Genomic DNA, 72,089 nt, shown 5'->3' with positions numbered 1-72,089 from the left:
ATCATAAAATTAGTTTAATCTAGCGAATCCATAAAATCTGTTGCTTAACAAACTCCATCATAATAAATTACTTCGAATCCAAGTCGCACACATGTCCTCTGCAACAACAAAGGACAAGTGCACCCATTTAGAAGGTTCAACTCTGTGCACGTGCAATTTAATTACCTAAGTGTTTTTGCATGCTCTCATTTCGGTTGGTCCTTTCAGAGAGCTAGCGAGAGAAGAAGAAAAAAATCGTGTAAAATGTATATGCTACCACCTCAACATGCTCCGGCAGCGATACATATATTCACTTCGAATGACGTTTCTTGTTGGTCGTTGTTGCAGTTGGTGTAGCCTCCGGATGAAAACAATAGCAACAAATGGGGATATGGCGTGAGTAGAGAGTGCCGTGGTGGTGTAATATAATGGATTACAATCGGGCCACTTTGGTGATAATAGCGAAAGGTAGGGATTTTCAAATTTGAATTTTATCTTCTATCTTCTATTTTTTTTTATCTTTTATCTGCTATCGTCAGTCCTCTATTGTAATAATTTTAATTAAGTTTAACACCCCTACAACACACTCCAGAAAACCACGTGCGCACATGCAACACCCCCAAGTTTCAGTGTGTGACACCACAGGGTTGATCCCACTGCAAGCTTGAATCAGAATCCACCACAGTTTCCTCCCTCCTCAACATATTCCCTCGCAACACCAACAAACGATCACGAGCGAAGTAATTTGATTAAGTTGCATGCTTTAAATCTCACTTTTTGCCATCGCGATACATGTGTACACATGGGTTACATCGGGAGCAAATCCCAACATCGCCAACCCCATGGACGTGCATAAATTCTGGAAGATTTCTGCTCGAAAGAAAGTCCAAGCCGCAAAAAAAACAACAAGATTGCCCAGAAAACCAGAAATATAAACTAACGACTGCAAATCACGTCCGCCAAATTAGCTCGATAAATTTCCATTAACATGAGCTTGTTGCGGTTTCGATGGTGGTTTTGGAACATACTCCGGAAACATTGCTGCAGCAAACACAACCAACCCACCCCCACTTCACACGTGGCACACAAATCCCGACAGTTCTTTTTTCTGGTACAGGCCAAAAGTGCATCCTTGTTTCGGCACAACTATCACCAGAGAGAGAGAGCGAGGGGCACCGGGCATGACACCGTGGAAAAGTTACGACCATCGTAAAAATCTTGCCACCGCTCATTATGTGCATAATTACTTCCAATTTGCGTGCGCGTGCTTGGCGGAAAGAAAAGAAAAGCATCTTCAGGAAATATTCAAAAACTTTCTTTAAAATGCTTCCTTTTACGAATTGTGGTTCTTGAGCTATTGCCGTTTGAAAATAGAGATTTTTTTTTTCCAAAAAAAAGCGAAAAAACGATTTTTGGGAGTTACAAAAATGGAGGGGGTGGTCTGATTTGGATGAAATTCAAGGTTCTTGCATCTTTTGATAGTATCAACAACCCTGCCAAATTTGAGCAGGACAGAATTTAAAATTTGCACTTTTCTTTGCATGCTTCACATGGAATGATTCTTATTCAAAATTATAATCATCAATATTATGCAACAATTCGAACGTAATAAATTATTGCGCAAAAAAATAGCATTGTAAAATTTTCTGGACAAGTAATCATAAATTTCAAATATGTACATTAAAAAAATTGTAATCCACAATTACAAAAATGCAATAAAAAATGTGAAAGGGGATTTAATGCAGAATTACATAATCCCAGATTACAATAAATTGAAAATGTGATTTCAGAATATGTGAATACTTGATTACAAAAACGATCAAAAAATAGACTGTTAATCATTTATATTTTTAGAGCATGAGAGACCACCCATGGTTGTCCTTCTCCGTTGCTGAACTGGACCGTAATATCCTATCAGCACAACCGGTCAAACGCTTCAACGATCAAATGATGAAAAGATAAAACATCACGGTCATCAAAACTAGAGCCGATGCGAAAAGGAAACAGTCATTGGCCACCAACGGCGCCCGCCATGTCAGTTTGTAGATCTCGAAGGATTGGGAAGGGAATGTTAGTTAGCACAGGCTGCTACCAAGGGTGGGTTCTATACGATATTCGAACCCCCGCTTGTGCCGGAAAACTACTTCTACTTGGGATTTTGTTAGTGGGTAAGGGCAATGGCCAGGATTCATCATAGAGGATGATGATGTGGCCCAATAATCAATGAATTTCGTTGAATGGGGTGATGTATTATGTATTCTCAAGGCACACAATCGGATGATGCGAATGAGACCATTCCCGGTTATTTGGTGTTGAGTTTAGCATAAATGATTCAATCTTAGACAGCCGGCTGTGGAAAGATAGAACCAAATTTATGTGGAATTAAATGGTAAAATATTATACTCATTCCAACATATTTACGTAGAGTTGTCCTGAGACTATTTATACTTTTAAATTAATATAAGATGAGCGACCAATTAATGACTGATGAGTTATGATGCTATCTGAAGGACTTGAACAATCGCGTAGAAACAATATTTGTCGCCGTGATTCGCGGGAAACAAATAGTCGAATTGAATGATAACTTATATTTTGCTTACGCAATTTAGAACAAATCTTCACGTGAAACTATTGCAAATCATAGTACAAAGAAACCCGGCTGTGATGTGTATCAAATACATGACTAACGAGAAAAACGATCGCGATATTCGAATCTATCAATCTATCTGGGTAGATAAAATGCGTCAATAGAATAGAATAGACAAACATATAAGTCACCACAAAACGGACTGGTTCAGCAGTCATCGTGGCAACCAGAGCTAGCCTCACCTTCACACACACGCATGCACTCACCCGAAAAACACACCGACGACGATCGACGAAAACTAAACGCGAAAAAAACATGCGTCCCGACGAACAGGCTTCGCGAAACGGACTGGCCCAACTCCAGTTAATCATTTATATTTTTAGAAAAAAAAATTAAATAATGTAGATCCACTTTTGCAGCTTTGCATACAAACCTGAATTTGAACGATAGAGTTCCGATGACTTGTATTTATACTGTGAGCGTGATAAAATTTTTAAATTTGAAAATAACGCAGAATCATAACTTGCAATCACGCAATCCAACGTTCCGGAACAAAAATCCAATCCAGTCTGGCATATTTCAGTGTCGTTCACTAATTTCTCACCGGGATTGTGAGACCTGGCCAGCGTCCCGAAATGAAGGCAAACAAAAAATTGCACCTTCACTTTGAAATACGACCGCATCATGATTGCACATACGAGACAGAACTCATGTGAGCTCATCTCCAACATGACTCGCCAGCGTAGGTCTCCTCCGGAAACGCACCTGGCAAAGCTGGCTCTGAACGGTGAATCTCGACCCGCAAGAAGCGAGACAGTTTGACTAATTGCTCTGGGCCTGCTACCTCGGTAAAAATTGCGCCAATTTGAGAGATCCGTTCCGGAAAATTCCAATGTGGTCCCCAAAGCCGAGGGCTTCCTCGCTGGGGTTTGCTCCAAAACCCGGAGTAGGCTTAGACAATTTGGAGGAATCTTTTTTTTTAGTCTACTGATGATGATTCTACATTGTATCCTGTGATTTTTTGAAAAGCTCATGGACCCAGTAGGCTTACCCCATCCAACTGGCTCCATGGCCCACTGTGTTGGCGGAACTCGGACGATAACAACAACGAACGCAGAAACCGGTCCACAACCGGTCGCCGCCCGGTGATTGGGATGATTTCGAATCGGTTCTAATTGACGTTAATTGTTGGCCGGATTTGATTAGACGCACCGGCGACCGGTCAGCCGCCAGAGGAGCAGCCCAATTTGGATCTGGATGGAGGGGGTTTGATGGTTATCAAGTCCGGAGCGATACTTTTTTCCAGCTCGACACTTTTGTTATCTGAACCGGGGATCTTGTGCCGTGGTGGGTGGCTGATTGACAGAGCAATGTGACAGTGAGTGAGCTATGGGCGATGAAGAAAGAGAGCGCTCTGGCTGAATGTTTGTGCACGCTAATTGATTGATTAGCCTAGTTTTTGGCAGCATATCACAGTCCGGTGACACAAAAAATTTAAAAAAAAAGTTCAAAAGGAGTTTTTTTTAGATTTTAAACAATAATTTAGAACTCTATCGTTTTTTTAAATAGGTCCTATAATCATATGAAAGACAATAGTTTATAGGACCTATTCAAAAAACACTCTAGAACTGTTAATAGTTTATCGAATGTTTGAAAAATCAATAAATCAATAAATATAATAGTTTTTCAACATTTTGTAGAAAAGCATTAACCCATAAAATCCACAAATTTGAGACCCATTTCTCTCAGTGATGTGAACTAACAAAGAATTTCTACATAACAATGACTACAAATTTTTAAACCAGTTAAGTTCACGTTAAAATAAGGTTTCTTAAGTAGTTCAATAGTTTTTATTGCAGCCATAGGGAAAATTCTCTTTCAGTTGTATATTTTTTAACAAGAGAAAAGCAACGCCTTTTATTGACAAAAAAACGACATTGATTTATCTAGTAATTCGAAAATTAAACTAAACAAACATACCCCTCTACCACTAGTACGATAACCCAAACAAAAATCAACCTTGCACAGCGTGAGTATTTTCCACCAGTCCAGAACCCACGCTGCGTTGGCAAGTGACTAAATTGCATACATATAATGTCTCCCAAAGGAGCAACAATCACAACAAGAGCTAGAACTAGCAAAAAACACACAATTCTTCTGTTGAATCTCAAAAAACAGGTCCTCGCACTTTAATCGTACCCGTTCGATGCTAACGCTCAACAAAACTTAGGGGAAGCTTCTCTGTCGCCTTCTGCCAGTCATAGACAATCCACCCAGCAGTCATCATCAATATTCCGTGCTCGTTACAGCGATCTAATGGGCACGATTGAGTTGCTCAGTTACCCGAAAATACATACCTCGGTCTCGGGGTTGATGTTCCCCCTGCTGCTAGGCTGCGCTGAGTGGGCATATGAATATAAAACATATTTATGACACCGACGAGAGCGTGCGATTTGAACGTTAAACAATGTTCCGCGATGTGATAGAGAGGAATATGGGCAGAAGTGACACTCACTCTTTTATCATTGCTACGATGAGATGTGAGAGGGGTGCAGTGGTGTCAGATTATAAGGAGAACTGGAAAATGAAACAATGTTCTGAATCATCACCTGACTCTGACTCTAACTCTAACTCTGACTCTGACTCTGACTCTGACTCTGACTCTGACTCTGACTCTGACTCTGACTCTGACTCTGACTCTGACTCTGACTCTGACTCTGACTCTGACTCTGACTCTGACTCTGACTCTGACTCTGACTCTGACTCTGACTCTGACTCTGACTCTGACTCTGACTCTGACTCTGACTCTGACTCTGACTCTGACTCTGACTCTGACTCTGACTCTGACTCTGACTCTGACTCTGACTCTGACTCTGACTCTGACTCTGACTCTGACTCTGACTCTGACTCTGACTCTGACTCTGACTCTGACTCTGACTCTGACTCTGACTCTGACTCTGACTCTGACTCTGACTCTGACTCTGACTCTGACTCTGAGACTCTGACTCTGAGACTCTGACTCTGAGACTCTGAATCTGAGGCTCTGAATCTGAGGCTCTGACTCTGACTCTGACTCTGACTCTGACTCTGACTCTGACTCTGACTCTGACTCTGACTCTGACTCTGAGACTCTGACTCTGAGACTCTGACTCTGAGACTCTGACTCTGAGACTCTGACTCTGAGACTCTGACTCTGAGACTCTGACTCTGAGACTCTGACTCTGAGACTCTGACTTTGAGACTCTGACTCTGAGACTCTGACTCTGAGACTCTGACTCTGAGACTCTGACTCTGAGACTCTGACTCTGAAACTCTGACTCTTAGACTCTGACTCTGAGACTCTGACTTTGAGACTCTGAATCTGGGGATCTGAATCTGAGGCTCTGACTCTGAGACTCTGACTCTGAGACTCTGACTCTGAGACTCTGACTCTGAGACTCTGACTCTGAGACTCTGACTCTGAGACTCTGACTCTGAGACTCTGATTCTGACTCTGACTCTGGCTTTGAGTCTGAGACTCTGAGACTCTGAGACTCTGAGACTCTGACTCTGACTCTGAGACTCTGACTCTGAGACTCTGACTCTGAGACTCTGACTCTGACTCTGACTCTGACTCTTTGGCTTTACCTTTGAGATTTTGACTTTAAGATTTTGACTTTGAGATTTTAACTTTGAGATTTGACTTTAAATTTTTTTTGTAAATAACAAAAGAAAATGATAAAATACATAACACTTTACTTCAAATTACATTTAGTGTGCAAAACTGGCATCACTTATCCAATATCAGACCAACACTTGTCTCTAGACATCATTACTCACAACATCACAATAAAGTGCAGCAAAAAACATTTCCCGCTCGTTCCATATCATTTACAATACCAAACTAAACGGGAAAGGAACAAGTGCCAACCACTGCACCAGCTCAACACTTGACAGTCGACCCTACCACGCTGGTCCAAGCCCGTCGAAAATCAAGTGCTAAATAATAGATGAAAGCAATAGTTTCCCTCCGCTTGCCATCTCGCAAGTAAATTTGGCCGAACGACGCGGACGCACCACTTTTGGTATCTGGTGGGAAAATCTTGTTTCCCAACCAGCGGAAAAGGACTCAAACGAGGGGGAGGACAGCACCGAAATCCACTTGTTCTGTCGCGTTTTGGGTTTTCCATGTGATAACGAAATGGAAAATAGTCCCACGATTGAATTAAATGTAGCAAATCCGCGCAGATCTTTCCCTTCGCTGGTTCCCGCTGCTCAGGACCTAGGACATTCAAGGAACATTGGAGGACTTACGAAATTTACGATTTAATTAGGGTATGGACTACTTTCATTTTCTTTTTTCTATGAGCAAAAAAAAAGAGGAAAAATGTGCGTGGGAGTGCTGCTTCTTGCAAATTTGGAATCTGGCTCTGGGCTTGGCTCGAGAGGGGTGCAATTTAATTTCATAAATATACATTTAATAACAAAAGCATTATCCAATTTGGTAAATTGAATGCTTTGTGCTAACTGTGTGCCGTGGTGACTGCCAGAAATCGTTACTCCCAATGTGGTTGGGAGTGGGTTTAGATTGAATTAAGCCTGGAATTGCTAGTGATAATGTACTAAACGTTAATGATGGTTGAGTTTGGCGAAAAGTTGTGCGAGCGATGTAATGAAATGTGCATGATTTCAGTTGTTTTTTTATTTTTATGATGTTTTAAATGAAAGCATAACAGTTAAAAGATAAACCAACACCACTCAAATTTAAATTATAATTTTTAATCAACAAGATTCGAACCACTGACCTGATTGTTAGTTGTTGTTAGTGTTAGTTGTTAGCCGGTCCGATTCTATTACATTGGTATTCCATGAACTAACAAATCCATCTCATGGATGGAATCAACAGTGGTGCACTAAGGTGCAGATATCTCTTTTGGAAATTATGTTCTTTACCTTTCGAGAAGTCCTAGCATTAATGCACCTACCCTACGAGCAACCTGCACCGATACTCGAATTGGTTCGCAAAACAACATTCTCGTTTTTACGATATTTCGGAAGCGGTAGCGGAGATGGGCCATAAATGGCAAATGAAGATTGAATAATAAAATGGTGTTTGCCATGATGAATAATTTGTAGGTCAATGAATTTCTCCATCAATCCGAACGTTCGAGCGGAGGAGATTCCCAAGCACCGGTGGTCTGTACATCGCTCTTTTATCGATAACAAACACGCCATTTCTAATCCGATCTCGTAAAAACGGTAGATACCTGTTAGTGTTCCTCTCGTTCCCCCGTCAAGTCCGCAAGCTGGTAACCATGGAGGTGTCGGCGAGAGTGATTTAGTAGAGGACCAGGGATGTGCCATTTCGTATGGAATTACTTTCAGAAAAGCGGTTAATTGCCGATTGGGAAAGCATACAAATGAAACTGATTGTTGGTCAGATGAGAAAACAAGAATGTTTGAGACTTTTTCTTCTTATTTTAACGAAATCTCTACACTTAACATTAGTAGACATTGCACTATAGTTATTGTTATTACAAACCTTAAAAAAACACATAAACACAAGACCCACTAACTGCCTCAATGTCATCGCAACAAAACAAATACTTTTGTCATTCTGCTTCGTCAGTGAGGCGCGAAACACGCCAGACGGATCGCCACGTGGCAAGCCGAGAGAGTCGCGTGCGGTGGCACTTGCAGTCATCAACGGGCACTTCAGGAAAACCAACGGAAATCCAACGGGGAAAAGTTGATACACTCGCTGCACAGCACAGAGTGACCTCATCCACTTGTTATCCCGCATTACTGCTCGGCGCACCCTGGAAAGAAGGCTGGCAAGGACAACAAATTATCGGATCTCCGGAGCGGATCATCGACGGTTCTGGCGGCCGACCAAATCCCGTTCGATCATCCGATGGATTACATGAATAATTTATCACCACCGGAGGAGGCCATGTGATTGTTGCTCTTTTTTCGTTGTCGCCAGCTGTGTCTTGTTCCAGGGTACGACTGTGGCTAACCCTTGGCTTAGAGGTACCTTATTTTACATCGATGAAAACTAAAGAATAGATTAAAAAACATCCTTATTGCATTTTTTTAAATAATATAGAAAACAATATTCTTTTTAAATATAGTGAATTTTGTAAATTGATTGATAAATATTGTATTGAACTAGCTGGTCTAGCTAAAAACTTTTTATATCTTCAACACTCCAAAACCAGAGCCATCCAAATCAGTTGGAACGCTAACTTCAATTCGCTGGTTCTCGACCGTAACTTAACCTATTCGATACCTTTTTCCATTGATTTGTAAAAATGTCTAGATAAATCTAGAATTATTCAGAACTGGATCAAATATGTTATTCCAGCGACAAAGAACATCGTTCCAACTCTTTTTTTTTTTGCGTGTTTAACCCTCTACAACCCATCCTCTCCTCTAGACGGGCTTCGATTAAAACAATCGCCAAAAATCTGTTTTTCAACCAATTTTGTATCTTTAAAATGCACTGGAAAAAAGAACTCTTAAAATTAAAGAAAATTTTAGGATTGGAAGTTTTACTTGTTTTATGTAACTTAACCAATGTTTTTAAAAATGTTTTTTTTTTAGGGGTCCACTTTGACTGTCGTTTACTAACATTTCCTAAACTTTAAGTAAAAAGTAGTATTTCTTGCTGTGTCCCATACGATGCATCTACGTATTTTTTACAATTTCAATGATAATGGTTCCGTTCTATAATAGAAAATGTGAAAAACAAGCATAAAAATATAAAAAGGACTATAAAGACATGAAAAAATTAGATAGGCTAAATGTAACGATAGGAAATGGTACACCGAAAAAATACTGTAAATTTACTCGACAAGGAAATTACACGTAAAATCGTGTTTTAACGTATGTATTTTTGTTGTAAATTTACATTAAATCGCATTTGTGGGTCTCGTGGCGCAGGGGTAGCGGCTTCGGCTGCCGATCCCGATGATGCTATGAGACGCGGGTTCGATTCCCGCCTTATCCACTGAGCTTCTATCGGATGGTGAAGTAAAACGTCGGTCCCGGTTTCTCCTGTCTCGTCAGAGGCGCTGGAGCAGAAATCCCACGTTAGAGGAAGGCCATGCCCCGGGGGGCGTAGTGCCAATAGTTTCGTTTTTTCGTTTTCGTTTTCGCATTTAAATTTAAATGAATAATGATGTGCAAAAGTGCTATATCATTGATAATGTGACATTCAGAATTATTCTTTTTTAGCAAAATTAAATTATAAATAAAGATAAGTTATTCTTAGAACAAAAGTTGCTCGAAATGATCTCCTGAATAAAAAAAATGTGTGCTGTAGAGTGTTAAAAAAGTCCGCCAGGAGTTTTGAAGCGCGACCACAAATTCAATTTTTTCTCACTAAAATGTTCAAAATTATAAAAGTGTTTAGAATAAACTAAACAGAAACAGCAATTATGGTAATATTCATCAGGGAATGGTAACAGATTTTGTGGCCCTTAGGAATTGATGAATTTTCATCAGTTTCGTTTGAATTTTCATCAGGTTTCCATTTTAAACTTTTTTTGGTAGTATTACTTTCAAAAATTTAATATTAAATCAACTAAATGTTCAAACTACCAAAATTAAACATTTCTCTGTGTAGTATTAAATTGATTTCTCAACATTTTATCAATTAAAGTCGAAATTTAAGGTCATTGCCAACACAGCAACAAAAAGTTGAATTTTGGAAGGTTTGAAATTTGGTTGGTTTAATATTCTCTTTTTTTTTTGAGTAATTTTGCCAAATAAAAGCCTGTAAAAATGTGTTCCTGATGAAATTTCACAAGAAACTGATGAGTTTTCACCAGATCCTACACAGAAAAAATATGTGAATTTACTAGACACGGAAAAAAAATAATAACACACGTAAAATCATGTTTTTACGTATAATTTGTTGCAAATTTACATCAAATTGCATGACAATTTAAATCAGTGTTTCTCAACCTTTTGCGATCCATTCCCCCCTTGACTGATTTGCAAGAACTCACAGAAACCAGCAAATCTGTCACAAAAAAAAATCTGCTTGAGTTCAAAAAAATACAAATACCTCAGATATATTTAAAAAAAAAACATTTTATTGTTTCAAGAAATGTCAAAATTCACAGAAATTGAAACTTAAATAACTATTTTTTGGGAAAAAAAAACAAATGTTGTTATTACTAATCAAAGAAACGGAAGTTGCAAAGAATGATTCAAATAATGATTCAAGACATTGAATTTCTATTGAACCCTCATTCCCCCCCCTAGAATGGCCAAATTCCCCCCCAGGGGGGAATTCCTCACCGGTTGAGAAACACTGATTTAAATGATCAATGACGTGCAAAAGTGTTACATCATAAATGATGTAACATTCGGAAATATTTTTTGTACACAAACTTATAATGTATTTTTTCAAAACATTATTTTTATTAGGTCCTTTTCGATACTGGAACCTGGTTAGGACCGCAGTTCCTGATGTAATATTACACATTTTTTTCGACAAAAAATGTGTCAAAATCTGTGAAGCTGAGGGTTACTTCACATCCACAGCGAAGGGATCCTTTTTTCCTGTTTCAAGCTAATAGCTTCCTCTATCACACCACTTGAAGCATGTGGCTTGTTGTTGTTTTTTCCCCTCAAAAACATCCTCATCTAGGGGATGAGTCGTGAATTGGGAAAGAATTAAAAGGCAGAAGCCAACCGAGCACCAGCAGCAGCAGTAGTAGTCACCGAGGGATGACAATCGTGAAATAATAATAATCAATCAAAGAAGACACCCAGCCAGCCACCGTTGGCAGAGGGACAGGAAAAACTGCGCACTTGTCTTAGTATTTGGAAAAGGGAGGGATGGCTGGTGTGGCCACGTGTGCTTCCGACTCACCAAACCCCAGGCACATGTCACACTTTCCCGAAAAACACACGACGGGGCGGGGATTTTTATGGCCGATCGTAAAACGACGTTTAAGAACTTTTCGAAAAACCCAATCCGATGGGGAAAATGGTGATTAAAAAGTTTTCTTCGGTCCCGCGTCAAGGATCGAACCGGGTTTGATGACCGCTTTTCGGTTTTCACGTCGGTTGCGTTTAATTAAATCTCAACGACTTTTGGGATGGCTCATTTGGGTACCTGCCTGCCTGGTCGGATACCTTTTCGTCGCAAAATGTCCCTTTCTCCATCAACGGTGGGATGGACGTCTAAGAAACGGATCTGTCGCACGGAAAAGGTGCAAAATAGGGTCATTTTATCACTTGCTTGGGCAAAGTTGTGTTGGATGAACTTTGTGGAAGAGTCAATGCCAAAAGGTGAGAACAAAGAAAGTTTCTTTGGAATAATGTCGTCAACGTATCATTAATGAAAAATCTGAGCTTAGAAAATTAAAATGCCGTAACGATAAAATAAAAGTTTATGAGGAATTAATTACTTGAATATTGTTATTCAAATCAATCTTTAAAGTTATTTTTTATTAGAAGATAAAAAAGGTTGCGAAATTCGTAATTATTGAGCAGGAAAATAATAGTTCTTCTAAATATTCATGTTCATAAGTAAATGATTTTGATAAAAGTCTTCCGTTGAAACTGAAATTTACTCCAAAGCTTAAATCTTCAATGTTATTCATACCAAATTTATCGCTAGAAGTTGGCTAACACTCGTATAATATAGACACAAAAATGACTAACTAAGCTCACAATTATAACTAAAAAAGTGACTTTGCTCTTACAAAAGTGTAATGAAAAATTACTTGGCTTTGAATGCTCAAGTTTCTTTGTTTCTTCGAATTCTTCAGGTTGCACTAGCAATTTTTAAGATATTCAGAAAATATTTTTTTAAATAAAAACTTTAACTTGGTTCCACAAACTCTCTACAAACACATACAAACTCACCTGATCCTTTTCAAATCACCTCAAAAAGTGAACCACCGTTACCATCTATCACCTGCTGTCATTCCCTAAGGAGAAAGACCAAATAGACACCATCTCGATTGGACGGTCTATTCGTTAGCTATTGATTCATCAAAACACCCAAACTACACACAGATTCCTCCACTACTGATGGTCCATCCTTTGGTCCTAAATTGACAGCATTCCGACTCATCATCAACGGTCGTCGTCGTCGTCATCTTCAACCAGCCAGCAACGTTTGAACTCCAAACTCCCGGATAAAAGGCCAAATTCTCCCCCCTGAAAAATCCCCAGAAACGATACCGTGACTCAGTTGGCCGGCGATTCACGTGGGTGGGAGAGGACAGCCAACAGCGATTCTACGACGTGTGTTTCGGCAAATAAAACATACAATCCGGAATCTGTCCTCGGGAGTGATTTGACGGCCGCGTTAGAACAAACCGTTGGACATCGAATCTCGAAAGGTGTCGTCCGGAACGGCTTTGCGCTCTGTGTCTGTCTACCTTGGCCAAATATGTGGACTGTGCAAACGACGAGGAGGACACAGTTCCGGGAGGAGATTTTTTGGACGTTTGGAAAAAGCGTCAGGAGAAAGACTCATTAGCTCTCCAAATATGTATTTAGGGACATTTTGGCTTGAAATGTTTGGGGCAAATCAGGTGTACGAATTTGGTCATTTGATTTTAAAAGAATTGCTATAAGATACAGTCAACTTGTAAATCTTCAATGCAACAGTTTTGAAAAATCCCGACATCCAAATTGGTTGAAATATTTAAGCTTGCCTGCAGATGCTTTCACTATCGACCAAAGAGAGAAAAAACTTTTCCTCCAACGGTTCTCTCTTCGAAGGGGAATTGTTTGAACTTGACGCATATTTACATATGCTCGCAAAAAGAAGCAAGAAAGTTTTCTAAGTAGCTGTCGCGCTCAGAGTACTTGCTACTTATAACTTTTGAAACTATGTCTGCTTAGAAGCATTATCTCTGCGTTTTCACCCCCGTTCAACATCGTTCACAAGTCTGATGGCTTGATTTTAACTTACATAATGTCAGTATAATAATTGAAAAAAGCTAAAATTAGTAATTAAAAACACGCATTTAAATGTTCAAAATATCTAACATTCTCTCAACCTAAAAGATTAAAAAAAAGTAAAAAAGGATAACAAATTCATTCTCTACCAACTCACACGAAATCGGGAAAAGTTGCCCCGACCTCTCTTCGATTTTCGTGAAACTTTGTCCTAAGTTGTAACGTTTGTCCCTGATCACGATTCTGAGGTCCGTTTTTTGATATCTAGTGACGAAGGGACGGTACGACCTTTTTCATGTTTGAACAGAGGCGTTTTTCAATAATTTGCAGCCTGAAACGCTTCTTGAGATAGAAATTTGGTGTCAAAGGGATTTTTATGTAAAATAGGACGCCCGATTTGATGGCGTACACAGAATTCCGAAAAAAACGTGTTTTTCATCGAAAAACACTGTAAAAGTTTTAAAAACTCTGCCATTTTCCGCTACTTGACTGTAAAAATTTTGGAACATGTCATTTTAAGGGAAATTTAATATACTAATCTACATTGATCCAGAAGGGTTATTTTTCATTTAGAACATTTTTTTTATTTAAAATATCGTGTTTTTTTCTAACTTTGAAGGGTTATTTTTAAGATTATAACAATGTTCTACAAATTTGTAGAGCAGACAATTACAAAAAAAATATATATATAAACATAAAGTTAGAAAAAAACACGAAATTTTTAAATAAAAAAATTGTTCTGAATGAAAAATAACCCTTCTGGGTCAATGAAGATAAGTATATTAAATTTCTCTTAAAATGACATGTTCCAAAAAAATTTACAGTCGAGTAACGGAAAATGACAGAGTTTTTTAATCTTTTTTAGTGTTTTTTTTTCGATGAAAAACACGTTTTTTTGCAATCAAATCGAGCGGCCAATTTTACATAAAAGTGTCTTTGACACCAAATTTCTAGCTCATCACCGATTCAGGCTGCAAATTATTGAAAAACAGGTCTTTTTCACATGTTCGTACCGTCCCTCCGTCAGGAGTTATCAAAAAACGAAACTCAGATTCGTGATCAGGGACAAAGTTTCACGCAATTCGAAGAGGGGTCGGGGCAACTGCTGTGTTAACCGTATGTATCAAATAAAAAAATCAAATCCTGGTTCAAACCTTTTTTTTTATTTTTCTTCAGTTAACTTCTACCCATCTAGCATCACTGTACTAATTTACCTATATCAAAGCAATAGTCAATAATTATCAAACAATACCGAATTTTTAAGAAAAGAAGGTACATCAAAATTTCACCAATATTTAAAATATATTAATACTAAAAAATGTATTTATTTTGAAATGTTAACATTTGATTATTTTCCAAATTTGGTTTTGAAATAAATGTTTTGCTCTAAATGTTTAAAATTGCATGATTTTTATTAAATTTTATTCTAAAAATACTTTATTTAAAAAGCATATAGGGGAAGTCCTTAAGAATAAATTATAAAATCTTTGAAAACAATTTAAAACAATAATTCAATGTTTGAATGTAGAATCATGTTTTTATTTTTTTTATCATTCATTTAACCCTAGATTTAAACCCTTCCCGCCCAAAGCTGACTTGACAAAATTGAATGAAATTTGAATTTAAGGGCTGTAAATATTCTAGGTTATAACATGCAAAACGAATCAGTTCAATTCATTCAATAGTTTTAGAGAAGATGGGGATAGACTGCTTGTTTACAAATGCAGATTTTCCCTATTGAAATGTTACTACGGAAAAGATGACGGCATCATAGACAATATTAAACAAAAACAGCAAAGCATTTTAAATAACTTGCATGAAACGAACAAAAAAAATAAAAGAGATGAATAATCAAAGAAAAAGGAAATGCAATAATAAAAGCGTTTCCATAAAATATGGTATAGCATACTTTCAAAGTAAAAAAGCTCGATTGTGTTCGCTTGAGCCAAAAAGCTCGATTATGCTTTTAAAGCACGGTGTTGCTACCTTGAAGCAACGAGATGGCAGTATGCTCGTAAAAGAGAAAAGTTCAAAAGGGGAAGCAAAGCCGTGAATGCTACATTTCTTGTTGGAATAAATTTAGTAATTTTCTTCTCCTTATCATTCATTCGATGCATAAATCCTATTTGAAATGGAATCTTGCTTTCAAATTCAAAATATCAGCACATTTCTATTTTTAATGTTTTGTTTAAACCGATTTTAAATTTGATTTAATTTTTTTGTTATTTTTAAAGTTATTTTATGTTATTATGTAAATACAATTATGTAAAGTATGGCTTTGTACAGTATTAAATCTTTATTTGCAATATTTTACAGATTTTTAAGAGCAAACGTTGTATTAAAAAATAATTTAAATAAAAGTTTAAACTTGTATGATCTTTATTAAATAAAAAAAAATTAATTAAATAAATCTATTTAAAAACCATAAGTTGAATCAGAGTTTTAATTGATTAATTTATGTTTTCCAACTAAATATATTTTTATTTTTACAAAAATACAATCAAGACTCGATTATCCGAATCACGAACAAAAAATCATGTTTTTTTTTTCTTTAAACAATAAATTCTACTTTTGCGATCCCATTTTAGTGAAATTTGAGTGATAAATAATTGATTTCAACATCTACAGAATTTAAAAAAAATCAAAAGGACGCTGTAATTCAGAAGAATCAACAAAAAGAGGTACAAAAACACTGACACTGTAGTTTTTTATTCTGTGAAAACCATTTGAATGTTTTAAAACGTGCACGAATTCATGCAAATTGAAAGATTTTGCATGATTTTGTTTAATCAATATTTTTCCTCAACCTACTCCAAAAACTTCAAGTTTGTCTTGATTTTCTGGATATTTGAGTTCGAAAATTAATAAAAGAATGAATTAGTTAATCCTTTTAAATTAAAATATTTAGAATAAAGCCTCATATAAAATCCAATTTGTATAAATCAAATAGGAAAAAAAAATAATGAAGTTAAATTCAATCTTAATTGTTCATTGTAATTTGATTAATGGAAATCCTGAATATAAAAAACCTAACGCAATTATAAAACTTTGATATAAAATATATATCAGCTTAAAAAATAAAGACAGAACTGAAAAGATTGATATTATTTTTTATTAGAACCTTGCAAGTTAGAGCTTATCGTTTGAAGATAATTTGTCATGTTGCAGTTTTACTTTCCAAGAAACGCCACTTGGCCACCAAACCCAAAACGAACTCATTTCACGGCCATAAATAACCAATTTGCTACCTGAGAGGAAGCCGTCACCTTGTTTTATTTGAAATGGCAATGGCCAAATAAATCCTTTCCTAGGGGCGACGAAAAGAAGGACCACCATGAAAAATGCACTTACACACAATACTGTAGCAATCCTTCGATTTATTTATTTTTTTCTCAGGTCAGAACATTCTACCCGTCAAAAAGAGATAATAAGCTCACTTTCTTCCCTCTGGCGAGGATTGCAACGAAAATAGTTCGTAAGGGTAGACAAAGTTGAAAGACAGCAAGGAAGCTCTTTTTTGTCGTTAATAAAACGAATTAAATGCAAGTACATAAAATCAAGGGTCCTCAACTGGTCAGCGCAAATCGGGCCATTTAAAACAACTTACCAGCGGCTTAACGTGGTCAGTTGCCACCAGAAACCGGAAGAAAGTTGCCCTAATTTAAATATTTTTAAGAAGACAACGGAACCGATGACGGAGTCCATAAAAATTTGTACCAATTGTCAACGGATCTTCTTCACAGGGCATGGGAAATTTAATGTCGCTCGATTTCGTGTGTTGGCATTCGGTGGTGGAATTAGAAATGGTGCCCCCGAGGGGAAAAAGGGGTAGTTTTCCAAACCGCAAAAGCCCCGGGGAACCCCTCACTTTCTCACTGATGACCATTTAATTGCCGGCTTTGAGGTGGGGTGGACTTTGAGAGGGTGTGTGACGTGGTTTGGATAGTTCGAGCCAAACATTTCATTAGGGCACAAAACCAAAAAGTAAACATTCGGGATTATTCCACTATTCCACTCCATAGTACACTCCCTACATGCCCTCCAAGAACCAGATTGATAGCAAACAATTTCCTATTGAAAAAATCAAAAAAACAAAAGGGCACATAACAATGTTCACTCCAAACCAGAAAAAAAGTTCAATTGTGCCCTTTTCTTTTTCGTTAGTTTTTCGTGGTTAAGGAACTTTCTATGTTATAAAGTGAACTTTTCATACATTCTTAACACTAATTCACTTCAAAACAAAGTTTGGTTAACGTTTCACCAAGGGTTTCTGCAGAAAAAAAAACTTCGTCGAAATACAATATTGAATACGGCCCGCGGCTGCTGTTCAGTACACTTTTGAAGAATTTTAATGTTTCACATACCTTATCTGCTCCATTCGATCATAAAACTTCACCAATTATCAAAATTTCCACTGAATTCCTCATTATTTCTAACTAAACAAAAGGGCCCATAAACATCATTCAAAACAACTATCCGGTGACAGCGCTTTAGTGCCCTTTTAGTTCTCTTCGAAATTGCATTTAGAAAGGGCCAATTATGAACAGCAGTTGGAAAGCTAAAAGGGCCTAATAACGAGATTTTTTAAAATTATGAGTTTTATTGCGAAAATCAACATAAATTAAGAAGCAGTAAAGCAGAGTTGAGGATAATGGTGTGTTTTATCGAATCATCAGTAAAAATACCATCAGTCATGCTTATTTTTTAAATAGGAATTGAAACAAGTTGTCCATTTTTTGCAAGCGATTTTCTCGAATCGCGGTTTTTGCTTTTGTGCCCTAATGAAATGTTTGGCTCGAGTTATGTATTGAATGGGATGATTCGGGAGATAGATCGAACTGAAGTGTTTGCTGAAATGTTGTAATTTTGTTCAATGTTAGTAAACAAAAACTTTGGCAGAAATTTTTAATTTTTTCAATATCAACTGAATTGAATGAAAAATTTCATACTACCTACATTCTGTGCTAAAAATTAAAAAAAAATTAATATGAAAAAATCTCTAGATCGATAAGGCTGGTACAAATATTTTTAAAAGTTTTTGTCACCCCCCCCTTCAAAATTGGCCCGAAAAATCAGGGGGCAAAAAAAATATTTTTACAATAAACTTCAAAATTTCAATGAAAATTCAAGTGCAACCAGCTGAAATCAAATTAAAATGCATTCTTCTGCGTTTAAAATCATTTTTAGCATGTTTGGGTTTATTAAAAAATCTTAAGATTTTTTGAAAATTTTCGATGCAAAATCTTTTTTTTCGATACAATTTTTGTTTTTGTCAGATCTTAGATTTTTTGAAAACTAATGATTGCAAAACAACTGAACTAGTGTAAAATGCCTTTTAAAACACTTTTTTCATTTAAATGTGAAGGCTATGGCTTGTTATTTAAATTTTTATATTTTTTTATTTTTTTGCCCCCCCCCTTGACCTCGGCCAGGGCCGAGGGACAAAAACTTTTTTAAATATTTGCATCGGCCTAATCTAGATAAAAAAAATATGAAAAAACGGTTTTTAATTCAATTCTTTAAATTTAAAAGAATATTCCGCATCGTTTAGCTCAAAACAATTGTTTTCTTAGGTCTTCCTTGCATCATCAAACTTGGCTTCAAAATTTTCCCACACACATCCTGTTCTTCCACACTTCCCACAAGTCTTATTGTCTAACTGGACCAAAACAGACGATCCTATTCATAAACACATATCCTCGGAAACATAGAATCCCACACACGCTGAACTCTCGGTTGTTCCTTTTTCCCATCATAACAAAATTAGGAAATGTAGAGCATAAAAGGTGTTGACGAGGAAATGCACAATCCCATACGCAAAGGTGAGCCCTGAGAGAACTGAAATTCACATGCATAATTTGGAACATTTCTCAAACGACAAATTTGAATATTTTATCCTTTCTCTCATTTTCACCACGTGGTCGCTCCCGTAAGGATTCGGAACCACGTGGGTCCAACAGGAGCAGCTGCAACACTGTGCCCATCCTTTTGTCTACCTTCCTTCGATGATCATCCAAACTTTCTTATTTTGCTGCCAGTTCTGCTGCACCGCTAGCTTCACTTCCGTAGGAATTATGATTTCTTATGCTCGGCAGCAGCATCCTCCTCAGTCCTCACAGGAAAGGTCAACCCACAGAAGATTTATTCCGCATCATCCCGTTTACTGTCTTGTCGGTCGACGTCGTTGTTGTTGTCCCTAAGACTTATAAATCAACTATTGGCAACAGTCGAAGGCAAAAAAAAATGCATTAATCTACCTTCTCCATAGGCTTTTGCCTCGGAGTTTGGAGAAAGATTCAGGTAAAATGAAACAATGTCGTTTAGATGAGAAAGCAGGAAAACGAAAATGACACGCTCATCTTTGCTATTGGATTGCGTTGCTTACCCGAGAGGAACGGCAAAAGAAAATTGTCCTTTGCTTTCCTTTTTATGTCTGTGTTTTGGTTGGGAACGGTGTTTGAAAATGAAGATTTTCTTTCCAAAATTAATAAAACTAAATACATTTTTTTGTTTGGAAATGGTGAATGGGTTGTGTAACTTCAAAACTAAAATTAGTTCCTACATTTTTGAGACCTTTATTTCCATTAATTTGTAAGAGTTTATATGCATTTAGCTTGTTAATCTAAGATTTTCTTTGATATTATTCGACATGTTCTACAACCTCTTATCACAATCTTTTCACAATTTATTTCGACTCTCTGGCTGTCGATCTTCTCGATATCAATAATTCTCCATCTATCGATGATTTCTTCAGTCCCTTCAATCTGCACACTTCAATTATCTTCATTCCTCGATATTTTCCCTTGCTTGAAGGATCTCTTCCTCGACGGTCCCTTGGATTCTGTTTGCTTTAAAAATCTCTTCCGGTTGTCAATAATTTCACTTTCTCATGGCTTGCATAGACATTTCTCTTGGCGAAACGAAGCTTTGAAGGGTGTTTGACATTAGTTTGTTTTTGTTTGATGGACGTTGCCATGATTCTCTCCCATAGCTGGGTATCAAGAAAAAAATATGTTCAATCGAGTCTTCATTTTGCATCGTTCTGTAAACTGATGTTTTTCTTCCTTTTTGGTCCCTTGGATATTGACAACCAGAGAGTCGACTGTATTTTGTTAATATGAGCAACTCTCTGACACTTTGGAAAACGATATTTTTTGCATTTATTTATCTAGATGAAACTTTGTAGTTAATTTTTCCATGACCAAGGAAGACATTTTACAAAAATGCTTTTCAAAGAAGCAAATATCAGTGTCTTTGTTTCTTTTGAAAATTTGTAGAAACTGCTTAGAATTTATCACAAAAAAGTTACACTCTGAAAAAAGGACCCATTTTTTTAATTCAACGAGAAATATTAAATTGCGAAAAATAAAAATATTGGAAAAATCTCTATTTAAGATATTTGAAAAGATATGACAGATTTTGAGCTATGGCACAAGTTGGTAATTTTTTGTTGATAATGCTGCCAATTTTCTTGGAAAATCATATTTTTTAAAATGTGAAAAAATGAATTCTCTTTTATTTTTTTTTTAATTTAAAATGATTTTTGAAGGTTTGCTCAGATGGGACAAAATTCCGGGGATTTTTCAAAACCGGGAAATCCCGAATCTCGGGATTTTTAAACTTATTTTGTCTAGAAATTCTGATTAGGATGTAGAAATAGATGCACACTTGAATACTTAATAATCAATAATTATTATAATGCATTCAAAATTTGTACCTAACATTTGAAATGGGCACAAAACTTTTGTAAACAATAGTGTATCCCTTTCACTCGAATGACAGTTTGCATAAGGTAAGGGATACAATCTTGTTTACAAAAGTTTTGTGCCCTAATGAAATGGAAAGCACGATATATCAGCATTAATTTGGTATATTATGGAAAATTGTTAAAATTTTAGTGTAGAAATTCAAACATTGCCTAGCGCTTTAAATATTTTCCATTTAATTTTATATTTTTTTCAAAGACTGGGTATTAATTATTCTAAATTTGAAAAATATCATATTTAACTATTTTTCATCAAACATCGCCGCCTTAGGAAAATTTGGATAAAGGCAACCAAGAACTACAGCTGCTTAAGCCATTTTTTCAGACTTTTGTCTTGATTTTCCCCAGTTGGCAATAGGGATTTAAAAATATATATGAAATATGTTTAGAATGAAACATGAATTCTTAATTTATCTCAAATTTAACGTTAACTGGTTTATTAGAGCTTTTTCAAGTTGGTCAAATATATAAAAATAAATTAATAAAATCTATTTTTAATATCTTTAAAGCTATCTAAGAGCTGCTGTCCTTGTTAAGATTAAAAGTAGATTATCACCAACTCATAATATTGATCTAATTCTTTGATTTTAAGCATAAAAACAACAATATATAAAACAAAAACATTGAGTTTGGGGCATTTTCAGCAATTTCCCAGGATCCAAGGAATTCCCGGGATTCAAAAAATATTTTCCCGTTTCCCGGGAAATTCAAAACCCGAGAAAATTGGACACCCTACTCAGAAGCTAAATATTATCGTAAATTACGAGGAAAAATGTTGGTGTCTTCGACAAAGTTGCTTGGATTGGCATCCCAACAATTTTCTAGAATACAAAAAAATCCCAAAAATATACATGAAAAATTAAATTTTGGAAATCACCCTAATCGTGAACCACCCTAATTTTGAACCAAACCAAAAGTTGTCCCTTCTTATTTTCAACAACTTTTTAGAAGACACCAATGCTCCAAATCATCACCATTTTTCTGATCTGGGCCACTGTTCAATTGTTACTGAGATACTTTCAATTTGATCAAAATAATTGTTTGAGGGCCTTTTCAAATGTAAAAAAATTATTTGAAACTTTTTAAAATATTGTTTTCTAAGATTGTTTTTTCGAAAATTTGGCAACACTGTCAGAATAATTTTGACCGACTGGTGCCATAGCTAAAAACCTACCATTTTCTCACATAAAAAAATGTACATATAATTTTTTTTATTTTTTAGAAATGGTTATTTTACGCAATTCAATATTGTGTGTGCGAAACGATATTGTTTAGGTATTTTTTCAGAGTGTAACTATTATTTAGAAGTCCTAAACAATATCTGCAACTGTGCCGAAGATATAAATTTTTTGCAGAAAATCCGTTCTCAAAACAAAATCATTAATTTTTTCACACATGAAAATCAAACAAAGCCATTCCTAAATCGATTTAAAGTTTTTGTCCTTCGACCCTGGTCATGTTTTGGAGAGGGTGGAAGGGGGGGGGGGGGGGGGTAATATAAAATCTAAAACTTTTTTTCCGTTTCACTGCTGTTCAATCTATGTTTACTTAAATTTAAGGTGAAGCCGTTGATCATTTTCAAAGAAAATTAATCATCACTATAAAAAATGTGTATTATATTCAATTTTACGAATTTCAGCACCAAAAGGAATCAGCATGTGCCGGTTGTTGCCTTGTTGAAGCCACTGAAGGAATTTTTGATCTTAATCAATTGTGCTTCAAAATTTATATAATTTTGTGGTACAGTCATTGACGACCTAGTTGGCAATCATTGATTAATGACGATTTCCATAACTTCAATCGTCAATCGTCAAGTCTGGAGTTTTTTTTTAAAGGTCCAATAAACCAAATTTTCAGTTATTGGTTTGTGGGTGTTTTTCATACCCCTTGGCTAAAGGCGGTTTCAAAGCATACTAAGAGGACCTTTTTCAGGCAATCATATTCACTAGAAATTATTTTCTTTCAACCTTGCCTGAGAGTAACCAATATTTTTTTAAATATTTTTTATTTATGTTCATCTGGTGACAGTATTTCCCGAACAGTTTAATACAGTAAACTTTATTAACTGATAAGCTTGAACGAATATTTGATTTTAAAAATGGAAAAGACTTTTAATAACATTACCATTGAATTAGGAAGAAGTAGAAGAATATGTGAAATTCGTATTTGTTTGATATTATTTTTGGTACATTTCATTCATTACATTTTTTGCACTACCACAAGAAAACCCCATGATTGGCGCACCGCTTTCTCCGCATTTCTCAAGTTAGAATGAAGCAGTTTTGCCGTTGACCCAATCGTGTGCCTTACCCATTTTGCCATTCCATGTTGTACTCGGTGCTGTACCAACGCATACAACTCAGGCATTGGACAGGATTTGTCACTGGAAAACATTGCGCAGAACATTCGAAGGTGTCTTCCATCTTCTCCTTGCGCGTCGTCGTCGGTCTTCAAGGTGCGCACTCCTGCTGACGTTAGATTAGTTAAGGTCCTATTGTTGGTTGTTACGGCGATGCGAGGGAGAGGGGGCAAAAAGACGATCGATTTTGATCGTAATTGTTTGGCAGCGCAACCAAATGCGACCAGCTGCCGTCGGGGGAATTTCCAAGGAACCGAACCGTGCAAGAAGATCCTTTTGGGCAAGATTACCGAGGACAACAACAACCGGGACCAAGTGGTCAGCTGGGACGGGGCACGGGTCACACTTTTTGAGGACAATGAGGGAAGCTGGCTGTCGCGTGGGGAGGAGGAAGAAGATGATACTGTGGAGGTCTTAAGGTGACAGTCAGCCTTCTTTTGAAGTTATATTAGGAATGTTCTTTGAAACTGACCGGTAATGCAAACTTTCGCAATTTGTCAGATGTTGCATTGAAAGAAATGTTTGCGCAACTGTGAAAAATTGATGAAGAATCGAAAGTTGGAAGCAATTTTTCGGTTGTAAAAATTGTGCTAAGTTTGACATTGATTAAAACGTGTCGGTTTGAATTTCCAATGGATTTCCTCGCTATTTAATATTTTTTCTTGAAGTCCAATGCAAATTTTATACAACAAAGTTATCTAACAAAAAATATTATTTTAAAAGACAAAAAATAGAGCATGTAATGCAATAGCTAAATCAAAAAAAAAATAAACAATGCCAAAATAATAATACAATGAAAGGTTCAACTCCCACGGTTACTATAATCAACACAGAGAACATCCCTCAAGCACATCATTTTAACACCCAAATGATGAATAACCGAAAACTAATAAAATTAATAACCACAATTGAACGGTCATCCAAACCACGCGCGCTCGTTCACCTATAAAAGTCATCATTACGGTTCACGCACATTTCGCATCGCGGTTGACCCCTTTCAAACGTAACACAATCATCATAATTGTCCAAAAGTGCACTTTCATTCGTGTGTCCAACAGTTGTGTCCCATCCCCGGGTTGACATTCGGTCCTGTGACATATGACGAATGACGATCACCTTTCGCACCGCAAAACTCGCGTCATTCCATCACTCATCCCCGCGGAACCAACGGAATGTCCCCTGCCCCGAAAGGTTCCGCGAGGAGGTCCCCGTAATTAATAACAAACAATAAAATTTTGTCCACTGCATTTGAGGTTGTTTGATGGTGATGCACCGTGGATCATTTATTCAAATTTCCAACCCGAGGTCACCGCCGTGGAAAATTAATGTTTTATTCGGCGGGTCATCGCGGGACTTCTAACGGTTAGACAAACACGGAGGTCGCCGCGAAGGATCCCCTCGGGGTTTGCTTTTCGCGGGATCGCGAAAGGTTATCGCCTGCATCGGCTACTCGTTTTAACCGGAGTGGAGAGGGTTGGGTTGGGTTGTGAAAACCGTTAAAATTAGACAGGAGAAAGTTAGGGAAAACAGGGCTGCGCTAAATGGTGGTGGTGGCCGGCGGAGTAGTTGACCTCTGTCCAGTTGAATTACGCGAGATTTGTGGTTATGAGCCGCGAAAGGGGTTACTGAATGTATTGCCGCGGTAATGTAAGGACGCGGTTTTTTGGGTTTTATGGTTGTTACAATTAGCTGCAGAGGAAGTGTGTAATGGAGATTGTCGCGTGGTACTAGGTTCTACTCTATGGTGGACCATTAGGGTATTACAATGATGTATGAGAAATTTTAAGTTATTTTGAATTAATTTTTCAAATTGAATACGATTCTTTTTTTCCTCAGAGGTAACACTCAACCAACCAAATTTTCAAGCATCCAAAATTCAACTTTTTTTTTCTGTGTAGGAATTTGACTGTTGAAATTCGGATATTCTGGACCTGGATCCAAAAAAAAATGTGAAAGGCGAAACCCTAGGATTTCTTGGGTTAGCACTGGAAGTTTTAGTGAAAGTAAATTTCAATTTTAAAATACAATGTTGCCTAAAATAACTCTCCCAATTATCATGTGTCCGGTCAACGTGCCCCAAATAACCACATCTCACACGGTTCAGTAACATTGCACATGTTACACCACCACCCAGCATTTGTTCTTCCACCACAATCCTCAAAGACCGTCTCAGCCAAACAAAATTTACAGTTCTTGTGTGCCATTTTTAAATGTTTTTCTTTTGTGTGTCCAAGAGGAACAACGGAAACATCAAAACACACACAGATACTCCTTGCGCGACTACCCTCATGTTCTTCTTCAAGGAAAAAACAAAACAACCCAGAAGTTCCTTCAACTCAACGCCAAAACAGTCTTCAGGACGCCAAAATGCATGCACATGCGGTCAAGCCAAAGGAAACGAACCTCAAAGGGTCTGTCCACAATTCCACATGTTGCCACTGATGGTGAGTTCAGTTTCAGTTCATCGGACGAGCCACGCACGCAACCATTTCTTCGCATCAACCGAGAGAAGACACCAGAAGTGAGTCCGTTTGCGCCCCCTTGAAAAATATATGCCCAAGAAACACTGTTACAACACATCACGTCAAACGGGTGAGAGCCATTTGATGGAGTTTTGATGGAAAGGAAAAAGGGGTGACCCCCTCCAAGACCCACGAAGAAACAGTCGTCAGTTGCTACAGCACAATATATGCAAATCAGCAGCTGTTTGTCCACCACCCCGAAGGCAGAGTCTCGAGAATTGGCCCCTGCAGTTGTTCGGAAGGCACCTTTCTTTGGCAGAAGAGACACAACCTTCCGGAAGACGTAGACGATTGACGAGATTTTCTTCTCTTCTCCCATCAGTAGGTAGATGCAAATGCATCCTTTGGGAACCCTTGCTCGATCGCCGCCGAAAAGCAAACGAGGAAGTGATTTCTTCTTAGCTAATAACGATTCGTGTCGGCTTGAGCGGGATTTGCCCGTACAAATAAGAGCAACAACTTGTGAACATTAGCATGTTGTCGTCTAGCCATCAGCCGGCTGGGGCACAATTTTTTGGTGCAACTTGTCCGAGAGTTTATGCAACGGAATCTGGTTCATAAGGGTGCACGCATCATTGGCTGTGATCGGTAGTTTGGGAAGAATTTCCCATCAATCATGTCTTGGTACAGATTTCTGGAAGAGTTTCAACATTTTTCTTTGGATTATTAAGTGTATGTATTCATGTTGGATAGAGAACCAACTCACAGTGGTAAAAAAGGCTGTTTTGGTGAACTTATTTTTATTATTATTTTGCTTCAAAACATTTTTTCAATTTATTACACATAATTGACAATATAACGTCATGATTCGAATTCCCGGACGCTTCGAAACCCGGACACTTCATTTTGTTTTATCAATTATTTGAATATAAGTTCGCATTATGAATGCCAAAACTGTGTTACTTGATGAACTCCAACATCAACTTTCATTTAAAGTTTGTTTGAACGCTGTAGTTAATGCCAAAACAATTAAATACAATAAAATTATAAGTTTACCAAAAATGCGAAACATTTCACTTGAAATATTTCATAGGCGTTCGAAGCTCCGGGAAGGCAATGCAGAAATTTATGGTTACGATTTCCTTAAATTCTAGCAAATGTTTCTATAAACTATCGATTGTTTTGATGTTAACAGCTTATTTGAGACCTAAAGAATGCCATTCACTAACATTTCAGTCCAAATTTGTGCGATTCATAAGTAAAATCGAGTGTCCGGAATTCGAAGCAAAAGTGTCCGGATTTCGAATCAGCTTTTATCAGTGTCCGGGATTCGAAGCACAACAAGTCATCTTAATTTTGTAATTCTGATGAAAAATTGTTTGAAAAGACATATTTTGCATGCATTTTCTTGAAACTGACTGTTTATACTACATCCTGATGATATTTCTACATTTCCAACTTATTTCATGATTTTTTGCCAGCTATAACAAAAATGATATGCTACTAAGTGTCCGGATTTCGAATCATGACGTTATCTCATGTGAATTTTATCTTTTGTTATTTTTTTATTTTTGATCGGTTCTCAATAAGTATTTTAGGATTTTTTCTTCAAAATTATCGTTTTCAAATTTGTTATTTTTGAAAATCTTGGTTAAAAAACGCTTTTTACGAAAATTCAAATTCAAAAATACATTGATTGTTGGTTATGAAATATATAAGAAATTAGCAATTACTTTTCAAAATGTGATGTATGAAATCATAAATAATTTTGTAAAAAACGAAATTTAATAAATTACAGACTAAACTAAAATGCAAAAAAAATATAACAAATAGACACTTCATATTTTAATTTAAAAAAAATATGTAAAAAAAATTATTAATTCATCACAACTAATCAAAAGAGTTGAGCGAATCTCAATTGTTATAAGTTTTTAAAAGATAAAAATCTTGTAAACAAATCCTTTAACTCTGAGTTGTCAATGTTTCAATGTTTAAAAATTCGACAACGCAGAGTTACCGGATTTGTTTGCGGGATTTATATCCGTGTGATATTTATTCATCCCGACATTTTTACTAAATTTCATCAAAAAATAGTTTGAAGAAAAGTAAGGCCGTTGCAAATATTTTTTGAAGGTTATGACCCTCGAATCTGACCAAAGTCGAAGGGGAGCAAAAAAATAGTTTAGAAATTGAAATAACAAGTCATGTTCAACATTTGGATGAAAATAACGATTTCAAATGCATTTTACATTAGAGGATCATCCATAAATCACGTGGACATTTTTTTTAAATCACAACCTACCTCTCCCCCCCTCCGTGGACAATGTTGTCCATACAAAAAAAATCTTGTTTATATGGAGCGTGGACGACCACCCCCCCCTCCTAAAGGGTCCACGTGGTTTATGGATGTTCCCTACCCCAGATGTTTTGAATTTTGCAATCATTGGTTTTCAACATATCTAAGACTCGACGAAAATTTTCTTTTTCGCGAAAATAAAACTTAACTTTTTTAAACGAGCCTAAACATCTTAAATGTGAGTATAACGCAGAAAACCCAATTTCAGATTGTTTTTAGTTGATTAATCTTCTGATTTCATAAAAACATCGAAGTTTTCCGAAAAATGTATACCTGCTACCGGCTATGCAGTCTTTTTCAGAAATTCTGGAAAACTTCTTAGTGTAATTTTATGGTAAATTGTATTGCTAAGCAATTGTATCACGTCATAGTATTTCTTATTTTGTTATGGAGATTCTCTTTCAAATATAGTGTTATATCATGATTCCTTCAGTAGATTTTCTCGATCCATGCGCCTGCGATCTAACGTCATGATTCGAAATCCCGGACGCTTCGAAACCCGGACACATCATCTTAGTACTATTGTTAATTTGATTTGGTTAACCGCGGTGGATTTTCTTGAAATAATTCGAACTGTCAAAAACCCACCAAAGCATCTACCACATTGATCACACAAAAAACTGTTGTAGAAAAGTATCCACCAGTAGATGCTTTGGTGGATTTTTCACAGTTCGAATTATTTCAAGAAAATCCACCGCGGTGAACCAAATCAAATTATCAATAGTACTCTTGTTTCATCAACATTCATTTAATGTTTGTTTGAACGCTGTAGTTAGTGCCAAAATATTTAAATAAAAAAAATTATTAGTTTACCAAAAAAAATGAAACATTTCACTGAAATATTTCATAGGCCGTTCGAAGCACTGGGAAGGCAAAGCTTAGTTTATTGTTTTAATTTCCTAAAACTCTAGCAAATTTTTCTATAAAACATCGATTGTTTTGATGTTAACAGCTTATTTGAGACCTAAAGAATGCCATTCATGCCAGCTATAACAAAAAATGATATGCTACTAAGTGTCCGGATTTAGAATTATGACGTTATGGTCCCAACAAACAGAAAAATAGACAGTTGAAGGTATACAAGCCATACGGAGTATAACAATTTTATTTCTCTGAGAAAAATATTGAAATTTAAAAAAAATGTGGAAGAATGAGAATAGTATTTTAGTTCAGTTTAGCATATTTGAAATACAATGAGTGATTGCTCGTTTGTATAAGGCAAAAAAAAAACAATTCTGATATGAATTATGTTTAGGCGCACAAAAAGTGGTCATCAAACATAATTTAATGAATGGTTGTAAATCAATATTTGTGGCAGGGGAAAACAAACGATAATTTTGTGTTAAAACATTTATAAACTGTTGTAAAATCCTTTTATATATATTTCTCAAAGTTTATAGACTTTATTCATTTTTTTCACTTCTGTTAAAAACAGACAACCATATAAATTTATGTAGTTTTAAATTTTAATGGTTTTTGAAGCTTCTTTTCGTTTTTAGCGCTACATGAACGAAAATATGAGCATCTTTTTGACTTGGGTTTTCGTATATTTATCAGAAAAAATAAGTTTGCCTGAGACATAACTAAATACAACAAAAACAGTAAGAAATATATGCCAAAAACAGGTATTTGTTGTACATAATTGGCATATAAAAAAGAATTATATTAAAATTTAAAACTAATAGAATCCAGACTCGACTATCCGAATAAACAAATCTTCGGCTAATCGAACCACGAACTTTTTTTTCATGATTCTAGTCCGAACAAACCTTCGAGTAATCGAAACTTCAGATAATCGAGTCTGGACTGTTTTCTGTATAGCGATCAAACTATGAATTTTAAATCGTGTATTACAAATATTAATTAAAACAAAACAACTTACAGACATTCGGAATATAAGACACAGAGAAAAGAAATGATGGTAATATTCATCAGGAAATGGTGACAGATTTTGTGTGTGTGTGTGTGTGTGCAACCAACCAAACGGGACCACGCGGCCGCTTCTTACAAATTGAGTTGTTTCCATGTATTTTCAGATCTACATTCTATACATGCAAATAACTCGCATAGGCATTTGGAAGGTGTTAGCTCTGCCGAGCTTCGGTGACCCATAGGGACGTGGCGTTACATCGTGCTGCCATCTGGTTTTTTAAGTGCAAGAGTGGAAAAGTGCTGAGTCATCGTCTAAAAATAGACGGCTTCCTATCTCGCCCAGCAAAATGAAGTCGCCCAGCAAAAGTAGTCGGTTTCGATGAGAAAAGGTGGAAAACGTGGTCTAAAAATAGCGACGCCATCCCCCTATTTCTACGCTGGCTAGCCGAGCGCGAGGTACTTCAGCTTTGTCGACAAGCCCCGCCCTGAAGAACGTTTGGACCAATCGGATTCAAACGTTATTTAGAACTTCCGAACCCTTGTCAAATGGACAAGGACCCAAAGCGTATATAGTTGATGGTGGTAACAGTATTCCTAATTCCAGTCATAGCTCACCAATTCGCGATGGCCTAGTGGTTAGCATTTTTGCTTACCAATCCAAAGGACGGGGGATCGAACCCCGACTCGAGCGGCTTTGATTTTTCGTTCATGTTCAGAGTTTCAAGATTTATATTTCCTATACTTTCTCGTTGGGAGCAGATGGGAATCGAACCCAGGACCATTCGCTTACAAAGCGAACACCGTAACCAGTCAGCCACGGCCGCTCCCTAGGAAATGGTGACAGATTTTGTGTCAAAAAAAATGATTAATTTTACCTCAGAAAATGATTAATTTTCATCAGTTTTTGACGAATATTAATCAGGTTTACGTTTTTACACACTCAAAAAAAGAGGTAATATTCAACCTACCAAATTTTCAACACTCCAAAATTCATCTTTTTTTTCTGTGCATCTAACTTTAAATTAACTATACTAAAGTTTTATCAGGTGAACTGCCCATGTTCGCATAAATGTCCCTTATGCAAAAAAGCAAGCTGAGTAAAACGCATTTGAAGTTTGTCCCACAAATAAGGCTACGTCATAAGTTTTTGCGAAAAACCGGATTTCCTCTTGATTTCTAGAACAAAGTACTGGATGTTGTAGACTCTCTTGAAAGAGCACACGATTTCGAACTAAACTTCATCAATAACTCAAAAACGATGAAAATGCATATGGGACATTTATGCGATCAGGGGCAGTAAAAGACACATTAAATCTTTCTGACCAATATCTAAAAAATATTTGTTCATTTCAATAGAACAAAACAACTCATGGATGTTTTAAACATCGAAACAGTGACCATGCCAGACTAGACTGATCAACGCACCAGAAAAGCTTTTTTTCAATAATTCCCAAAACCACGTGGTTTGAGGTTGCAATTTTCCCACCGTCGTCGCCGTCCATTGCATCCTTTCTGCATCGTCAGCTTCCTTAAGATTGCATTTTCGTCGTCATCGTCGTCGTCGTGTCTATTTTCGGCAGACGCAAGGATATGCTGCTGCTTGCCAAAAAGTGCTCTCACCCAGTCGTTATGAATATAATTCGGGTGTGTTGTTGTTGTTGCTGTATATGTACATTGTACATCCTTCCTTCGTTAAAGGGCACACCGTCTCTTGAGCAATTGAACGCAATTTATTACCAGAGGCTTGAAACGGGAAGCGCGACCTCTTCCCATTTGCAATTTACAATGTTTCCGTTTTTTTGTCCTTGTTTCTTCCACAGCATAAATCAATCCATTCTCAAGTAAATTTTCTGTTACAGTATAAAAGCATCCAAACCGCCATTAGAATCGATCCTCTTTTTCGTCCTGATTTACCGTTAAATTTCGTTCCCATCAATATCGGATTCGAGTGATTAGCTTTTGTTTGTCCTTTCTTCGATGCTTGGGATGCATCTTATACATTTGGTGCAAAATTACCGCACACACCCTTCTTCCAGGCTTGATCCCGGCGCGGAAGATCCTTGAGGGATGCATTTGGGCCTCATTTACCTTGACAGGGACGGAAAGTGCCGCTGATTGCTCCCATTTTTGGCACCTTTCCTGGCTCTTTTGTGTCTGGGAGGTAGCTTTTCTTACATTGATTAGAGGTAGAAAGAAGGATGTTCCTCGACGGCACAGTGAAAATACCAACACCCTGCAATGTCTAAAGACGTTACAGAATAAGCTGAAAATTTTCAACGGTGTCGTGACACATCGAAATTTTGCGGTGTCTCAAGGGACCTGCACGTATCGATTTCAAGCTGAGTTTTGTAATTTTTCAATGTTTTTCTTTTCGCTGACGGCGCTAGCTACCTGGAAAAAGCTAGAAGAAATGAGATCAGATATCGAAAGTAAGTTATGCATGCATCATAAAACGGTACATTTCCCTTCGAAGGACCAAAGATTATGGATACTCGGGACGATGTGTGGCCGTTGCAGAAACATTTTCTCCGAAAATTGCTGGAAAAGGTATGACTTGCGAAACTGGTTTACATTACTGGGCAGGGTTTGGTTTGACATGGAATGGATTTTTACAGAAATAATGATAAATGCTTAAATTTGAAGGTTTTAATTGTTCTACGATTCACAAAACGGCGCAATTCATTGCTTCAAAAATGGCTTATTTTATAAAATTCCTAATCTTTAAAAACCCTTAATGAATATCCCTCTGCCACGGACTTCAAATAAAATTTGCCAAAAAATCATTTGATTTTCAAACAGCATAAATCTTAAATTTTGTAGAAAATTACGGGTATGGTGATTCGATTTTTTAATTGTTTTGATTAATTATGATATAATGATTGCTGATGATTAATTTTATTTAAAAAATGCGAAAAAAAAGTCAAAACTACGGAAAATTAAAAAATCAACAAATATGTAAAAGATAATAATTGTAAGTGGTACAATAACCATAATACTAACCAAAACTAAAAAATAATGCAAATAAAAGTATTAAAAATTCTACGAGAGGAATATAGAATAAGAAAAGTATTTTTATCGAAAAACAAGAAATGTTAAAAATTTCTACCCGAACATGAGAAACAAGCAATAAAAAATCAATTTACAATTGAAATTAAAATACTTAGAATAGTTAGTTAAAACATTTAAAAAAAAGTTAATTAGTTGTCTTTAAATAATGCCTTATTCTAAATAAAGGATTTCAGTACAGTCTAAACTAGATTATACGAAGTTTCGATTATCAGAAGTTCGTTTTTCCGAAGGTTTGTTTTGGAGTTTAGATATCAATTCAAAAACAAAAAACTTGTTTTCGCTTTTTTTATATTTCCTTACTTTTTACATAAAATTCGAGTTGCGACCCCATTGAAGTAAAATTTGGAAGTTCGATTGCCGTTTAAAATACCAAATGTATTTTCTTGATTATTTAACACCACTCTCAATCACTTTAAGGTAGTGACGGTAGTTACTTAAACTCGATGATTAAAAATAAGATAACAAAAAAAAAATTTGTTGTTCGATTATCCAAAGTGATTTTTTCCGAAGCTTTTGGATAATCGAGTCTTGACTGCACTGTTCAAAAATTTGATTATTTTTTTATGCAATTTTAAATTTTTTGTTTGGCATTGAGAAATTCCACCTCAAATCGGGAATTTTTTTGGTACATTTGTACCCGACCCACTCCGATTTCAATAATATATATATATAAGCTATTTTTGTGTATATGGAGCCAATTGTACTCAAAAATGACATTTGAGAAGGGCGTAAGTTATTTAAATATTTTTGTATTTTGTAATTTAAAAATAACTGTATTTCGAAGCCGTTGCATCGTATCAAAAAGTGGTCAAAGACAAACTTGTAGGAAATTTGATGGCCCTTCTGAAAAAAATACACTGAAAGAAAAATACACGCCAATTTTATGAGAATTTACAATTTTTAAAATTATTTTTTTTCATTCGATTTTTTTGTGAAAATAGCCTAAAATGTGACAAAAAGATTCACGAAAAATGCAGCATGGTATGTCTCTCCTCAAAAAATACAAAAATCATTTACTGAAACTATTTTTTTCAAAAGTGCTCTAAACATCAAAATTTTCAAAAACCAAACACGAGAGTCAATTCTCCAGACAATTTTACATGAAAGTCTCCATATTTACCATTGTCCTATGTCCAATCCTTGTGAAGCTACAGCGGTTTTAAAAATAAAAATGTTGAAAAAATAGGTTTTTTTGGCGATTTCTTTACGACAGAATTGATTTTTCAGTCTCGTACATATTTTTACCGAAAAGTTCGTTCAGTTTCCCATAAGTTTGCCTTTGACAGCTTTTCAATTTGACTCGTTTTAATATTTACGTAAGCTTATTTACTATCCAGGTTTTTATCACAGTGAACAAAATATTCTATTTTCAGTTATGAGCAATGTAATTAAGCTTATATCTGTAAGCCCATACATCCAATTGAAAAGCTGTCAAAGACAAACTTATGGGAAATCGGACGAGCTTTCCGGTAAAAATATTGACGAGACTGAAAAATCAAGTCTGTCATATAGAAATCACCAAAAACCACCAAAAAATCTATTTTTTAACATTTTTATTTTTAAAACCACTGTATCTTCACAAGGATTGGTTACTTTTATGTAAAATTGTCTGGGAAATCGATTCTCACTATCAGTTTTTGAAAATTTTGACGTTTAGACCACTTTTCAAAAAAACAATTTAAGTAAATGATTTTTGTATTTTTTTAGGGGAGACATACCATCCCGCATTTCTTGTGAGTCTTTTTGACACATTTTAGGCTATTTTCACAAAAATTTTAAATGAAAAAAAAAATCGTAACATCACCTTAAAATTTAACTTTGAGACATAAAAACTGTAAATTCTCATAAAATTGGCGTATATTTTTCTCTCAGTGTATTTTTTCAGAAAGCCCTTCAAATTTCCTACAAGTTTGTCTTTGACCTCTTTTTGATACGATGCAACGGCTTCGAGATACAGTAATTTTTAAATTACAAAATACAAAAATATTTAAATAACTTACGCCCTTCTCAAATATAATTTTTGAGTACAATTGGCTGCATATACACATGTCTAAAAAGTTTCATTGAAATTGAAGAGGGTCGGATACAAAAGTTCCAGAAAAATTCCCGATTTGAGCTGGAATTGTCTGTAAAACAGACATTTGAAGTTTTCAAAACCAGTTAAATCTGTTAAATATAGATTTATTCTGTAGATCAGTGTTTCTCAACCAGTGAGGAATTCCACTTTGGTGGTGAATTTGGTCATTCTTGAGGGGTATGAAGATGCTATAGAAATCCAATCTGACACTTTCTTTAAAAGTATCGAATTGAGAAGTGTTTACATATCAATACTGAAAATGTTATTTTGTGGATATTTCTTTGCTCCCAAACAAAAGCGGTTAAGATATAAAAGGTTTGTAAATTTTTTTTCGACTTTGGATTTTATTTTAAACGACAGCGAATCTAATTAGTAATTACCAGTTCTTTGAAAATAAATTAAACTTAAAACTCTAATAGTTGTTGGAGACCTACTGCTGAAGATTGAATTTGTTACCCTAGATATAAGATTTTTTGGACTGTTCTAATGTAATCATGAATTGTTGCGTTCTCTCAATCAATCTCTTATCGCTCTCTGCGATCTTTTGCATTTCCGCCGATGATCGTCAGCACGATCGATCGGGTAGCCGATAGGGAGCTGCGGCTCATTAAGTTAGTCTGTATTCGACAACGCTCGCAAGAATACATCGAGGAGGAACCTCTGCCAACTTTACTTTTGCTTTTCCTTTGAATAAATGGCCCAAGTCTAAGCCGTATAGTCTTTCTTCGAAAGTTGTTTTAATTTTTGGCAAGTTCCCCACCGAAGCAAACCCTACGGAGAAGACGTCCTGCCGAGTAGCTGCCCAGTTTGCGTACATTTTTTGGTGCCGAAACCCGGGACTGCCTGGTCATCACCATCGTCGGCCGACCGGAGGAGAACATCGTGGGAATCTTGGACTCCGGCAACAATCGTCGTCTGTCGGAGAGTAGCTGATTTCGTCCTACGAGGGATCTTCGGTCGGAACAATCTGCCCACGGCAGTCTTCTCGACCTGGACATTTGTACGAGGCAAGGACATCGTTGGACTGTGCACGTGGAAACCGCGTGGACGAGGAAGCAGGTCTAGCCAAGCGAGCAAAGGTAACCTCACAGCAGCAGATAAGGTGAGTTACAAGTGAACCACAATTGCGACAAATAAAGTGTGAATTCACGGGGTTTGAGGATTTTGCGCTCATCACTATGTCGAAGCAACTGAAGCAGCATTTGATTCGTCGGAACAACATTTTGGGTTCCCTAAAGTTGATTCACCATTACGACGATAATTTTGTGTTCGATAGGGATTTCCCCCAACTCAAATTTCGCCTCGAGAAACTGGATCATCTTTGGGATGAATTCAACGAGGTGCAAGCTGAAATTGAGTTTAGCCAACCCTTGACCGACGAGCCTGACGCTGTTAGGACTCAATTTGAAAACGACTACTTTGAGCTGAAGGGAGCTCTTTCGTCGAAATTGGAAATCGCCACCCAGAACACTCACGCGCCTCCCTCCCCCATTGCTCCACCTGCATTTCATTCCTCCGTCCGGCTCCCCGAATTGAAAATCCCTGATTTCCACGGGGATTATGATGAGTGGTTGAACTTTCACGATCTGTTCAACTCACTTATTCATTCGAACCACCATTTGTCGTCGGTGCAGAAGTTTCAATATTTGAAATCTGTGCTGAAAGGGGATGCTGCGCGGCGCATCCAGAATTTGGATGTGAACACGGCTAACTACACGCTCGCGTGGAACATTGTGAAGAAAAAGTACGATGATAAGAATCTGCTCCTGAAACAGCACTACATGGCGCTGTTATCTATTCCTTCTGTTCACAAAGAGTCGTCGACAGCGCTCTCGGAACTCGCTGACGAATTTGAGAAGCGTGTTGGCGTGCTTAACAAGCTTGAAGAGTCCAAAGATCACTGGAACTCGTTCCTCGTCACCCTTCTCAGCATCAAGCTTGATCCTGGAACCCAGCGTACCACTCTACCAACACTAGTGATACGCTATCCCAGTGCAAGCTGTGCAAGCAAGAGCACATGCTGCACCAGTGCGATGAATTTAAGAAGCTTTCGCCACAAAACCGCTTCGATGTTGCCAAAAAGCACGGTCTCTGCTTGAACTGCTTAAAGGCAAACCATATGATGAAAGCATGCACTGCGGGTTCGTGCCGAACGTGTAACAAACGCCACCACACACTGTTACACCTGAACACAGCTGCCGCCGACAAACCAACGGCCTCAGCTGTACAAGTTGCCCACTGTCAACAATCCTCACGATTGGCTTCGGTCGTCGAGTCTCCGTCGTCGGTTACGTACACTGCCGAGCAGTGTCACGTGGTCCCTCGGGAAATGGGATCGGCCCCGTCGCCGTCGGTTGGGCAATGTCTTTCGCATTCGTTCGTTCCGTCGTCGGTCTCGCAGGCAGTACCGTCAGGGTCTCACAACTCGCAAGTGACTCAAAGCCAAGCAGTCACTCAAACCCACTCGTTCGTCTCGAAGGCTGGTCAAGCTGTCGTCTTTATGCTGACCGCCTACGTTAGAGTGATGTGTGCAGATGGCACACACATCCATGCTCGAGCCCTGTTGGATTGCGCCTCCGAAGCTAATTTCGTAACCGAATCTCTCGCGCAGGCTCTGCGGTCGAAACGCAAACCCGCAAACGTCGATGTGTACGGTATCAGTCAAACGGTTAAGAAAGTGAAGCACCAAACCACAATCACTGTTTCGTCTCGTGTGGGCCCGTACACTACAAGCATGGACTTTCTGATTCTGCCCTCCCTAACCAGAATCCTTCCCACTACCAACGTGGATGTTTCGAAGTGGGTCATTCCTCGCCACCTCCCACTTGCCGATCCAAAATTCAACATCGCTCATGACGTCGACATGATCATTGGCGTCAAGCACTTTTTCGCTATCCTGCAGGGTGAACAACTATCGATTGGATCTGGCCTACCAACACTACGCAACACTGTCTTTGGATACGTCGTCGCTGGCGACACGGATGCACCTGCACAACAAACCGTAACTTGCAACGTTACTGCTGTCGAACGGCTGGAAGCTGCAGTTCGCAAGTTCTGGGAGGTGGAGAGCTTTGAGACAGGGAAAGCCCTGTCCCTCGAGGAACGGTATTGCGAGAATCATTTTGTAAAGACCCACACTAGAGCCCCTGACGGTCGGTACGTGGTTCGTCTGCCAATTCGTGAGGAGTTGCGATCTAGTTTGGGAGAGTCGATTGCGGTCGCTCAACGCAGATTCTTTAGTACTGAGAAGAAGTTCACGTCGAACCCGGAGCTGAACAAGGAGTACTCAAAGTTCATGGCGGAGTACGAACAGCTCGGGCATATGGAAGAGGTCACCTCAGATCTCAGCAAGCCTCACTTCTACCTTCCTCACCACGCGATCCAGCGACCAGAGAGCACAACAACAAAAACCAGAGTGGTCTTTGATGCTTCGTGTAGATCGTCAAACAACATCTCGCTCAACGATCTATGCTACATTGGACCTACGGTGCAACCACCACTCTTGGACACCATTCTGCGATTTCGTCTGCCAAAGTACGTCGTCACTGCCGACGCGGAGAAAATGTACAGGCAGGTACTCGTCCATCCGGACGATCGGCCGTTGCAGCAGATTCTATGGCGATCAACCCCGAACGAGGACCTGAAGACGTATCAGTTGAATACTGTTACCTACGGTACCGCCCCCGCGCCATACCTCGCAACCCGCGTCCTGAACCAGCTGGCCGACGACGAGGCAGAAAACTACCCCCTCGCTGCTCCTCAAGTTAAGCGATCGTTTTACGTGGACGACTACCTATCGGGTGACAACGACGAGAACCGCTTGATGGAAACTAATCGTCAACTCATCGGACTTCTTGGATCTGGCGGTTTCACCATGCGCAAGTGGTGCAGCAACAGTTCTCGCGTTCTGTCTCACATTCCCGAGGAACTCCGAGATCCCCGAACCGAGTTGGAGCTCAGCGAATCCGGATCGATCAAGACGCTCGGCCTTCTGTGGCAGCCGGTGCCTGACCACCTCAGCTGCAAGGTTCCCGAATACAACTCGGCGGAGCCAATCACGAAGGCACTCATTCTCTCGGAATTGTCGCAGCTGTTCGACCCAACTGGTATGGCAGGACCAGTCATTGTTCGAGCAAAAATGTTTCTCCAATCGCTGTAGGAAAAGAACTTCGGGTGGACCCAAGAGCTGCCAGAGGAGTATCAAGAATGGTGGAAGCAGTACAGAATCGAAATTCGCGTCCTCAGCATGCTCAAAATCCCTCGCCGAGTTCTAATCGATCACTCAGTAGTCATCGAGCTGCACTGTTTCTCGGACGCGTCCGACAAAGCGTACGGCGCTTGTGTCTACGTGAAGTCAACCAACTCGTACGGCAGGTCGAAGGTCAACCTGCTCATTTCAAAATCTCGCGTCTGCCCTAGGCGCAGATTAACGATCCCCCGTCTCGAGCTGTGCGCAGCTCTGCTGGGAGCCCAACTGACCGCAGCTGTCCTTGAAGCCACCAACCTGAGCTGTCCAGTGGTCTATTGGTCCGATTCTGCGATCGTCTTGCATTGGATTGCGTCGTGCTCATCAACCTGGAAGGTGTTCGTCTCGAACCGGATCGCAGAAATCCAACGCCTCACGCAGGGCATGCCCTGGCGTCACATCCCAACCCACCTGAATCCAGCAGATCTGATTTCTCGGGGACTTCTTCCTTCAGAGCTGGTCGGATGTGTATTGTGGGAGCACGGACCAGAGGTCATCGAGCTGCCCTCTTCGCATTGGCCCCAAAACTGCATTGAACTCTCACCATTACACATGCAGGCTCGTGACGACGAAGCACGCCAAACTGTGTCGGTGCTCACAACAAGCTCTCTCGAAGATCGCATCCAAATCGAAGAACATTCCGCACTCTTGCCCCTGCTCCGCTCAGTCTCTTGGATTCGGAGATTCACGGACAACTGTCGCAGCCGTCCCGAAGAACGACGAAATGGTTTTCTAAAGTTTCGAGAAATTGACGACACACTCAAGCTGCTCATTACACTGACGCAGCGCACCCACTTCGCTCAGGAGATCAAGCATCTTCTCAAAAACCCTGGCCCAGTCCGTAAAGACTTCGATTTCAAATCCCAAATCAAGACCTTGAATCCCTTCATCGACCCGGAGGGTCTGCTCAGAGTGCACGGCCGGTTGGAAAACAGTAGCTTACCGTTCGACACCAAGTACCCCATAATATTGCCCGCCAAAGCACATCTGACACATCTGATCGCCAAAAACACCCACTGGGATACTCTACACTCGGGTCCACAACTGCTGCTATCGACTCTACGTCAGCGCTACTGGCCGGTCAGGGGGCGAGATGTTGCGAGGAGAGTCGTCAACGAGTGTCTGGACTGCTTCCACTGCAAGCCAAGAAGCATTGACCAGATGATGGGGCCTTTGCCAGCAGCTCGTCTCGTTCCGTCGCGCGCGTTCGCGAGCAGTGGTGTCGACTACTGCGGGCCGTTCGCCGTAAGGCCACCGAATCGTCGCGGCGCGTCCGTCAAAGTATTCGTCGCGATCGTCGTCTGTATGTGGTCGAAAGCGGTACACATCGACATGGTGTACGACCTCACGTCCGCGTCGTTCATAAACGTCCTAAAGCGCCTCGTTGGACGTCGCGGCCGCGTGACCGACCTCTACTGCGATAACGCCCGAACGTTCGTCGGGGCTAATCGCAACCTGGAGGAACTGCGCCGAGCATTCGATGCGATGCACTCGTCGGATGCAGTCGCCGCTCACTGCGCAGAGAAGGGGATCACCTTCCACTTCAACCCTGCCCGATCGCCGCACCACGGAGGGCTGTGGGAGGCCGCTGTTAAAGCTTCAAACATCACCTCTATCGCGTGATGAAGGATACGCTGCTCACCATTGACGATTTCAACACCCTGATCGTCCAAATCGAAGGCGTCCTTAATTCCCGACCCCTTACTCCTCTTTCCTCCGATCCCACTGACGTGGTTGCCCTCACTCCTGGGCACTTCCTCGTCGGAGAACCGCTGTTCTCCATCCCTGAGCCCGATCTGTGCGACATTTCTATTAATCGGCTCAACTCTTTCCAGAAGATGCAACAAAAGCTCCAGCATTTCTGGAGAGCATGGTCGCGCGACTACATCGGCCACCTCCAAAACCGCAAGAAATGGCCCGTGGTCCGCCCAAACATCGAAGTCGGCACGATGGTTCTCCTAAAGCAGGACAACGCTCCTCCAATGCGCTGGAAGCTGGGCCGGATCGAGGCGGTGTTCCCCGGCAGGGATGGGCTCGTTCGTGTGGTGGATGTCCGCACGGCGCACGGCACGTATCGGCGTGCAATCACGGAGGTCTGTCCGCTGCCCATCGAGCAACCCAGCGAGGAACCATCCGAGCAGCCATCCGACCTACCAACCTACGCAGCTGTCCAACCATCCCCTGAGCCTGGAGGCGCTTGGTGGTTTCTTGAAAGTGCCTTTCAACGGGGCCGGCATGTTGGAGACCTACTGCTGAAGATTGAATTTGTTACCCTAGATATAAGATTTTTTGGACTGTTCTAATGTAATCATGAATTGTTGCGTTCTCTCAATCAATCTCTTATCGCTCTCTGCGATCTTTTGCATTTCCGCCGATGATCGTCAGCACGATCGATCGGGTAGCCGATAGGGGAGCTGCGGCTCATTAAGTTAGTCTGTATTCGACAACGCTCGCAAGAATACATCGAGGAGGAACCTCTGCCAACTTTACTTTTGCTTTTCCTTTGAATAAATGGCCCAAGTCTAAGCCGTATAGTCTTTCTTCGAAAGTTGTTTTAATTTTTGGCAAGTTCCCCACCGAAGCAAACCCTACGGAGAAGACGTCCTGCCGAGTAGCTGCCCAGTTTGCGTACATAGTATTTACATCGCATCTAAAAAGTAGATTTTATCAATGTTTTTGTGATTTACGTTATCCTTACTTTTTCAAATCATTTTTTTTTTTTTCACCAGATTGCATTGATTCAAATGCGAGACCCTTGGATTTTTTCAAGGAGCAGTGGTTGTAATCAAATTGTTTAGTTTAAGCTTAGCCCTAAAAAAAGTTGGAACGATTTCAATTCAACTCGCTGGTTCTCGGGCATAACTCAAGCTATTGGGACAATTATTTTTTTAGTTATTTGTTAGGATGCCTAGATGCTCCTAGAACTTTGCAGAACTCAATTTGATCAAATGTGTAATCTTTGTGATCAAAAACATCGTTCCAACTTTTTTTGAGCAACAAAAATAAAAAAAGTTGACCTGTTTCGTGTCACTCCCGCTACAATCTAATAAACATAACAAATACAGTCATCCCACTTATTTAAAACACTCAAAATGTTTTTTTTAATTTAATAATACTAAGCATGAGAGAAATTTTCATTTGCCTTTCCGGTAATTATAAAAATATACTGAATATTGTCAATAAAATTACCATAAAACTCCAAATTTTACAAAATAGTGCTGCAAAAACACTTCAAAAACTACACTTATGTTAAACCAACCCTTTCGATATTCACCATATCCTCACTCACCCACTCAATTGCGAGGGTGCCCAAGTAGTGTTACAAGGCCAACACTGAAGCTCACAAAATGCAACAATCAACTTGGTGCGGTTCGCTGAACATTTTCCTTCCATTAATGTTTCTGTAGTCCTCGGGTGCGATATGGATCGAACACGTTGCATTATGGGTGCGAGCAATTTTTTCGTACTTTTTCCTCCTCGTGGGGGTAAAAGTCAAACATTTTAGGGGTTGAACTCGCGGGGTGAGCACTCGCACACATACAAGCTATTATTACTACATTAATGGAACCAATTTAACAATGAATAATATTAACGGGTGAAAAGTCGACTCCTGCTGGCTCTGGCTGGTGGTGGCAGCCAGCACGTCACCTTCGTGTCAAAGGACAATTATTTCATTAGGACATTCCCGGGACTTGTAGAGGGCCACATTTATAGGTTTGTGCTCAAATTGAAATGTTCCCACGGATTGATGTTGGAGAATTTAGCTAGCTTCTGTTGAGCTATTTGCATACAAATAAAAGTATAACATTTGTCGTTTTCTACTGTTGATTTGAAGCTTTTTCAGAATCTTTTGCCAAAACAGCTCAAGCTTTGTTTAACAAAAGAAAGATCATTGATCCTGTCTGCCTTCAGTATCTCCTCAGTATCTCTGGGATAATCCCTCATACCTACCTGTAGCTTCGAACTGACCTGTCCGCACTGCAAACACCTGCAGTTCAGCCTTTTTTGTCACTTTGCTCAGGCAGCAAAAAGTCCAAACTTCCTTCTTTGCTCATGTTTGGAAGACGATCCTCGTGTAAAGTACACGATCACGCTGCTGTTGGTAGCGCTCGTCAAAAAGGCATCGATCGCTTCGAGAGTCAACATTCATGGGACATGGATACGCCAGGCCAACGAGCAGGTCCTTTTGAGTTGAACCAGGAGCTACGGCAGAGGAGCATCTTCCTCTTCGTAAGTTCTAATGCAGCAGCAGCGGGTTGTGTGTAACTTTAAGAACTTAAAGGGACGCTCAGCGAGAGGATGAGCGCAAAAAGTTATAGATCGCAGCTCTGGGAAAGTATCGAATTTCTCCGGCTTCACTCGATCCGTGACAAAGTGCGAGCTGGACGCAGGGATGATGTGTAAACATTGGGAAAATTGGATTAAATCACCTAATTGAAATCATTTCACAAACATTGACTGACGAAATTGATTATTTAAAAAAATAATTCATGGTGCATTTTTTTATTTTCTTATTTTATGCGTCCAATTTGAATTGGGGAACTCCATGTCACTAAAATTTTTGTGATTGATTGTCTGTTACTTTATGTAACATCACCAAATGATTTTTTGATATTTCATCAAAGCCACACGCAGGGACAGCAGCAATTCTTCCAAGAATGCGCATATTTTAGTTTTTGTTGTGTATTCTTTAAGTTTAAAGTATTGCTTAGAAATTCTTAGAAACAAATATTACCCATTATAAAAATATATTATATAAATATGTATATTTGATAAAGTTTTAAATATTCCATAGAATAGATAGTGCAAAAAATAAGCATTTTCGAAAAAAATTCAACTTAAATAAAGTTTTTGTTTGATTTTTTTTCCAAACATACAGTATTTTTCTAAAAATTGGCAACACTGCCAAATACATTTTTGCAATTCCGTCGTGAAACTACTTACTTTTCCTGTCATTCTTGAACGACAAAATAGCCTACTTTTCTGTACCAAATATAACAGAATCGAATAGCAACACTTTTCAAAATAAATGCTGAAAAGTTCTACTTTTCAGCACTCAAATGGGTGCTGAAAAGTTGAACTTTTCAGCACTTATTTTGAAAAGTAACAGTTTTATTTTTTTTATTTAAACGATTTATTGGCAAAATACATGAAAATTTGACATAAAATTTCACTCAGTGTGTTTTTTTGGAATTGCAAAAAATGTTGTATGGAACTCGTTGAAAACTAGATTTTTTCAGCACTCTTCGTATTTATCCAACTCGGTGAACCTCGTTGGATAAATGTACGACTCGTGCTGAAAAAAATCCTCTTTTTGCAACTTGTTGCATAAACTACTATTTTAACAACTTATGCCATAGCCTGGCATTTTTGTAATCAAAAAATATCCAAAAATGGTTTTCAAAAATGATTTTTTACGCTACCTATTTGTTTGTGTGAAAAACTAAATAAAAAATGGGATTATTTTTGACAGTATAACTATTTTTTATTCAAAAGTCAAAAGCATCAATAATTTTACAGAAGACATCAAATCGATCAGAAAACCCGTTCATTTTTGATACCGTCAGTGGGAATGCCTATGGCTCAAAAAACGATACACTTTTAGTAATTTTTAAATACCAAAAACAATTTAAATAGTATCGAAAAACTTTTAACGTAGGAATGTTCTTATATAGTTAACCAACATTTACCAAAATATGGTGTAATTTGATGAATCTAAACTGATGCTTAAAAACAATAAAAAGGATGGCTTCATCAGTGTTACTTGTACTTGTAGAGGGTTATTTTTTCGAGAAGTTATTTTTTACCAAAAACGTACTTTAAGACAGCTGCCAAAATGACAGGAATGGTTCTAGGAACGATATTTGTTTAGCAAAGTTTTTATAAGCTGTCCCTTACACTACCCTCTGAGCAGAACTAAGTTTTACTGAAAAGAACCTGAGAAATTGAAAAACCTGTAAAAAAATCAGCTTGACCCAATCTCACTTCCCAGGCCCAAAGTCACCTTAACTGACGGTACCTTTTTAGTAGCCTCTTTACCATGGTGCAAAATCTGCAAAATCTGGTTCCGGAAACATGAAATTAAATAATGCGAGTGTTGGAGAGTCAGGTTGACTTCAACTGGACCAAACTCAAACGATCATCAATGACCGGGGGTCATTTGTTTGTTGAGAGTTTAGGTAGACTGAGCGGAGAGATGTTTCTCCCAGAACTTTCTCTCTAGCCGAAGATAAAAACATCGCACTAGGTTCAGCGATCGCACAAAGTAGAAATCAACTCAAGTTGGATAAAGGTCCCCAAAGGGGAAAGGTCACGGGGTGACCGTCGCGCCCGCGGCGCGGCGATTGTAAATTATTGTACAGTCCTAGAAATAAACGTTCTTGTTAGAATTCGTGTAATTTACGGTAATTCGCGTATTTTATTTTATTACGGTGACCACGAAACCGTCACCCGGAGGCCCGGGGAGTCGTTCCCGCGGACTAATTGGACCTCCTCAACCAGTGTGTGTGTGTGCAGATGGATCTGCGCCCAATCTACTATCGGTCTATGTTGGGACCTACCAACGGAACCACGGACCACTTATCGAAGGCAACCAGGTCCCCAACAGCGAGTTTTGAAAAAAACAAAAAACATTGTCAAATAAAATTTTTAATATTGCAATGCAAAATCAAAATTGCAATCTAAAATGGCTTTTTGCCAATGAAAAATACTTTATGAAGGAAAAGAACCTCCAAAAAAATTTGGCTTAAACATTTGCAAAAATTGTCTTTTTTGACTTTGGTGATCAGACTGATAGATCTCATTTTCAGACTCATAGATCTCATTTTCCAACTCGCATTATCTCTGAAACTATTGATTTGTTTACCAGTGCTAAAAATGAAAATGTTTTAAAATTTTCCGTTCATTAAATTAAAAGTAATTTAAAAATTTTAGAATTAAGGGTAACTTTTTCAATGGGTTAAAATACCTTATATGTTCCGAAAATTGGCTTGATTTTTAAGTTTCGAAATGATTTATATAAAAAAGAGCAGATAATTCCACAAAAGCTTCATTTTCTGGCATTGTACAACGAACCAATAGTTTCAGAGATAACGCGAGATGAAAAATGGAGGCTGATTACATGAAACTGAAATAAACTACTAATTCACACAATTTAAGCTTAAAGAAGCTGTATATCAGCAATCGATCAACAAAGGCAAAAAAGAAAATTGTTAGAAAATTTTTCCTCTCTCCTCTTAATCTCTCAGCATTTCAAACATATTTGTGGGAGGGGTGCTTTTCCTTAATGATATTTATAAATTGCAAAAACCTGAGCATTTAAAAAAACCCTTAAATGTCTGTAACTTTTCAATTCAATTCATTTTATTTACCGAAATAACAAATTTACAACTTGTGTGAATGGCTGGTTCATAGAGATTTGGTGTTCCTTGCAACTATTTCCTATTCATTTACCGCTTGGTAACAGAAGATTCTTCAAATGCAATTAAACAAAAACTAGGGAAAATTTGGCCAAAAAACCTAGATGCCTATAACTTGAAAACACTTTATCAAAATAAAAATGTGTGAAGTACTTTTCGACTTTGCATTTAAAAATTATTTTTGCAATTTTATTTGACAATGTTGTAGACATTAGAAAATAACATATTTTTCAAAAATGCATATCGCCAGTAACAGATTTTAAAAAATCTTCAAAAAAAAGTCATTTAAAAAAATATTTAAATAAATAATATTTTATTCATTTTAAGTAACAAGACGTTCTTCAATAAGAACCACAAGACAACCAAAGAGGACGAGTGTTAACAAGAATGATCACATGTGGCCAGACAAAGTTTCAAGTGCAAAGTTCTAACCGTACATACGGGTGAGTGGTGTGGCGTAGGGCTTCATTGAAGAATCTCCAAGCTCGTCGTCATCATCGCCCAACATGCAGTGATTTACTCCTATGGTTTTTGTAATTAGACGCGTACGAGTGTGATGGGTTTGCCGACTTGAGCCGACATTTTTAAAGGGACGTCTTTTTTTCGGAACCTCATTTTTCATTCATAAAACCGCAAGACGGCGGGCGTCGTTGGAGGTCTGACAGTTTAACATTTTCGCCACAAAGATGATTGTGTTAGACGGTCGTGTAATCAATATTGGCACCAGTTTTTTTTTCTGACGTTAGATGAGTCGGTGTCATCGGTTTTTTTTTGTCATGAGAATTTGATGGTAAAAAATCTTCAACTTTTAAATTACGGTGCATGTTGAATGGACAGCAAACATTATGATTTATGTGACTACCTCTAAGATAAAGAAAAGAAACTATCTCCTGTAACCTAAACAATCCCACAGTAAAATTTGTAAAAACAAGAGCCGAGAAAAAGGTGTCCTAGATAAAGTTCCAGTGAAATTGTATCCTTCCTCTTCCCAGAGCCACCAGTTGAAACAACATCATTAAATGCGCCACGATAGAGCCATCCCTTTAATTTTTATTGTTTTAACGGTCCATTCACATCGAAACCCGCCTGATTAGACAGGCTCTGGCAGTTTGTCGGTCAACCCGGGAAAAAAGTGGGTCATCACTTTTTCGTGTAAGTTTAGCCCATGCATTTAAGGATTAAATCGTTTATGGCTTTTCGCTCAATTTTCCTCCGGCTTTCTCTTCCAAATTCGCTGGTGCCAGGCACCATGTACTCGTAGGGAACATAATTGGTTTATTGCTTTTTGAGTGAAAGAAGATAGTTTTTACGGTCCAATGCGGGCCATCTCTGCCTGGTCTCTGGTTGACCCCTAGACCAGGCAAAGTATCCGCTATCGAATTTTTGCTCGAAAATTATGTTGTTTCTGCTGACAGCCGGAATTGATTGAATTGTTTTCGAAATTATTTATGACTTCAGGTCCAATTTCGGGTGCCCCTGGGAAAACAATCCTATGGGAAGTTTTAAAATTTCAAAGCAAACTCGCCTGATGAGTTACAAATTTTTCGGAAAATTTTCGACTGCAAACACGAGAATCCTTTTTGGCGTGACGACGACGTCCTCGGCCCAAAGGATTGTGTTTCACCGTGTGGGAAATAGTCGTGAGAAAAGTCTCTTGCAGCATTCCTGCGCAAACCTCTTTCCTTCTCACAGTCGTACTTCCTACTCCAAAAATGGGATATCCCTTTAACGAGCCTCGTTATTAAATCGAACACATCATGACCTTCAGTGTGACATGGAACCCTTTCATCATGCTCGGGTTTGGCCCGTGAACGTGTCGTACTGATTATATGACTAAAGACGAGGGCCTACCGAAGGCGAGCACGCCACCATCAGGGTAGTAATTTTCTAAATATGCACCATATAATAATGGGCAGGATTCTGACGGGCGCTTTTCCATTACATTTGGGCTGAATGGTGTTAGAAAAAGGAGGTAAAAGTGTGCAAGATATTATATTTTCTTGTGATTCATTATGATTAGTTTAGAAAATCAACTGATAAATTAGATATTACTTAAAAACGTTACTTAATCCACCCTTAGGTGGTTGGTGCCTTCCTCACATTTAGAGGGTAATGATATCCAAAGTAGATACAAAAGGGCGGACCTTTCAGTATTCTATCAACTTAATTCATTATTCATACCATCAGATTGGGTAGTCAGATCTTCATAATTCAGGGCACTTATGTGCTTATAACTTTTGATAGGGTTGTCAAATCTGCAATCTATTGAACTCGTTGGAAAGGTCTTTTGATCACCTATCCATGGAAAGGTATGATAGATTCGGACAACGTTTTCATTGAAATATATGAGATACGCCCACTAAAAAGTTCATAAATAACACTTAAGTACTTAAAACTATTGATAGGGTTGTCAGATCTTCAACCTTTTGAACTCATTGGAAAGGTCTTTCGAATACCTTTCTAAAAATGTATAACATGACGAGTTTTCTTACAAAAACCACCATTTTTACAATCTTCCGGACTTTTGTCAGAATCGTTTTTTTAGCATAACTTTTGAAGTACTTAACTAAACTTTATAATTTTCAATAGCGGCTTATGGGACCTTAAGATGGATCGAATGAGACCAATACGGTCCAAATCGGTTCAGCCAGTGCCGAGATAATCCAGTGCAAATTTTTTTGATCGACATCCCAGCACACACACAGACATTTGCTCAGAATGTGATTCTGAGTCGATAAGTTTGCATGAAGGTGGGTCTAGGAGGTCAAATTAAGAATTTCGTTTTTTGAGTGATTTTATAGCCTTTTCCAGTAAGGTGAGGAAGGCTAAAAATGCATTCGATATTATAGAAAAAATTATATTATAGAAAATTATAGAAAAATCCCGATCATTTAAAAAAAACAGCTGGGTAAAACAACAAAAATCAATAAGTAGCAAAAGGAGAATGGGCAAATTTGTATGGCAGCTGGTCCAAGGATGTACACGAACGGGACCAACTTTTTTAGAAAGTTCGCGCCGAGACATGAAAAAAAAGTCTTTTAATCAGGCGGGACATTTCAAAACATCATTAAGGTATTCTACCTTACTCACTGAAGCTATGCGGGTATGATCCATTATCAAAACCGATCGACATGTTGCTTGTTACGGTAGTAGACCCACTGATCTTAACTCTAGGGAGTCCTAGGATGACCCAGGACATGCCAACACATTAGCAAAGTAGTCTACCATACTCACTGAAGCTATGCTGGTATGATCAGCGGTCAAAAACCGCCGACCTTTTGCTCGGTACGGCGGTAGACTCACCGGTCTTAACTCCCAGGAGTTCTCGGATGACTCAGAACAACCCCATTAAGTTGTAACAACATTGCACTCTAGCCTACCACACTCACTGAAGCAATCTAGGTAGGATCCGGGTTAAAAATCTTGAAGTTTCGAATTGTTTCTATGGTATGCCTTTTTGCACAAACAGTTCAAACGGATAGAAACAAGAGAATTCATGTTTCAATCATGCTAAAACATATCAGAACTAGTTTTTGCTGATACGCGTAGAATGAAGTCAAGATTTTCGAAATCCATAATAAAAAAGAGATTTTATGAATGATTTTAGAAATAGTAAAAATACCATTTTGTATACTTTTTTACCCAAATTCAATAGCTTGTAACTTTTGAACCCCGGGGTCTAGAGAGTTGGTCCAGAAGACTTTTTTTCATGTCTCGGCAAGATCTTTCTAAAACAGTTCGTGTACATCCTTGGACCGAATTCGCCCATTCTCCTTTGATTATGGAACAGTCAAGCACATTTCCACATTTAACCCTCTACAGTCAAATACAAATTATCTTATGTTCTGAAGAGAAACAAACTAGTTCATGTTTTCTCTTGATATTTCTAATTTCTTCATCTGCATTTATCTTTTTCAACCCGGACAGACGGTAATAACATAATTCATGCCATTTCAATAACAAATACTGTTAAAATAACAAAAAATGTTATGGAATATTTTTGAAAAATCCATTTTTGCATAAGGGTTTCATATCACTTTATGTTATCATAGCAAAATTTGTTATTGGTCTGACATTCACTGAAAGCCAAAACAACTATGGAATAACATTTTTTGTTATGGAAGAATACCTCCAACTGGGGTTGGGGTGATCGGATTAGTTGTTAAAATAACAAAAAAATAATAACAAAGATTTTTTCGAAGAATAACTAAAAATTGTATAAGTGTGTTATTACAATAACAATCCAAAAACAAAAAAATCATAACGACGATAACAAATTTTGTTATAAATAACATAAAATGTTATTGGCCTAGTATTTTAAAATATCAAAAAATGTTATTCCCAATTCATTACCGTCTGCTCGAGTAGTTTTTATTTTTCACTGATAATATTAAGGGACAAGCATCTAATTCCAGCGTGCCGCTAATGTTGCCATATCAGCATGCGCTTCATTCAATTAAAGCTCATTAAAAGCGTTTTCAACTGAAATCGAGTGATAAATAGCTCAATAAGAACTGCGCAAACAAGTTGCTATCAAAAGTTTTGCAAAATAAGTTGTTTAAATGATGAAAATCAGCAAATTTGATGGAGTTAGGAGTTAGGTGCTTAACCTGCCAAACATACAAGAATTTCCCCTATTACTGTTTCAACTTACGATTTTTTTTTCTTTTTAATGTTTTTCAGTCTTTTTTAACTGTTTACTTATGTATTCGTCTTGTTCAATATAATTCAATTAAAAGTACAAAAAAGCAATTATACATAGTCTAGATATAACAGAAATAGCCTAAATTTTAAATTTTCTATCTTATCAATTTGTCCATTGTCCAGTTTTTAAGTTCAATTGTTTACAATGTTTTACAAGCGTTCGACAAAAAAAAATATTTTTCGCTGAAAATTAAATAAACTCAGAACTTTGTAGAGAAAATGTCCGTTCTTTTATTTTTGTAGCTCAAATTTGGCAAAGTCAGAAAAACAAGTCAAACTTCAAACACGAAAATTTCATGAGTTCTTCTTTCCAATGCATTTTAAATGTCAAAAATATCAAAAAATGATTTTTGGTGATTTTTTAGATCAAAGCCGGGGTTAGATTTAAGAGGGTTGAGACTTGTATTGACGTAAAGAATTGCTCATCAAAATGGTATAGTCGTAAATACTGTTTTAGAGAAATCATTTTTTTTTTTTTCAAAAATGTATTTTTTGGAATTTTCAATTATGTTATTTCCGTTGCTGAAAATTTCTTAAAATAACATGCACCATGGATTTCCTGTGTTTATAGGCTCTTTTGCAAAATTACGCTATGGATAGGGCTAAAGAAAGCCAAAGTTATTAGTCAAATTAATTTTTTTTTATATCATCCACATTTCTAATCAAGATCTCAGAAATTTTTGATTGATTTTTATTTTCTTTACATTTTTAAATATGTTTATACAAAAAAAAATTATGATACATATTTCTGCATATTTATTTTTTCAGTTAGATCAGAAATAACAGTTTTGCAACCTTTTAAACGCTGTTAATTATGATACATGATTTTGAAGGTTTTGAAAAAAATCAATGTTACCTTACAGTCCTTGACTTTAAAATTAAAGATCAAGATCCAGATGTCAAGAATAGTAAAAATTTAGATTTCACGTGATCTTCAAAAAAAGTTTAAATAGATAAAATGTTGATAACCAGTGTTGAAGGAACTCAATAAAAACACCTTAACTCCGTTCACCGTAAACCGACATTTAGTAAAATTATGTTCGTATTGACAGATGGTTTACCGATCTAAACTTTACCGATTTTTCAACTACCGAATTTGGTAAAAATAATCCAAGTGTGTCATGGATCTTCATGTATCATGGATCTTTATATAATTTATTTTTTCTCATCCCTGGAAGTTCCATAAAATTGAAGGTGATGCAACGTTCGGCTGATCAAATTAACAAGAAAACCATGGCATATGAATCATATTTTATAAAAATTATTTTAAAATCACACATTACTGATCACTTTTTACGACGCAATTCAATTTGACCAACCCAAAGTTTGTTTCAGAAAAAAACAAAATCCGTTTCCCACGAGTGGCTTGAATTGGCTCTTGATTACGGTACATGCATCGAGCTTATTCCAAATTTCGAAAAATTTCCTTCAACGTGGCGCTCCCCTCCTAGACAACCTAGAATTAAAACCAACCGAATACATAAGGAAGTAATTTAAAGTATATCATTCAAACTGGATTTCCTAGCACATTTCTGTGCACATTCTTTCATCCTTAATGTGACGTCTGCTTGTATAATACATAAATCGAATCTCGAAGGGCACCCGAATCAAAACTACAGCCAATTTCTTCAGGGGCACCCCTGCGTTCGAATAATTCCTTCCGAGCTGGCCGATTTAAGACCCAACTTTCTTCCCTTCCGACTTCCGATGTGCAATTGCAACCGTGTGTTCATAAATTTCCCCTTGGAACGACTACGTAACTTCTAACGTCAGGACGATCGCGTCTTAGGTTCATAAATGGTGCATAACTTTCACGGAGGGACACGCGATGACGACGCAAAGGTCCCAACTGCCTTTCTCGTCCTTTTTTCTGCTGTATAGGAATGAAGATGATGGGTGAAATTGAAAGCAAATAAAAAACATACTATCCAAAGGGCCCACAGGAGGACGACGACGCCGATTCGGAGGTCCCCTAAGACTCCAGGTGTGTCGTGGCACCTTCTTCCGTGGCTCGTTGCTCGATCTAATTCTTGGGTTAGTTATGAGATGTTGTACATTACCTACATTTTTTTTTTTTTTTTGGGTTGGCTTTCACATTTTTTACCTTGACGAGCTGCAAAAAAACGAATGCTTCTTCTCGGTTTCTTCCCTTTAATTGGAAAGGTATAGAGATCTAATGTTTTTTTCTCTCTCCTTCGTTTGCTGCCCATGATCCTTCGACTTTTTTGCTGGCCTTTATCAAAATTCATAGTGTAGAACGTTGCGAGCAGCAAAAAACAGTCTATCACCCAACCCGTAAAGAAAAGGAGAGGACCCAACGATTTCAGTTCCAAACATTTTTTTGCAGGTTAGGACCGGGCGCTCCCAAATGGTCGTTGATTTTCTTAAGCAATTCAAACTTTTCTCCTTCATTCAGCTTCTCGACCTCAAAGTCCGTGCAGCTGCAGCAGTTTTCACTGTTCTGCAAGTAATTGCTCTGATTTTGTCCAAACCGTAGAATGGGAACGGCTGCCGATCTTGAAGGTGACGAGAGAAGGATGCAATCCTTCGCAAACACCTTGAAGGTGAGGGAGAGACACAGCCACGTGGGTCTTAAGACGGAGGTCTGCATGCAACTGGAAATTGCAGCTGCAGCTCTGTTAAGGAGATTATGGGTCGTCTTTGGATGGCGAATTTGTTTACTTTATGAATATGTGCTCTCCTTTAGCGGCTTCTTCTTGGTACAATGAGCCTTAATTAAACAAATCGAACACATCTGCCAGGGTTGGTACTTGAGAGAAATGTTGGTACAATTCTTTGCAACATTCACTTTTCTCCCTTAAAAACAATCGGAAAAAAAAAAAACAGAACAAAATTAACCTTAATCTCCAAACTTGGTAAACTTTCTCAGAACATTCCTAAGTTTTTTGTCATTTAGTTTGTAATATTTGGCGTTTCGTTTATTTTATTTGAAAATTGCGAGCTAAATAACTCTTCAAACGATAAAAACTAAAGGACCTTCTGAAAAGAAATTCTTGAACTAAAAAATTAAATAAAAAAATGTTTAATAATTGGACCATAAGTTTCTGAGATATGAGCATATATGCCCCTGTGCTCTCTTGTACTAAACTTGCTGGTTTTCCTGTCTAGTTAGCATAAGAGTGCACAGAGGCATCGATATGCTGCTGGGTTACTTTCAGCAAACCTCATTTTGCGTTCTGTTTTGTACCCGCAAATATTGGTCCAATCATTAGTGTTAATTACTTTTCCTGTCATTCTTGCATGACGAATTGGCCTACTTTTCTCTACTAAAAATATAAGTTTCAAAAAGTGATTCTTTTCAATACAAGTACTGAAAAGTTTTACTTTTCATCACTAAAATGAGTGCTGAAAAGTTGAACTTTTCAGCACTTGTGTTGAAAAGTTATACTTTTCAATATTTCAATTGCATACAATGTTGTATGGAACTAGTTGCAAAATTTGATTTTTCTGCACTCGTCGTATTTATCCAACTCAGTAAACCTCGTTAGATAAATGTGCGACTCGAACTGTCATCTTTTTGCAACTTGTTGCATGCTCTACTATTACATGTGGAAAATTAAACTATTGAAAAAGTTGAAAAATAACACTTTTTTGAAAATTTACCTAAAAGTGACTAGAAACATGAAAACGGCACAAAATGTTTTTTCCAACGCATTTAAAAAAAAATAATTTTTCAACTTTAAATGGAATTTGCAATCTGAAATTGCTGTAAAGCTGTTACTTAGATCAAGATATTCAAGATATTTGAAAAATCACAAGTTTTTCAAACACTCATAACTTGGGCAAGCAAATATTCATCACTTTGTACCACAGCTAAAAACAATACATGGTGACAAAAAAAGCTAAATTTTAATTTCAATCCTAGCCTTCAAAATTTTGAAGCAAAACCTATCACAAAATGTATTCTACTAGTGCGTCCATCCCGGGAATTCCCGGGACAAAAATCCCGTGATTTTTCCAGAACCAGGAATTCCCGAATCCCGGGATTTTTCATATTTTGTCTCGGAAATTCCCGAAATTGAAAACATATCAAATTTTGGTCTAGAAATTCAGATTTGTTTGTGGAAATCAGTAATCGATAAGCATTTTAAAGCATTAAAATTTGTATTCAGCATATAACAGCATTAATTTGGCAGGGAAAATTGTTCAAATTTTGGTTAACAGATCCTCAAAATGCTTAGCGCCTTAGATTTTTTCTAATAAATTTTATTTATTTAAAAAAAGACTTATTATTATATTCACGTATATTTATGACTTTAAACTTGAAAAAAACATAATATTTTAAAAATTATTATACTTTTCATCATAAACCGGCATCTGGAGCAAATCAGGACAAAAGTAACGAATCAAGACAGCTGTTTAAGCTAATTTGTTTTTGAATAATGTTCTGATTGTTTTGATTGATTTCGATTACAACAGGAACAGATCAAAACAATTAGTACACCGATTTCCAAATTTATTGCTCTAAAATCACCTTTACCTATTCAGACTGCAGTCCCGATTATCCCCAGTTGATAGTTGGTTGGTAATGACTTAAAGATAATTTTTAAAATATATAAAACATAACATTCTAAACTTATCCAAAGTGTTTTATTATCTGGTATAATTTTATTTTTTGTTGTTTTAGACACTTTCAATGAAATTGTATAAGCTTTTGTATTATATAATGTTAAATAAAAAAAATTAAAGAAATATATTCAAAATTCTGGTTCAATTAAATTTCAAAGCACATCAAAGAACAAATTTTTTTTAATGTGTTTTAAACTATCTAAAGACTGCTGTCCTTGTTTAGATTGAAGTGCAGCTTATCACCATTAACAGTTTTGAGCTAATTCTATGATTTAAGCTAGTAACAAATATAATGAAAACATAGGTTTTATGACTGCTGCAAAAATTTCCCGGGATCCCAGGAATTCTCGGGATTCAAAAAATATTTTTCCCGTTTCCCGGGAAATTCAAAACCCGGGAAAATTGAACGCCCTAAATTCTACATTATAACACTAATGATATCACCGAAAATTTGTAAAATATCAGCTTAATTAACGAATGTATTTTTTTCCAGAAGTTATACGTCTTTTTCCGATCTGTGGTTCAAAAAACCAAAAGTTTCAAAAAGTCGTAAAATGACCTAATTGCTAAAAATAAAAAATAAAATAAAAAAGAGTAATTTTTAGAAGATTGTACCTACACTTTCTTAACTTCCAAAATATTCTTACAACTTTGCCAAAGTTTTGAATCAATTCTCCAATTTTCCTCAAACAACTATTTTTAAACATTTTCAAAGCATTTTTGTATGACCACCCAAACATGTATGGAAAATAATGGATGATGACAAATCACTACTTTGTGTATACCAGAAGTGTATGCAAAGTTTGAGTCCAATGAATAAATTCGAAGATAAATCGTTTTACCGAAATCCCAGTGAATTGGTACGAATTGAAATTATTATACATAAATACAACTAAATGTGGAATTAAACCTGCATAAAATTTATCTCGTTTTTTTTCTACCATGCCAAAAAAAACAGGCTTTCAAACTTCGATACTATTTCATCTTTCAGAACTTCTTATTTTGATTGTGACAATATTGCTTGCTTATAATAATCTATAGTTCCAAAATCCTCACTGATCTCAAATGTTGCTCCATTCGTTTCGTTTACTTTTCATTTCTGAATGAATTCCAACTTGTTACCACACACCGAGCCGAAAAATAACAACGTTTAATTCATCCTTGTAGACTCACATCTTATTTACCGAACAAACAGTGCTCTCGCGGGGAAACTTCCATTCCCAGGAAATCCAGTAGAGAAGCGGTGCTAATGATTAAGAAATAAATCAAGAAATCTAACATTTTTGGAGAAATTCCGCCACTTTCCACCGTTAACAAGTCCTTGCGAGCGCGCAACAAAAAGGACGATCCGCGGCATTTATTTGATTTCTTCGTTTGATCATCATACTTGGCTTTATTCTTTTTTTTTTTTTTTGCTTTTTCTCTTAGGCTGACCCTGGCCGCGATCGTTAGCTTACACCGAGATATTGAAAGGAAAGGAACCGACCATTCATCGTTCCTGGAAGTTTCTTCCCTTTCGGCCACCCCCGACGGCGGAGCCACTTGAGAAAACAATCCAACTCTCTCAGAGTCCTTACCTTTCGGTTGCCTGGCTGGTTGTTGTGAGAATATTATCGTTTTTTCGGACGCGTATCCCCGGAACAGTAAACACCATCATCATATATATTTATGGTTCGTTTCGGGATTTTTATTTTCCAAAATCTTGATGCGCGCCATAAAAAGGTGTCAATTTAAAATCGTGATACTCACTTTCAGGCGCGTCCCGATTAAAGGTCCTACCCGGGGTCCTTGCCGGCCAGCGGCGGATTCCGCTGCTCTCCTTCGAAAAATGCGTGCGGGTAAATAAATAAATAACGGCTCAGTCCCTTCGGGAAAATAAGAATCTTGTTTTCGGAAGGCTAAATTCCATTCCCTCAACACTGAGCGAACAAGAAGACTCCCGGACGAAACCTTGAATTAGAGCCGGCTATTTGCTCTTCTAATAGGAGGCTCAGCGGCAGGTCGGCAGGCAGGACCAGGCCAGGACCAGGATCGTCAGTGTCTCTCACTCTAAAAGCATTCCTTCGAAAACGGTGGTGTAATGAGATGTGTTTCTCTTGGTGAGAGAAAAACGATTATTTGGCCAGGGCTTCAAGCGTTGCACTGAGACGTGGAAGGTGTCCTTTACTTGACATAGTTTTTATGATGGTCAATCTAAAGATTAAGTAATATTAGTTCCTGATTTCAACTAATTCAACACTATAAAAAATGGCGTTCAGCAACAAACAAAACCTGTAAATGGCATTCTGCAACTTTTTATTATTATTTTGCAATCTGGGTAATTTCCGCCAACTCTCACAGCAGTTGCCCCGACCCCTCTTCGATTTGCGTGAAACTTTGTCCTAAGGGGTAACTTTTGTCCCTGATCACGAATCCGAGGTCCGTTTTTTGATATCTCGTGACGGAGGGGCGGTACGACCCCTTCCATCTTTGAACATGCGAAAAAGAGGTGTTTTTCAATAATTTGCAGCCTGAAACGGTAGATTCGAAAAGTACATTAAATTTCCCTTAAAATGACATGTTCCAAAAAAAAGTTCAAGATGGTATGTCAGAGACATAACCGAAAGACATAGGACCAAACAATTTGAATGTGTTTTTGGATTGCTAGTGAAATCTGAAATAAGATTATTTTATTTTGTTTCATAGATTTGTCGGCAAAATTGTCATAAATGTTCTCCCAAGGTGAACCTTCTATGAGGGCACCGGCCACTCCAGGTTGTGGCCACTACGGTCGAAATGTCAATTTTCATGTTCAGTATCAAAAACCATGAATTTTGATATCCATATTGCCACAACTCGTATGGTTGTGTTAAAGACCCTCCGGGCCCCGGGGAAACCTGCTTTGAGATCACCGGTCACTCAAGGTTGTGGCCACTACTGTCGGAATGTCAATTTTCATGTACAGTATCAAAAACCATGAATTTTGATACCAATATGCCTCAACTCGTATGGTTCTGTAAAAGTCCTCCGGGCCCCGGGAACCTGCTTTAAGGGCACCGGCCACTCCAGGTTGTGGCCACTACTGTCAAAATGGCCATTATTATGTTCAGTATCAAAACCATGAATTTTGATACCCATATTGCCACAACTCGTATGTTTCTGTAAATGTCCCCCCAGGCCCCGGAGGAACCTTTTTTGAGGGCACTGGCCACTCCAGGTTGTGGCCACTACTGTCAAAATGGCCATTATTATGTTCAGTATAAAAAATCATGAATTTTGATACCCATATTGCCACAACTCGTATGTTTCTGTAAATGTCCCCCCAGGCCCCGGAGGAACCTTCTTTGAGGGCACCGGCCACTCCAGGTTGTGGCCACTACTGTCAAAATGGCCATTATTATGTTCAGTATCAAAAACCATGAATTTTGATACCCATATTGCCACAACTCGTATGTTTCTGTAAATGTCCCCCCAGGCCCCGGAGGAACCTTCTTTGAGGGCACCGGCCACTCCAGGTTGTAGCCACTACTGTCAAAATGGCCATTATTATGTTCAGTATCAAAAACCATGAATTTTGATACCCATATTGCCACAACTCGTATGTTTCTGTAAATGTCCCCCCAGGCCCCGGGGGAACCTTCTTTGAGGGCACCGGCCACTCCAGGTTGTGGCCACTACTGTCGAAATGGCCATTATTATGTTCAGTATCAAAACCATGAATTTTGATACCCATATTGCCACAACTCGTATGTTTCTGTAAATGTCCCCCCAGGCCCCGAGGGAACCTTCTTTGAGGGCACCGGCCACTCCAGGTTGTGGCCACTACTGTCAAAATGGCCATTATTATGTTCAGTATAAAAACCATGAATTTTGATACCCATATTGCCACAACTCGTATGTTTCTGTAAATGTCCCCCAGGCCCCGGGGGAACCTTCTTTGAGGGCAACGGCCACTCCAGGTTGTGGCCACTACTGTCAAAATGGCCATTATTATGTTCAGTATAAAAAACCATGAATTTTGATACCCATATTGCCACAACTCGTATGTTTCTGTAATTGTCCCCCCAGGCCCCGAGGGAACCTTCTTTGAGGGCACCGGCCACTCCAGGTTGTGGCCACTACTGTCAAAATGGCCATTATTATGTTCAGTATAAAAAACCATGAATTTTGATACCCATATTGCCACAACTCGTATGTTTCTGTAAATGTCCCCCCAGGCCCCGAGGGAACCTTCTTTGAGGGCACCGGCCACTCCAGGTTGTGGCCACTACTGTCAAAATGGCCATTATTATGTTCAGTATAAAAAATCATGAATTTTGATACCCATATTGCCACAACTCGTATGTTTCTGTAATTGTCCCCCCAGGCCCCGAGGGAACCTTCTTTGAGGGCACCGGCCACTCCAGGTTGTGGCCACTACTGTCAAAATGGCCATTATTATGTTCAGTATCAAAAACCATAAAATTTGATACCCATATTGCCACAACTCGTATGTTTCTGTAATTGTCCCCCCAGGCCCCGAGGGAACCTTCTTTGAGGGCACCGGCCACTCCAGGTTGTGGCCACTACTGTCAAAATGGCCATTATTATGTTCAGTATCAAAAACCATAAAATTTGATACCCATATTGCCACAACTCGTATGTTTCTGTAATTGTCCCCCCAGGCCCCGGGGGAACCTTCTTTAAGGCCACCGGCCACTCCAGGTTTTGGCCACCACTGTCGAATTGGCCATTTTTCATGAGAACCGCCGCATCATAGCGACTTCCACGCCGTCCGCTTCGCTCGAATTTCCTCCTTCTGCTGCCGGTGGTTCTTCCTTCTGGTTGCTGGTCCTCTTCTTCTATTGGCCGCTGCTGCTGCTGCTCCACGCCGGCCCGACGTGCACAGTTCGAGTGCTCGTTCCAAAGTGACTTGCTTTTGCGAAATTTTCTGCTTAAATAGCGACACAGCCGGAGAACGGCACAAAAGGGGCGCGGTCTCGAATGCATACGCTCGCTCTGATTGGTCATCTGTCCGATTTGTACTGAAAAATTACTCATTTTGATTGCATGTTTTAAGTGCTTTAACTATGTTTAGTCAGACTATCTATGTAGTTAAACAATAGCTGAAGTCTTCCTCTTTCGATTGGTGGTCCAACCATCTGGATTGATTCACAGGGAAAAAAGATATAAGCGTTCAAAATGTCCCCTTTTTTAACGCTTAAAAGTGACGCTTTGGATCGAATTTCTGAACTGGCCCCCCAATATAGTAAGTAAAGACATAGTCCTATGTCAAAATTACAGTTGAGCAACGGAAAATAGGAGAATTAAAAAAAATAGTGTTTTTTCGATGAAAAATACGTTTTTTTGAAATTCGAAATTCTATCTCATCACCGTTTCAGGCTGCAAATTATTGAAAAACACCTCTTTTTCGCATGTTAAAAAATGGAAGGGGTCGTACCGCCCCTCCGTCACGAGATATCAAAAAACGGACCTCGGATTCGTGGTCAGGGACAAAAGTTACCCCTAGGACAAAGATTCACGCAAATCGAAGAGGGGTCGAGGCAACTTTTCCCGATTTCGTGTGAGTTGGTAGAGAATTACCCATCTGTAATTTTGAAATTTGTTGATTTATTTGTTACAATAGTCCTCGGACAATTTCACGTAAGTTAGAATTATTGGAATTGTAATTTTGATTTAAATAATAATTAAATAAAACATTTTTGAAAAAAGAAATAGAAAGAAATATTTACCCTATGATCAATACGTCAAATGCTGTATCAAGTAGGCGAAAACCTGCCCTAATCCAACAAATTGTTAAAATATATTAATTCATTCTAAATGGCAATTTTTCCAATCAAATTTGCAACTCCAATACTTCTAATTTACGTGAAATTGGCCGAGGAATCCGAATATGACAAAATTGAGACCAAAAAGTGCCGCTATGGAGGCCTATAGGCAAAAACTAACGTTGTAAAATGTTTGTTGCAGAAAAATCGAAAAACTATGAGAAAAACTGCGATTGGCCAAAAAGTTAATATCGTAGGCTTATAGTCCATGAAATTACCTATCTTTTGACCTATGGGAGTATGGGTGTTGGAGGCTGTTGGAAAATGATATTAAAGTTTAAAAAAAAATTTAACAGTAATTTGCAAAAGCTAAGAGAAAATTTCAAACCAATCCTGGATGTCTATGGCACATTTTGAAGTGCTTCAAAAGACCTTTCGAATGCATCTAAGAGAGTTGGAATTGATGAAGTTTTACGGAAATGCGAGCAATTTTAAGATTTTTTTTATGTTTTTTTGACCTCAAACTTCAAAGGCCGTTTTACCCCACTTCCCTTTGTCGTAGAGGGCTCATATTTGGCATGAGTTCATCTCATGCATAGACAAACAAACGCTGAAAGTTTCATCCAAATCGGAGCACCTCGATACGACCTGTTACACATTGGTGAAAAACTCGCTCTTAAATGTTGAACAAAATTTCAATAATCACCTACGAAAATACGTAAATATTCGAAAATCTGTTTCTCTGGAAAGAACTTGCTAAACGATTAGGTTTCATCGTTGTAGTTGTAGTTGTGAGAACTATTCCAATATTCAATATCAAATGTTAAAAATCAAACATCTGCCAAATTTTCTGTTCTCTTAAAAATATATTCCTGAATTTGTCTAAATCAAGGCAAACATTTCAAAAGTGCGTGATATTGATTTTCTTACTTCAATCCGCTGTACCTGAACCTGAGATCCAATCTGTAAACTCTCACAAATAATTTTATAGGCAATTTTCTGAACTCATTGAAATAAAAACAATTTTGGAAATGGACACATATGGCCAACTGTATGGCTAAAAAGATGCGGTTTGTTATCCCCCTAAAAAATTACAAAAATAAAATTCAAAAATACGGATTTTGGAAATTGTATTTTTTGTAATATATCATTAAAGTAAAAAAATCGGCAGTTTTTTGTTTGTACATATATTTTTATAATTCACATCAAAACCTTCTACTTTGCGAAAAACACAAAATTAATCAAAAAAAAAACTCCAAAACATACCGATTTTCGAATATTTTCGTACTATGGTTGAACCAACAGCTCAAACTGGCTTCTTCTCATAGGGGTGGCCCTACAAAACTTGAGCCACAAAATTGCTTAACGCTAAGTATTGAGACAAATATTTATATTTTTATTTAAAATTATTTTGAGCTAATTTGTAACTATTCATTAATGGCAACATTACATAATAACAAAATTGCAAGAATGGTTAAAATTTTAAACAAAATTAAGATATTTTTGAAATTCCTGTTTTTAGCTCATTTCCTCAGAAATGTTTGGAATTATGTACCAATGTAGACAATATCACAATTTTTCATCGAAACAAAGTTTCAAAATTATTTGTTGCTTTCCTCACTAAGGTAAGGCTATCCTACTCTGAAAATGTACTTTTTATTAAAAGCTCGGATACTCATAAAATGTTTGCCAAGTTTTCTCAGCACTGCCTGAACCGATTTTGCCATTTTTGTGTTTTCGCAAACATTTGGATATTAGAAAAGTGGCAAGATAATAAATTTATTCCAAGGACGAAGAATAACATCGTTAGTTACACAGAAAAAAATGTGAATTTGGAAGCTGTAATTTTGGAAGGTTGTATATTACCTCTTTTATGATGTAATTTTACCTCAATTTAGACTGAAAAAATGACATTACTCCAGAAATGTGGTAAAATTACTCATTTCTATAGGTAAAATTATACCTTTTTTCTCACATAAAAGATGTACCCCTTCCCAGATGTAATTTTACCATGATTTTTTTTCTGTGTAGGTATTCACAATACCATTCCTAAAAATGCAGATCAAGCAGCCCTGGCTGTAGGACCAGTTATGTAATATTTATGTACGTTTTATTAGCCTGATCCCACTTATTTAACTATGTCTGGATCCATCATCCGACCCATCATTGGCTATGAAATCAAAAGACCTCCAATGAGCCTAATTTGAAGATCTGGCAACCCTGTCTCTAGTTACAACCACATTTATGATATTTATGTGCTATTTTGATGCCAAATCTCACTTATCTGTACGTAATCATCCATCATCTTTATACCGGATCCATTATCCGACTCATCGTTGGTAAGATATTTTTTTTTGAATTAAATATACTTTATTGAATCTGAAACACTGTTCATTTTCATAACTTATATGATTTACCATTTTTGTAACACTAGGTACAATGAGGTAGGTAAGATATTTGAAAGACCTTCCCAGCCATTTTTAAACACGAACCACATAGGTAGGTGAAACAAGTTTTTTTTTTTTCAATTTGAAGAAAAACAAATAATAAAACATCGTTTGCTCTGCACATTTTTTTCTTTGAGAAATAAATCAAAATAAACGAGCTTCAAAATACTTTAACGTAGCTAATAGATCAAAATTTTCTTTCAGTTTATTTTCAGTTCCTATTTCCATTAAAATTTAAAACATATAAAACATTTTTGACCCTGGGTTCTTGAGAACTTTTCAAGCAATTGGGTTTTATTGCAAAATATTAATTACAATGAGGTTGACCTGACCGCACTATTGATTCATTATCATCTTTGTATTGGTAGATTTTTGTTAAAGTTTTATTAATCTGTTGAATTAAGCAAAAAAATAGTTTCAAGAGGTAAATTAATGTTATCGAAATAGTGTCACCATAATTCTAAAATTATTTTTTCCATAGTTCAAATAAAGGTCATCTACCTTTACCACACACTGAAAGCTCACCGAAGGTGCATCCAATTCGACACAAACCCAGACTCAATGTTCAGGTGCCGTTTTTGCGGCGAAACATTCGGGGTGAATTCATTTTTCTTAGGAAAAACTAATCTTTCGTCCCGAAGAGGAGCCGACGAGCAGCATAATTATTGAGTCAGGCTGGCTCTTTACGCGATCTCTCTCTCTCTGCAGTAGTATGTCTGAAGTTGTTCGGCTAAGCAAAAACGAAGAGTTATGTTGTCGTCTGCGCGCTGGTGTGGTCAAGGTGGCGCGCCAGACTAAAATTCCGAGGTAATTTTAGTAGTTGGAGGCTTTTTAAATGGAGAATGGATAATTTAGACGCGTGTGCGGATCTGAGCTTTAAATTAGCTGTGCAATTGTTGTTTTATAAATTATTGTGTTTTAGTTAGTAAAAATCTACTTTTATTTTTTGACATTTATCATTTAATTTTTAAAACACACTTAAATTCGATGATCTTAAAATACGATGCTTCCCCAGGTAGACATTTGCCCCTGAAATCCTCAGTTCTCGCTCTTGTACTCTTCTTTACTCTGTGTTTTGATGATCAACGTCTAGCTTTTGGGTAGCCCCGAAAAGACTGATGTTTTTTTGCTCCCGGTGATGGTTGTCGCAACCAACAACCGGTTGAGCCCTACATCTTATTCTGTCTGGAGCGTTCCTTTTTGCTTGTTTACTTACTGTTCATATAGGCATTCCTGTTGTTGCTTTTGGTACTGTGACGATCAAACTGTCTGCATGATTTCTGATCTGTTTAAAGTTTTATCAAAAGCAAATTAAATTAAATTTGTAAGTGAGTTATGTGTAATACAACTTATTTTTAATAATTACAATACTATCAGATGCGTTCCAAAAACAATATTTTTTCAAACATTAGATAAGCAAAATCTGAGCATTTTCAAACAATTTTTTTAAGTTTATTCAACCTTTATTTACGAGCCTTTCCGCCATTGTTGCTGGTGCAGCTCGGAATTTTAAAAAGTATCTTAGTACATGCTTAAAAAATTTTATACAGTTTAAAACAAAGCTTCCCAACCTTCGACCCGAGACGATTTTTGAAATAAAATTCGTGCCCTTCCGATTATACATGAAATATTAAATAAATAAGTTGAGTGTCAAAATTAAAATAATAAGTTTGAGTTCAAAACAAAAAAAAATGTAAATAAATTAAAGCAGTTCTCTTAGATTTTGGTCATTCGATTTTTTTGAATTTTTAATCCGACTGAAACTGTTTTGATGCCTTCGGTATGCCCAAAGAAGCCATTTTGCATGATTAGTTTGTCCATATAATATTCCATACAAATTTGGCAGTTGTCCATACAAAAATGATGTATGAAAATTCAAAAATCTGTATCTTTTGAAGGAATTTTTTGATCGATTTGTTGTATTCGGCCAAGTTGTAGGTATGTATACGGACTACACTGGAAAAATGATACACGGTAAAAAAGATTTGGTGTTTTTTTATTTGACTTTTTGTCACTAAAACTTGATTTGCAAAAAAAAACACTTTTTTTAATTTTTTTCATTTTTCCGATATGTTTTAGAGGACATCAAATTGCAACTTTTCAGAGATTTCCACGTTGTTGCAAAGTTGCAAAAAAATTTAAACTCCATTTTCCGATGTAAAATGTAAAAAACCTACCTACACCTTTGTAGAAGGGTGCAAGATGATCCGAGTTGATCCTGATGAGTTATTAGCAATGCGATGAAAAGAAATCGGCTCATATACTTGAAAGTATACAAGGGGTGTATAGGAAGGATAAAAATATTTTTTTCTAGAAAAATCACCAAAAATCAGGATCAACTCGGATCGTTTTGCACCCTTGGACAAAGTTGTAGGGAATTAAATTTCCTACAAGAATCTCACACTTGGACAATTTTGGGCGAGACCTGCGCCACCTAGCAGAAACTTACTGAAACGATGGTTTCCCCATACATTTTCGTGATTTTACCCACATAAACATCAACGATGAAAAGCGACCCCTTAGCCTTAACCGATTTGGCTCAAAATTGGCACAGGTACTTATTTTTGCATTAGAAATCGAGTCAGAGGGTATTGACACCCACGTTCCATAAACAAAGATTTTTTTTGTAGCGGCCATTTTCAGCAAAGGACAATTTTCCAAAACGGTATCTACGTGGTAAGGATAGAACAGCAACGATAGCTTCATGCGACGACTCGATGCGCAGGATTCAGTTTGTTCTAGATTTTGTTTAACTGAACTTATTTGTCTTTATCAATTTTGGCTGGATGAACTATTATTTTTTATTTTTTTACGTCCAATTCGAGTTCTGCGACCAACACTTTTAATCAAATCTAAATAGTTAATTATTGAATTACAAAAAGCATTTTTTGAATATTTCATCACCGTTATTTTAGATTTAAAATTACTAAATCACGTTAAAGTAGTTTAGGGGCCTTACTTAAGGTCGACAGCTGATTTTGGTTCCCAAGGTCCCGAGTAACAATTACAAATTTTTGCGGTAGTCGGGCCTGAACGTGTGTCAAACACGTTCTGACCTGAAATCCCTTTGGCCAGTTGTCGCACTTACATCAATTTGAATATTCAAAATTCAAGTGAAGCTCGGAATTTTTTGAACGTTCAATAGAGTAATATACGCTCGTTTGTATTGCGTGTACGTACACAAAAATTAAGTGAGGTTAAATTTTGTCAGCCAGCAAAATCAAATGGTGCACTAGTGTGCGTACGCGAAACGTCATAAAGCTCTATTGTGGACATGATACTTTATTGATCGCTACTTCCCCGAACCCGGTTCTGCGGTTCTGGACAACGGCCATACCCGCCTGACCGGGTTCGGGGAAGTGGCGTTCGGGGAAATGGCCGTTCGGGATTATGGTCATTCGGGAAAATGATTTTCAGGGATGTCGAAAATTAGGGGAAGTGGCCATTCGGGAAAATGGTTTTTAGGGGAAGTCGCCATTCGGGGATGTAGCCGTTCGGGGAAATGGATCATTCGGGGAAATGATTTTCGGGTAAATGACATTTCGGGAAAGTGTCTTTTCGGAGATGTGGCATTCGGGGAAATGTCTCTTCGGGAATGTGGGTTTCGGGGAAATGTCATAGATTTCTCAGTAACTAATGGTCCGATTTTCAATGTTAAAATAAGAAACATTCGTGAAATTTTTAAATCAAGACTAACATTTCAAAATAGCATAATATCCAATGTTTAGCCCTTTTGAAATATTAATCTTGATTTCAAAAAAATGAAAATATTCGAAAAGATCGGAAAATTTCACGAATGTTTCATCTTTTAACATTTAATCAAGTTTTAGTGACTAAAAGTTAATTAAAAAATCACAATTTTTTTTACCGTGTATCATATTTTTCAGTGTGGTCTTTATTCATACCTACAACTTTGGCGAAGGCAACAAATTGATCAAAAAATTCCTTCAAAAGATACAGATTTTTGAATTTTCATACATCATTTTTGTATGGACAGCTGCCAAATTTGTATGGAATATTATATGGACAAACTACACCCAAAGTTAAAGAACGAGGGGATAGTCCTCACGAAAAGAAACGTGAGGAAAGTGCTATATTGCGAGAGTATAGTCCTCTCGCGTGTTCATTCGTTCATTGGAACAGTTCATCCTATGAGTGGCTTATATGGACAAACGACCGCCACTAAGTCACCGAACCATGGTGGCCCATACGGCAAAAGCACGGTTCAATATGCCGAAGGTCTTGGGTACGAGTCTCGGTACCGGGACTTTTTTTTTTTTTTTTGATAGATGAACTTTTTTGGAAAATGAACCATGAGTAAAGTACTCTCGGTAATTTCGGGTTTTATCCTCTCCGTCCGCACACAGTACCATTTTACTACCGAATCGTGCTCTTTATCCTCTCGAATGCCGATGCCCAGTTCTGGGTGCAGATATAATTTGAACATTGCTTTTGCTTATTTTCAATAAAAATATTTTTGTTGCAAACTAATTTAAACAAAATGTTTGAATTCGTTTTCTATTGATAATTTATGTCAGAAAACTGAGGTTTTAGGCTATTTGAAAAAAAGGAACTTGGATTGTTAGCTAAAAATTAACATGAATAATTTTTTTTAAGGAATTTGAAAATAAGGTTACCATTACTAAATGTAATGTATTTTTTTCACAATTACTTTTCTTAATAAAGTTATGCTAGACAAACAGTTTCAAACATATAAGCAAATTTTTTTTTTTTTTTTCAAAATAATTAAAGTATTTTTTTTTAAAGGTGTTATTTGAAAATCACGACGAAAAACAGTGTGCAATTGACCAAGAGTTATAATTTTGCTGTTCACTTAGGGTTGAAAATGTGTTTTTGTTCTATTCTGAGAATGCTTGGTAATGTCTGGAATAATAGACAAATATTACATTGAAAATAAAGTTGCATTGTTAAATGATCTTTCATCTAACTTATTTAGCACGAACAATATTCAAGAAATGTTAGATAAAGTTTTTTAATGATGCACAGAAACTAAGCACCTCCATCGAATCTTCCATTATAAAATAAATCCATGGAGGCGCTTGGTTTTTTTTAAATGATTGAGTATACAGCATTTCTACTCGTTATTTGTGTCAATTTGATCGGTATCCAAGAACCCATTCCTTACGGCTCATGACGAGCAACCTGCAGTTATTGGCGTTGACTTTAAAAATGTTGAGCTGTGTATTTTACAAAAAGAAACATCAGGTTTAAGGATATAATTCGGAAAAAATCTGTTTAGATTTTTGTCCATGCTCTAAATTTCAACAGTCAGTCTTTTCAACATCTCAAATTTCAACCCACAAGACCCCATGCAGCGTACAAAACTTGACGACAAATTCGATCCCACTTCACAATTAGACCACCTCACCATACCTCAAGTAGGTTCAAATTGGAACAATCTCCAAGCATCCGAACAAGAACCCTTTTGTTCTTTGAACCTCTACACAAGTCTATATACCAACATTTATTAATTTCCCCACAGTCAAATTAGATTTTGGCCTCAAGTAGCCCCGAATCCTGCCTGATGGACAATAAAACAACAGCAGCAGCGTGTTGTGCTGTGGAAGCCGTCATTCCTTCCAGCTATAATTTGTCATGAGTCAGTGACTTGTAGACGACCTGTATGTTCCAAAAGTGCGTCATGTGTTCACTTCCTCCTGCTGTACCCAAAAGGAGTTGCACTCGATTTTACGATCCAAAACACAATGTTTTTCGTGCTTCTGGTCGAACCTCAAGAAGAAGAACGAAGCTAAAAAAAACCGGAGGTCCCGCGGGTTCTCGATCTTACAAATGGTCTCGAGGAAAAGCGTTCATAATACTATAATAATGGAAAACGTCGTCGACGGCCAAGACTTGGTCTCTGCGGTAACCCTGCGCAAAGAAAAAAAACGGAAGGGAACGTGCCATCCGGTGGATCCTCGTACGAACCACGTGGGGAGAAGACGGTGGTGGTGGTGGCGGAGGAGAACATGTGAGGTACTGCTAGGTGACCCACGGCGGCGGCTGCGACAGAACCAGCAGAGACGAGCGAGTTCAACGCAACCCTCTTGGACGACAACACATCAAGAAGGTGGATAAAGGTGAGCTGGAAGACGAAGGGTGTGCGGTGTAATGAGACGTCTTTGTGCTATTACTTATGATCGGCGCTGCCTGGAAAAACACCTGGACTCTGAGCTGCGCTCGTCGCACGACAAACGACGCAACGCGACGCTGAACACAAAGAGGTTTTTTTTTCAACGTAGAGAAGAGAACGAGTGAGTCCTTTAGGAGACCCTGTGCAGCAGCAGCGCGGACGCCGCCAGAGGTTCTGCAAGGAGTTCGATTCCTTGTGTTCTCTGTTTGGTTGGTTGGTGTAAGGACTTCAAGCGGTGAAGAAGAGAATTGTGGACGAAAGGGAATCCAAAGTCTCGGGGATCTTTTTGGGACCTCGAGCAAATTTGGGAGAAGACGGTTTTAGGACGGGGTTGAAGAGTTTTAATAAAAAAAACTTAAAGCTTGACATTTAAATTATTACAATTTATAAAATTACAACATTTTTATAAATATTAAAAAGCGCTTTGATTTTTATTTATTCAAGGAATTACAAAAAAAAAATCTTCTTTCGAGCAATTCTTAATGATCTCTACATGTTCGGTTTGACAGCAATTCGATCTGATTACCATAATCATTACCAAATTGGATATGTTTTAAATAAAAAAAAAAACTGAACGATTTTTTCCGAATAATTTTGAAAAACAACATTCAAGAAGTTTTGTAGCTTTTCGAAAAGTAAAAGTCTTATTTTTCTAAATTTAAAAAAAAATCTTCATGCATGTATTTATCTAAATTTGGCAACTTGTACACATCTTAATTTGGGAACTAAACACACAAAAGTTCATTTAAAATAATTAAATCTGTATACAAATTTTCCTATCAATTCGATATCTTCGGCAAATATACAACTGTACCAAAAAAAAACAAAGGTTTTAGTTTCTGATTAAAGAATTTTGTAGATCAAGATATGGATACCAAAATTCACCATGTTTAGAATCAAGATATATTTTGTAGCGACAACTTATTGGGCATGTATGTTAATTCTATTTTAACCTCGTTTAAACATTTCTTTTTTCCTAGAAAATCTAATGAAAGTTGACAAATAGTCTAAAAATTATATTTTGCGATAAACTGAAGAAAAATAATCTCTCATTTCGACGTCGTCGTGCTATCTTGTCGCACCCGCCATTTCGAAGTCCCGAGAAAAACGCGTTTTAATGTTGGACCTTGAATAAACAAAAACGAAAAGACCGAATGTAAACAAAAACAAACACGTTTTGTTTGGCTGACCATTATGTGCGTTGTCCCGAAGTTTGGTTGAAGTTGGTTGCTGGAGTCCCGAGTTATAATTACAAATGTTTACGGTAGTCTAACTTGTTCGTGGGTCAAACGCGTTCTGACCTGAAATCCCTTTGGCCAGTTGTCGCACTTACATCAATTTTC

At 37.6% G+C, this 72,089-nt stretch overlaps 2 protein-coding genes across 2 annotated transcripts; both read left to right on the top strand.

Moving 5' to 3' along the window:
* The first annotated feature begins 36,618 nt into the window (after positions 1–36,618).
* On the top strand, positions 36,619–41,309 carry LOC119765979. Its single transcript, XM_038250287.1, has 3 exons — positions 36,619–37,376; positions 37,418–39,546; positions 39,727–41,309. The coding sequence occupies exons 1-3, from the start codon at positions 36,619–36,621 to the stop codon at positions 41,307–41,309; spliced, it is 4,470 nt and encodes a 1,489-aa protein (XP_038106215.1).
* LOC119765978 lies at positions 41,309–54,279 on the top strand. Its single transcript, XM_038250286.1, has 2 exons — positions 41,309–41,886; positions 54,225–54,279. Exons 1-2 carry the CDS (start codon positions 41,309–41,311, stop codon positions 54,277–54,279), a joined length of 633 nt encoding a protein of 210 aa, XP_038106214.1.
* Positions 54,280–72,089: the final 17,810 nt, after the last annotated feature.

The sequence above is a fragment of the Culex quinquefasciatus genome, chromosome 2 (genome assembly GCF_015732765.1).
Source record: "Culex quinquefasciatus strain JHB chromosome 2, VPISU_Cqui_1.0_pri_paternal, whole genome shotgun sequence".
Classification (NCBI taxonomy): Eukaryota; Metazoa; Arthropoda; class Insecta; order Diptera; family Culicidae; genus Culex; species Culex quinquefasciatus.
Note: the sequence above shows the minus strand (reverse complement) of the source record. Positions and strands in the feature narration are given on the sequence as shown.

Bases quoted from the DNA above. Each gene is read 5' to 3' on its own strand.
- LOC119765978 (XM_038250286.1), top strand. From the start codon at position 41,309: ATGAAGGATACGCTGCTCACCATTGACGATTTCAACACCCTGATCGTC. The intron at 41,887-54,224 runs GTGGTTTCTTGA...TCCTTCATTCAG, and splicing joins CCTGAGCCTGGAGGCGCTTG to CTTCTCGACCTCAAAGTCCG.
- LOC119765979 (XM_038250287.1), top strand. From the start codon at position 36,619: ATGTCGAAGCAACTGAAGCAGCATTTGATTCGTCGGAACAACATTTTG. The intron at 37,377-37,417 runs GCTTGATCCTGG...TACCAACACTAG, and splicing joins GTCACCCTTCTCAGCATCAA to TGATACGCTATCCCAGTGCA. The intron at 39,547-39,726 runs GTATGGCAGGAC...TCGATCACTCAG, and splicing joins GCAGCTGTTCGACCCAACTG to TAGTCATCGAGCTGCACTGT.